We start from the raw sequence: 60,948 nt of genomic DNA, 5'->3' as shown, positions 1-60,948 counted from the left end.
TTTTTATATTGTATGTCTAAAGTGTTATATCCTGTCATTCAAACGGACAGTCCATCAACCACCCCACAACTTGAATGTAGCCCACAGGCGAAAGCATTTACAATCCAGCAACATTGATCCATCGAGGTTTTCTAAGTGGTTAATTTCATGAACATGCTGTGGGGTTCTTCTGTTGATTCAGTCCGATTCTTTATTTATAATGAAGAGTGGATATTTTAACACCGAGTTTCCCCAAGACCGTAGTGTTCATGGGTAAAAATTTAAAATACATACATCCTTTAATACAAAAATATTTTTGATTTAAGATAAGCACTTTACTGTACCACGTAAGTGATTGCAGTTCACTCAAGGCAACATTGTTGACAGAATTTTGTATTGTTTTTCAAAAAAAATGCAATAAAATGCTTTGAACTACACATTTGTCTGATTGTTCTGTCTGAAATGAGAATTTTACTTTGAGCTCTGCAGTATCTCTAGTTCCATATTAACTAGCAGTCTTATCTCTCAGCCGAGGTTGAAGCCGTTTCATCTGATTCGGTGCTGTAAATCCCCTAATCCTAATCTGTACCTCCCTGATACCTGAGCGCACCATGTGACACACGGCCTTGGCTGTTGGTAAATATGAGCCGAGCTGTCGCTTCACGCTCTGAAATGTGAAGGTGGTTTCACCCTCTTAGTCACGAGCTGAGCTGCTGGGGGGGGGGGGGAGGCGCCATTCCCAGCTGCACATGTCTGATTTTACATGACTGATGCAACCTGCTGCAAGAGCCTTGTATGTGCCGTCTCATGGCCTCATGGCGTGCTCACAACTACACAATGACTTCTGCTGAATTAGCTAAACGGTGGGCCATTTCAACACTGCTTCAAGCTGGGGTTTGCTCTCATGTGATTAAATAAAAATCTGCTGTATCAAGTAAAAGGTCAGAAAAACAATGACAAATGTCCTTTAGATAAAAGTTCGTCGGTTGATCAAATGAACCAGTAATGAAAAGCAAAAATAAAAAGTCCATCCAGAGACCAGTTGGCGCATGTGTGTGTGTGTGTGAGGTTGATCGGTCAAGTAGGGATTCCTTTTATTGTTGTACTGTATGGCGAATGTATCAATTCATCTAGTCCATTTAATAAATAAAGACATGGCACAACCTATTATTCCAAAACTCAAATTATCCACTTGAAATTTAAACAAATCCTCAGTGTAGCAGAAAACAGCAAATATTTGCCATTTGATTAAATCTCATCAATGATTTCTCAAAATGATACTTTGAGCTCAACTATCAATGTACAATTTTCTCAAACACATTGACATTTTATGTGTTACGTGTTCAACATTTTTATTTGCTGCCCCAAAAATGTAAATAAAGAAAAAAAAAACTTGATTGCACAATTTCTATTTCAACATTGCAGACGTCATGAGGTTGGAGGACATTAAATGATGCAACTGCAGAGGATGTTCTGTACATGCAGACGGTGGAGTAACTTCACATGCGTTGGTCTCCCTCCAGTGGAGACTTCTCACAAATCACACTGCAAAGAGGAAATTCACAATAGTGAATTCTTTTCTGAAAAGATACAGCAACTTAACAAGGAGAGTTACAGAACAGCTCAGCCTTGTGTGAGCCACAGATAATTAACTTTCAAGTCAAGAGATTTAATGCTCAGATCCAAAAGCAGCTGCTTCATTGATTAAGAGGATGCTTTGCTCCACGTGAATTGAACCCTCAAGTAGAACAGTCGGGGGGGAATTTACAGTCTCGCTGAAACTTTACAAGAATTGAATAAATAAAATGTCACACCATCTGGTCTTCTTAAGTAATTAAGGGTTGCAGTTACCTTGTTTTCCTTTTCATCTCATCTGCAGCAGGAGAGACACGCCAACCCTCATGCTGGGGGGGGGGGGTTAGTTACTTTACGTCCTCTGAAGTTTAATCCTGCAACAGGATTCTGTTGCCCAAGAGACACTCTTATGCAGCAGGAGAGACACAGGTGTCCATAACGATGGCTACCTTCTCTCATTTGTTAAATTGAAAAGAAAACTATTCCACTGATAGTAGCAAAAAAATGCCTGATAGTTATCATTTCAATCATTTAAGTTATTTTCTGTTTTTAAACAATTTAACAGGAGCTGTAAAAAAAAAGGCAATATTGTGTTGACTGGCAGAGAGAGTACCAATCATTACATCACTGATCACACCTGATATTCATGAAGATCAGGCTCTAATTGCGACGCTTGGTCTGTGCACAAAAGGCTGAGCGTGTGGAAGGCAGCGGTTTGGAAGTCGAGCTGGAGGTAGATATAGGGCAGCATTTTATGAAGCATTTGTTTAAATCTATTTGTGTAACTTCTTCTTTCAGGACCTGTATGATTTTCTTCTGCAGTAAACAAAGGAGAGAAGTCTTGTTAATCAGGAAACGTTTATTTTATGGGTTAAATGGATATATATATATATTTTTACCGGTCTACAGACGCGTCTAAAGAATTCCTTGCTTTAAGTTGAAAGTTTTGGAAATTAAAGTTAATTAATGCCAATTACAAACTTTCAGTTATGTTTCCACTCATCCAACTGATCTCATTTTTTTTGACATTTTACTTTTTTGCATTGGTATTTGTCTAGTTGAGGCAAAACGTGACGCATTTGGAAATTCTCAGCAACAAAAGGTAAGTTGCGTAAGTAAAATATTCACAGCCATTTTGACTTTCCATAGTAGAAGGGACAGCTGACATTGATTTAATTGGTGGTAACTGTTTTTATATTTTTATTAGGAGCTCTAACATTTCATTTTGTCTTTGTGCTTACAATGTCTGTCAAAACGTATTCTTTATTTTATGGCTAGAGGTACTTTTTTTTAAATTCATTTTTTCTTTTCCTTAGTCTGTGTAAATTCCAAGCTAATTATAAAACACTTTGCTACGGATCCAGAAGTAAATGTAAAAAATGTTCTATGAATAAAGGAAGAAACACGAACGTGGGTGTCACTTAACTCTAACGCAGCCTCTAATGTGGAAAAACACACCTGTCCTTTACCTACTGACGCGTCAGACTGACTGCAAGGATGATGAGCTCTTCAGCTGCTGAGACCCTGGGACACTTCAACTTCAAGACACACCTTTCATTGGATTTTGTGAAATAAAACTCTTAAAAACGTGTCTGTCTTATTTTGCTAAGCCCACTAGGACTTGACATAAAAACAATGTGTTGCCCAGAATTGATGTTGAGTTAATACGAATAATGAACTAATGGTTAGTAAGATATCAGGCACATAACTAAGCACGTTAACTCTTACGGCATCGGCGTTACAACATACCCACATTGCTTTAAATGTTTTAATATATAAATAGAACATTTCTTTCCATAACTATTGTTCGGTCAAGGGTCAAATCGAACAGCCGAACGTTAAGTTTACATCCGGAAGGAGGGTTTACGTCCTCTGACGTAATGCAGCGCGACACGTCAGAAATCGCGCGAGACTTCACGTGTGAAAAGCAATCCAACATGGCGACGTAGAGACTGTGTTATTGTTCCGTCGCTTCTTCAAGCTCTTGCTGTACGACTGAAATACCGCGCAGAAAGAGCGTCGAGTGTGTTCGCGCGGGCATGAGAGCGACACTTGAGGATAATGCTGAGATCCACCTGCTTCTTTCGAGGGATTGACTGCCCGTTTTACACGGAGTACATCGAAGGCAAAGGAAGCAGAAATGGGTGTAACAGACCCTACTGCCACTTCAGGCACAGCCAGCAGAGACGGGCGTCCTGCGGCGCTCCAGCCGACGTTAAAAGGCAGAAGGACCTTCAATCCTCCAAGAAAGGTGCTGAGTTTTTCTTCAACTGAATCCTGTCAATTCACATAAATACTTTATCTGTGGGCCGAGACGACGCGCGGGTGGATTGACCGTATTGCCGGTGTGAATGGGGGCTTTGGGGCAAAAAATCTGATGCTTTATTTAAAAATAATGGTCAGGATGAACTGAGGTAACGCTAATTAAAAGAAGGAAGTGACCGATGTATTGAGCCCACACGAGGAAGTGTCAAAGAAACCAATGCATAGCATTTGGAATGACTACCTGGTACCACATGCATCACCAGCACGCTGAGGTAGCGTTTTAAACGGGACATGCACGTCTACACTAGTGTACGTGACTGTGTACATTAGTGACAATAAGTCAGGTAGCCCTGCTGGCAGCAAAACCTTAATGCCTATTGCAGTTGTAGCATTCAAACAAAACTCTTGGAAGAATGATTACTTACTAGATATTTTTATAATAATAAGTTAACATTTTTACCATCTCATTGGGACATTTTTTTCATGCATTCCTCTAGAACAAGGTTATGACCCCTTCAACCCAGAAGTCGTGAGACCCCAGGTGCAGGAGAATGGAAAGTCTCCTGACTCGGGAGACCTCAGTGGGGCCCTGGAAATGGTCAACAAGGCCATCGAGGAGGTCCGCAGCGAGGTGGAGAGGGAGAAAAGAAAGCTCTCTCGAATTGGGGATGAACCATACGATCCCAAGGAGAGTAAAAAAGTGTCACTATCTAATTCTGTTAAAAGTAACGCACCACCTTCCCACATGGCTTATGACCCTGGGAGTTATCAGATGACATCTGGAGGTTATAACCCCCCACCTGGCTGTAGTAAGTATACCCTGGATTCAGATTCCCACGGGAAAAATAGTAACTCCATGGAATATGTTCCTACTACGAGGAGAAAGCCTTCATCTCGGACGCATCAACTCCCCTCTCCTCCCACCAGTCCAAAGTACAGCACATCTTCCTCTAAGTGTAAATACACAGTGGATATTTCCAAACCATCTACAGATATGGAGTATGATCCCATGTCTAACTACTCGGCAGGGATCGCAGCAAAAAGGAAGAAGGATCGGGATGCACAAGCTTCTAAGACGGAGTTGAGAAAGAAGCACAAACTGTCGGATAGGTCTGACGAGGAGTATGTTGTCTCTTTGAGAAAAACTCAAAGTCAGCCGACTGGAGACTCCAAAAAGTACACTTTCTCTGACTCTGATGAGGAAAGCTCTGGAACAGAGTACCGACCTACTTTGCTTAGTAATCTCCAGCATAGAAAAAGCAATAGTGGATCCCTTTGGGCTGCTTCGGGGAAGGAGAGAGATGAGAGAACTGAAAGTAAGCTTAATGCACTGACACAAAGAAATAAAGAGGACCTGGCCGGGGACTCAGACATCCAGGAAGAGGTGAAAGAGAAGGACAGTTCAGAGAAAAAGAAGGTTGTTGGTCAAACTAGTTACAAGAAAGGTAGCAAATCTGAGAAAGTGCATAAACTTGGAAAAGAAGCTAACAGAACAACGGGCAGTAAGAGTAGCAGCAGCAGTAAAAACAAAGGGTCAATTCAGAACTCAAACCAGGACAATGCAAAGAAGGAGAACAAGAGTCATGGACAAAGAGACGATGGCAGAAACACAATTACGGTTAAGACACTTGCTAAAGTTCAGAAGGACGGCAGAGAGAAAAAGAGAAGTGATGATAAGGTCAAAGCTGTGGAAAAAGGAAAAGCAGTCTCGAGTAAACGAGAAAGAGTTCCAGAAAATGGTGCAGGGGAAAGCAAGAAACTCAAGATAGTTGAAAAGGAACAAAGAAAGGACAGCCAAGACAAAAACGGTAAACTTCATAGCAGTCAACGAGAAAAGGATGCAAAGAAAGTTAACAAAAGCAGTTTAGGTGGCGGCAGCAGCAGCAGTAACATTAAAGGGAGTTCTGCAAACAGTAAAGACAAAGTGAAGCCAAACATAGGCTCACCAAATAGGAAAAGACGGGAGGAGAAACGGCGAAGTCTGAGTCTTAGCCACGCGGATCTCTTTGGGGACGAGAGCCCAGAGGAGGTTGAACCGATGGTGGATGATGATGATGACGACGACGAAGAACCCGAAGAAGTGCTGGTGAGAAAGTCTGCCGACGCTTTGAAGAGGGGCCGTCTGAACAAGAGGAAAGTGTCAGAGCTGACTCCGTCTTCCTCTGACGATGAAGGGGTCCGCGTGGCAGGTAACGATGAGGTCACCATCAACTTCTCTAGTTACCAGGACGACCTGGACTTTGACTCCGACCCCATGGAGGAGTGTTTGCGGATCTTCAATGAATCCAAGGACGTGAAGACAGAAGACAAGGGAAGGCAAACGAAACAGGTATTTGTGTCTGGCCAAGTTGTTTTGGTCATTTTACCACACGCTATTTGTTGGTAATTTGTCACATTTACATGGGCGAGTAAAGCATGCTGCGTTGTGCCCCTTTAGCCCTCTAGGCATTTGGACGACGAGAGAAGCACAGAGAGCACTTTAACCACCCTCTTTCCCGGTCAGAAGAAGAGAGTCTCCCATTTTGTTGCCAAAGGAAGTGTAAGTTTCACCGGATCTCTCTTATGTTCTGTCGTGCAGTCATGAGACGGTTTAAGTCAGTCAGGAGGCGTGAGCACACGCCTTCATCACAGGATACAGCAATCAATGACACCATTATTAAAGGTTGTGTATAGGACAGACATTTCGTTTTAAAGGACTACGAACTTCACATGGGAACGTAAGCACACATTTGTAAATAAGCTCAATGTTCAATTGAAAAAACAGGTTGTGCAGTACATGTTGTTTAAATTTATCGTCTGGGCTCCTAAAACATCAGTTAATCAAGATAACTGGCTTTCTTTTGATGACATGCATGGATTTTTTCAGACATCATATCTTCAGTTTATTTCTGTTTTTTTTTGGTCATGTCCTTTTGAGGTATATATACAAGAGGTCAGGTTATTGATTGGAAACTAGCATTCTGTGCTTTTTTTAATTGATCTTAAATTAAGTGTTAATTTTCTGATTATTGTTGCAAACACAAACTTCTTTACTTCTGGTATCATATTATATACCAACCAATTCAACTAAACATAGATGTACAAAATGGACAGCGCCCATATAAACGCTAAATCAAACCTAAACATGCAACTTTGAAAGTGTGCAGCCATGCATCACCAGCTTTTTGCACGATCTAATGTGCAGTTGTTTGTTCACATTCTCATTTGAGAGTCCTACGTTCCACAGGGAGGTAGCTGAAAGTACCGTTACTTCTGTTACTACTCAACGTGCACATTTCACTTCCCTCATCCAAAACCACTTTGCAAACACAGACTTATTTTTTAGTGCTCGAAGCAGACAAATAACGTTACTTAATCCATGTCAAATTACTGTATTAATAACAAACAGAACTTTTACGATTTAACATGTTTTAATGTTTTTTTCATCAGACTGACGCGCCGATTGTGGCGCGACCGTACAAGAGACTCTCGGCCCAGGAGGTCTGCTACAAGCGGATGCAGATGGCTCAGCAGCAAGCAGCTCAGATCTCTGCTTCGGTCAACGTGGCCTCGCAGCGCTCCAGTGCCTTTTCTGGAGAGAAGAAGAGAATCGCTCACCGCTCCAACCCCCAGACAACATCCTCCAAAACAAGTACGAGCGCCTGCACCTTGTGGCGGGATGACTTCGGAAGGATGCTTAGCCAAAGTTGACCCTCGCTTTCCCTTAGTTTGTTTTTCTGTCAATGGAATATTTTGATTGTTTAAGTAGAAAGTCATGTGTGTGTGTGTGTGTGTGTGTGTGTTCTCAGGTCCTGCAGATGTTAAACCAGCTGCTAGTCGAGTTTTATCCCCCAGCCAGAGCCAGCAGACCGTGAAGGCCCAAACCACCGCTGGCATCTTGCCCAAGACGATGTCGACCGTCACGCAGAAGAGGATGGCACACACACCCACCATGAAGGTACACAATGTAAAGCTGCCACTCAATATTTGCTTTGTGTTGTCTGCACTTCCCTCCCTTCATGGAGAGTTTTCTTTCTCTAAACAGAGAAGATTCCTTCCGCTCTCATTGATTTGAGGTTCTCTTTCTGTTTTTAACTACTCAGAGTAGTTCACTGAAGCGCCCTGTCATCCCTATTGAGTTTGGGGCCAAGGTTCCCAACAATGTCCGCCAGCGCTACCTCACCACTTTCATAGATGAATGTGTCAAGTTCTGCCCATCAGAGGACGTTGCCTTCCAACTGGTAAGATTAACACCCTGTTCACATGTGGATGGTTGTCTATTTTCTACCAAAACCTAGCCAAGCTCATGACGCTTTGATTCTGGTAGTTTGGAAAATGTCTCTATGAAAATGCTTCTTACGAGAGTGTCCTCTGAGGCCTCAGTCACACCCTGTCTTGAATGAAGGGGGGCATTGAATAAGAGCCTCAGTTGAACAAGTTGTGGTTTCAGGCACTCGACGAGGAGAAACTGGTGTATGACCGCAGCAGCAGTAAGAACATCTACCTCAACGTAGCCGTCAACGCTCTGAAGAAGCTCCGGAGCAAGAGCGTCTCATGTCCTTCGCCTGTCACCAGTACGCGCCTCCGGTCCCCGTGCAGTACACCTCACAGTACCTGCTCTTACTCAACATGTCTATGATGCTTTCCTCAACAAGAACCTGAACACAACATTTAGGGATGGCTGAAATGTGCCAGTACCTTTTTTTCACTTGTGCACGTATACGCGGGGGAAAAGTGATTTGATGTACGAGTTTGGCCGTATTTCTGTTGTAAGGTGTTTTCTCGTGTGTGTGATTCTCTGCAGAGAACCCAGCGTTAGTCACCAACAAGAGGGCTCAGTCACACGAAGACGTTCTTGGAGGTCGTCATGCGGCTACGACCAGCTTCACCATCAACAGGATGGGTAAACAGCTGGAGGAGAAACTCACTGGTACGTTTTTAGTCAGGAGTAAGTCAGGGTTTTCAGTTCCTTCTCTAAATGTGTTATAGACATATTTCTTTAACATATTTTTCTCTCATTCTTTTATTTTCTTCATTCTCCTGATAAAATATTAATAAAAAACACTGAAAGAAAGTTTATTGTTTAAAACAGTAAAGTGACCATGTGACATGGTCCAGGTCCTGATTACAGGAGAAAGGTCAGCGCGAACATGTTTTCAACACTGGAGTAACCTGTGCAATAGATCACTTATTAATTGATCAACACGATATTTATTGATATAAATACATGAAAGGAATCATTAGTTGCAGCGCTACATACTGTAGTTAAAGGTACCAGGGCTGGGGGGGATACCGCTATCACATTTCCTTCCCGTATGAATTTTTCACAGGGCGTCATGTCGCTGCGTAGCAGCCACAACGTATTGTTCACGGCTCACTGAGGGCGCAGCTACTTGAGTGTTTTGAGATGGAGTCATGGTTATAACTTTATAACAACAATTACTAACCCACAACACTCTTTGAGTAAAACACCACTCAGTCTGTGACACATTACCAATTTGTAACACTAATAATTGTACATTTATAAAATGACACAGCTGTCAACGGTCCTTTTCGGCGTCAATGAATGAATTTGTGTGTTTTTTTAAATACGTGATCCTGCCAGAATCGTACAAAATACCCTTATGAGTATTTGGCCATAGCGCCCAGCCCAAACATGTACCGTACCATGCATAAGTACTTTTTCTCTTTCCATCCTCTCTGTGTGTGTTGACGTACCCTTTCTGTTTGAACACCTCATTGTACAAGGTTCGTCTAACCTGCCGCCGTGTGTCACTGTAGGATCCACACTGTACAGGAAGCTGCAGGCGTACCTGATGACGGAGGAGCAGCTCCAGGAGCACGGATACCCCAGAACAAATCCTGAGGTTGCCGGCAAAGCCGTCTTGTATAACCTCCCGGAGAAAAAGGCCACCTCGGACCGTGAGCGACCCCCTGACCCCTCAGCTCGCTTGGAACTGATACCAAATCATGTCAACATGTATGTGATCTAACAATTATTTGGCTCTGAGCTAACACTATGTATCCTTTTTCCAGCGTTGAACAAGGTGTGCTGTCGATGTGGAGCGGAGTATAAGATCAACGTCAATGGCAACTGTATACGGAAAGAGGAATGTAGCTTTCATTGGGGGCGGCTGCGCAGAAATAAAGGTGCGTTTGTTTGCATTTTTGATGATAGAATGAAAGCAAATGTCTTTTGTTTCTTTCTTGTAATTCATTTAGCCGTGTTCACTCTACCTTTCCTCAACTTTTATTCATCTGGGCCCCCCTTGTTCCTCCCTGTTTCTCAGGCGCTGGAGGATGGGAGACCAACTACAGCTGCTGCGCTGCGGCTGTCGGGGCTCCGGGTTGCCAAGTTTGCAAGGTGTCCTTCTTTTCAAGCCATCAGTCATTAGTTTACAGTCTTCACAAGTTAAAAGCCAAATCTACTGTATGGACTGTCATGGCCTAGTGGGCTACTGTAGGTCTATTTTATTTAATATACATTTTGTATTCCCACAGCAACATGTTCAGGACGGGCGTAAAGAGACATTCGATGGCTATGTCACTACGTTCAGTAAAGCTCTGCCACCAGATGGCAACGGAGGGGTGTTTGCTTTGGACTGTGAGATGGTGAGCAGGACTCGTTTTTACTTGCTGAATGCAAACTCAGGCCTTTGTTTCCCGTATTGTGTGCGTGTTTGATTCGAGAATTGATTTTTATCAAAGACGAGTGTGATAAGAACGACTCTGCACCTTTTCCTCTTTTAGAGCATCAGTCAAACGAAACTACATTTTAAAAGTAGTCTCCGTCCCTATATTTTCTTCATGTTGTCTTCACTCCCCTGAAACAGTGTTACACGAAGCAGGGCCTGGAGCTCACCAGGGTGACGGTCATCGACTCGGAGTTGAAAGTCATCTACGATACATTCGTGAAACCTGAAAGCAAAGTAGTCGACTACAACACGCGGTGAGTTGGTCCCTCGAGCTCTGTGCTGCGTGGCTGGTGATGTAACTGGGAACGTTGTTAAATGTGTCTTTGAAAGGGTCCCAGGGTTTAAAACGCAGTACGTGCTGCATATCTGAAACTCTGTAATTCTCAGATTTTCGGGTGTGACGGAGGAGGACTTGGAGAGCGCCACCATCACCCTGAGAGACGTTCAGGCCGTGCTGCTCAGCATGTTCAGTGCTGAATCCATCCTCATCGGACACAGCCTGGAGAGCGATCTGCTCGCTCTCAAGGTGCCGTGGCCCCTCATTCATCTGCAAGATATTTCATTGAAACAGTGAATTCAATGGCAGCTTTGGCAACATTGCGCGTTATTCCTCTGGTGACAAATTGTTTAAATGTAGGCATGATTCACACTTAAATATCTCTTATGCTACGTTTTGCTTTTTTACAATCATAAAAATATAGATGGACTAGATTCAACTTAATTGTCATTACACATTTTACAAGTAAAGAGACAACAAAAATGTAGTTTAGCACCGGTGCAAAGAATCACTCAAACTCAAGGACGTCTTCATTTGTAAAGCCCAAAAGTGTGTTCCAGTAGTAAGGTAACAGTGATTAGGAGGTAACTACAAGATTCTTGTTTTCAAAGGGAGAAAGTTTTATTTTTTTTGGTCTATATTTGCAGGCCCAGCTGCTATATAAATAATTTAAAAAAAACCTCTTGATGTGAACTTGTTTTGCCTCCAGCTAATCCACAGTTCAGTCATCGACACGGCCATCGTGTTCCCGCACCGCATCGGCCTGCCCTACAAGCGCGCCTTGAGGAACCTGATGGCCGAGCACCTCAAACGCATCATCCAGGACAACGGTGGGAAAATCACACAGAGCTAGCACGAGTGAAGTGGTTATGTGGCTTTTATAGACTTTTATCTACTTCGCGTTACTTCATATTTTGTTATGAAGGTGTTCTGACTAGTGAGGTTCATCAACATATTTGTAGGCTTCAATTAAGTAAACTGGGAAGTGAAAACTAGTCCCAATATTATGCGTCATTGATATTGGGTTTTTGGTGTCTTGCAGCATTTATCAGCCACACTGCACCCTTCATCCATAAAATAAGTTTCAAAAGACTAAAGTCAACATAATGTCAGGTTTCGCGTGTACAGCCCAATGTCTTAATGGGCTTTATAGAGCTGCAGTGGATTCAAAGGCTTTATCCCCCAAGTCAAAAATAGTGAAAAACCTTCCGGGGGGAAATTTAAAGAGCGAAACCTGTTCATGTGGGAACATGACCGACAGAAAATGTAAATGGTTATGTACTTTTGTTTAGTTTATTTACAGTTACTGTATGTACATGGCTTGTTTTCAATTATTTCCTGTATCTTCTGAATTTCTCACATCAGCTGCCAATATTTTATTGTATAGAATAGCAGTGAACTCCACTAGAGTTGAACCGCAGTTCCTCCTCATCACCAGAAGGTGTCGCCCATGCAACAACATGGTTTAAAAGCTTAGCTTTCATTCGACTGGTTGAAATGTCTCAACGTTTTAAAAAGTCTTGTTGCTCCGTCACTCCTCATGATGTGTTTCTGGGGTATTATGGTCTGGTTAGGATCAATGCAAACCCTGTCATGAAGAAAAAGAAGCAGCAGCACGTTGCATCGGTCCGCCGCTGGGCCACACAGAAATATACTACAAAACATGCACTGCAACGCTTAGGATGACTTCCAGAATGCACAAGTCAAATGTAGTGTTTGGTTCTGTTCCCATTGGCCTCCGCTCTACCTAAAGTTTCAAACATCTTTTCCAGATTAATATAATATAAATGATCTGTGTTAATGTAATGGACTCATTTTCTCCCTGTGTTTTCAGTGGAGGGCCACGACTCGAGTGAAGACGCGTCTGCCTGCATGGAGCTCATGTTCTGGAAGATCAAGGAGGATGCAAAGGTGAAAAGATGACCTCTGACCCCTCTGCTCAACTTTCCTCAGTTCACCTTGCAGTCTTGATGTTGGTGTGAGGGGGACAGATGTTCAGGGGGCCTGTCCCCGCGCTGAAAGACTTACGCTTGGTGGGGGGGGGAGCTTGTTGCTGCCTACTTCACAGAGAACTGCCAGTCCCTTCAAAGCAATAGGAGCTCAAAGTAACAGTTTTCATTTGACAATTTGTATTTCAGTTGTAAATAATGTTAGTTAATATGTACATGTGTTTATTTTGAACAGTGTCTCTTTTAAAGCCTCAAACAATTGATGCATAAACCTTTTCTATAAAAGAACTACATGAACGTCGGGGCATTGTCCGCTGAGCGATGGTGAATAATATCGTACCAAGCTGTGTCTTCAGCTTAATTTGCACTATAGAAATGCTTGTTTTATATAGGGCCCAATTCTGGGCACCTCATCTGTGCTCTAAAAGCATTCACTTATAATGGATAACGCGTTACCTGTTCTTAGCTACACTTAAGTGCATTGATGTCTTAGTCTCTCGATTATTGCTGTGTAAAGGCACTTGTGTTTTTCACATTGCACCTTGTCACTGATGCTCTGTTTAGCGAGTTAATTAACATCAAACCTGACTAATCCTACAATACTTGATCATGTAAAAGATACTCAGCAGAAATGTAAAACCTCTGCTTACCGATTTGGTTTATTTGATGGAATAATATTTCTCTGTATTTTATTTATATATATATATATATTTATATATATATATATATATATATATATATATATATATATATATATATAAATAGTGATCCAGTATCTCTGTGTCATGTGCCCTGCATGGAATGAAACCACAGGAATCCTTGTGATAGCAGGTATGATATGTTATTGCTCCATAAAGACAAAATTAAGTTGTTAAATTACTCCCGGGTTAATTATAATTTAGGGAGTACCAGCTAATCTCTGCTCTTTTATGTTGAAAATGACTGAGAAATACTTGAGTCCTGTACATACTCCACATTTCCTTTTTGTATTTATTCATTTTCCGTTGTTAATCTTTTTTATATTAAAAGATATTAGACAAAAGAATATGTTGCTCTGTGTTTACATTACAGCGGTAAGTATATTTTTATTTATTCAAGTACAGTACCATCTTGAGATATGTACTTTTATGCTGCTGCTTTACGTTTATCTCACCGCTTGTTATAGTCACTGGTTGCTTGCCTTCAGAAGATTTTGAATCTAGTATACCTGTTGTAAATCCATTTTAAGAGGGTTCAACTGAACATAAATTCCCCTGCTGCATTTAAAAATGGGATTGAACCGAGCTCATGTTGAACAAGTAGTTCAAAGCTGTCTTATGAGTTGTTAAGCTGTACAAGTAATTAACTACAAAAAAGACTGCAGAGCAACAACTAATGTAATGAACTGCTCTGATATGAAGTTAAAATGAATTAAACTTCCAGAACTTTTCCAGTATTCTTTACACAGTTGTGTTGCTACTCTTTGCTCTAGTAAAGTATCCGGATACTTCCTCTACTGCACAAATAGTTTTTGACAGTGTGACAGCTTTTCCTCAGGACGGTGCCTGGTGCCTGGTGCAGGCGTCATGTCCCTCCTCAACAGCAGGTGCAGCTGCCGTAATTCTCCTTTCTTCAGCAGATGTGTAAATTGAGAAGAAATGGGAAAGAAATGCTAAACCGAGAGGCCCATCCTTTCTTCGGTGCGTTCGCCTGTTAAGCTCCTCCCGTCACATGTCAGTACGCATTTCCCCGGGCCGCGCCACAGACCCAGGTATTAGCTGGGATCAATACCTACACAATGTTCCAGTGACAGAGAGGGGGGGCTTCCTAGTGTTTGTGGAGTGTTGCAGAGATCTTGAACATGTGGAGCAAAGCGGCTTAGAGGGGTCGTCTTCATTATCAAATTCGATCAGAGCCTCTTCTCTCCCACCGTGATCACCTTTTGACTAGCGGGGGTCAAGCTGCAGGCTGCGCTCCACAACCCCCCCCTCATGCTGAGAGGTGAGGAGCTGCATTATCTCAGCAAAAGCCAGAGCAAATAAACACTTCAGTGCCTGCAGAGTGGAGCGATCGGTCTGTTAACGGATTAAACGCTCATCCAGAAAATGAATGGGCAACTAGTCTGATTATTGATTATAATCGATGGCTGCGACATCTTCTGATCTGTCTGATTTTCCTAATTTGCTATACTTGTGTTTTGGGAATTTTGATCAGATTTATTCTTTTGCCCAAGCATCAAGATATTCAGTTACCTATAATATATAACAAAAGAGAAACAGCATAATCCTTAAATTAAGGAAGCTGTAACCTGCATCTTTTTACTTTATTAAGGACTAAAACAACCATCACAATAGTTACTATTAAGTTGTCTGTGGATCTACTAACCAATTCATTTCAGCTATAAAGGTATTTTAGGAATGGTTACACAATCTGTTGGATCCCTAAACAACAATTAGGCATTATTTAAAAAATAAAATCACTCATAATTATTATGAATTGAAATATCCTGATGATCATCAAAATATTCTAGTTAAACCAGCACTAAAACTTGCTGTAATCATAGATTTATATGATATGTGTGTATAAATATAACATGGATATGATACGTTATTCATAGAAACAAATCGCTCTATCTTTTCTTCTTTATGCTGTGGTGACAAAGGACACTCGGCACACTCAACATAATGTGTGTTCTCTCTCAATTGAAATCTGCATCCCAAGGACAAACTGACTGAAGATGGTTTGGAAAAGCTCAAAATCAGGATCAGAACACTTCCCTTTGCCTGAAGTTGTGCCTGTGTTTTCCAAATTTAGTGTTTGTTGCCTCCTGTCTCCCTTCTATCCTCATTCCTCTTCCATTTATCTGAAACTCAAAGCTAAATCTTTGTGTACTGACTTATCACAGAAGGCTTAAACAGGGTCTGTTGATTCACCCCTTGGACCCCAGTCTGGCCCACGTTGTGTGCCCTTGACCCACAGTACCCCCCCCCCCCCCCTTTAATACTCTCGCACAATTAGGAGTCTGATCTTTACTCAGTGCCTCGTATTGATCTGGTGGTGTCGCTGCTTATTGAAGGGGCTCCAAAGGAGATCATGTGAAGGTAATTGGAATGTAATAAGTATCGAGGTCTTATGAAGGTGAAATTATACCAATGAATCGGTTTGTTCACATGAAATGATCTTCTCCTTTAAACTCTGCTCTCACCCAGAGCCACACGTGTGTGTGTGTGTGTGTGTGTCTGCACTTGGTGTGTTTGCAGCTGGGTCGATGTCACTCTAAGCCCAGAGTGTGTCATAGCCGGTGTCAGGCCTCACAGCTTGATCCCGGGGCTTAAGGAGAGCGATTGACCCGCGGCTCGCTCGCCTTGTCCCCCTCAGGTCAAAGGGCAGCCGGCCCCATCGATTCCCCCCTCGACGAAGACGCCTTCAGCCTTCAGCGCTCCCCTCTCCGGTCCACATGCTCCGCTGGCATCGGCCCTGCATTGTGTCCCGCGTGCCGATCGATCCAAGGGGGGCCTTCCTTTGAGATAGCTGACGACTACAAAAGGTCCCCCCTCCCGACGGGCTCTTGTCAATACAAATTTCCACTATTGATAAGTAATTAAAGAAAGCTTTAACATGAGGGGAGGACTGCTTTCAGAAACATCTGTTAAATAGATATTAACAAAAAGCTCTAAGTGACAAGAAAGGAAGAGAATTGACTGCCGCTCCGCCCTCTATTCGATTACTGCATCACTCAAATTGCATTAATAAACCAACTTTAAATGAAAAAACTTCAACTTAAAATATATGGCTATTCATAAGTGGCAAAATCCTGATGAGGAACTTAGATCAGATTTCTACAAATGATCTAGTTTGAAACAGTAATCAGTAGTTTTAAATGCAAAAATGCCAATAAGATTCAAATGATCCAGATAAAAAAACCTAATGATAACAAATATCTGAGCTTTTGGGGTTTTATGAATTGTCGATGAGACAAAATAATTTCCATCTCTTGTGGTACTGTGGTCTGCTCAATTCCTCTTTTTAAAGTGTAAAACATATAACATTCTTAATGATTGATAATACAGGTTGTTGTTCCTATTCGCATTCTATTAATGTAATAAAAGTAATAAAATGTTAAAGGGCCCTTTAATGGATGTTCTCTGGTTTCTCCCTCGTCAGGGCCACGATTAGTTGGTAAGTCACTAACTAGTTTTCTTCTTCAAGACTGCAGTTTAGATTTAAAGATTGATTTCACAACGGGGCGACACATACGAGCTGTTACTACATCATTTTAATCATTGTTAACAAAGGTGTCGCCTGGGATCCGTTTGCAGCAACACAGGAAGTATGTGACATGCTGAACTTTGGGTTATTTGAAGTCTGAATGTTTTGACATTCGCTCTCTATTCACGTCGTCGTTTCCATCTTTCTGCGTGACAACAGTTATTAAACCTGCAGGGTTTTCCACCGGCTCGCCTGTTGGTCACGTGACTGTTGGCCTTTTGTCTTTTATTCACTGTAATCCATGCATGTGTAAGTGGATCCTCTAAGAGCAGGATAACCCCCTTTAAGCGGGGTTTTTAACACTACAGGAGGGACTCGCATCCAGCAGCTTCTCGTTTACCTCTCGACCTTTAGTCATTAAAGTCTTTAATGCAAAACACTCCCATCCTGCTGATTGGACCTGTTATTAAACTGCTGATTGCTGACAGAATATGATGTTAGTGTGGCTCAGAGTTTGGGATGACAGGAGGCCGTTTAGCCTGAACCCTGGTCGTCTTCATGGGTAGGAGGTGAAGCCCTGCGTGGCCCAGAGAAAGGGGAAACGAGAGGAGGGGGGGGGGGGGGGGGGGGGCGTTGAGTGAGTCAGTGGTGGCAGCTCTGGGATGGGGAGGGTCACACACAACCGCACTCTTTGTGTGCTTCTAATCCCCCCAGCCAACACAGCTTTGGCCAGGTTTCATCATGAAAGTGCCATGAAATAACTACTTTTTTTTTCTCTCCTCGCAGTAAATCTCCTCTAATCCTGTGGGCTGCGGAGACAAAGACCTCTGGGACCTAATCCTGGAGCTTTTAGTGGGGCTGAGGGGCTGGCCGACGGAGCCTCTTCTAAATGACTTATTTCTATCGGACACTAATACAGCTTGACAGCCAAGAACAGCGAAAGGAGGAGAAAGAATAAGGTGAAAAAAAGCACAAACATTTTCACATATTTTGGAAGTCTGAGCAGTTTGGGAGGAAGAAGTGAAGTAAAAAGCAAAAAGTGCAAAACTCGTCAAGACATTTCACATTGCAAAAATGACCCGTGTCTTTATGTCTTCATTAATGTTGTTGGATGAGAATGTGAATGTTGGAATTGAACGAAAGGAAGCTTAATGATATGCAACAAGTTGTGCTCACAGAAAACCAATCAGTGAGCTTTACTTTCCTGTTTTTCATGTTAAATCCACTTTAAGACAACGCACCATGAAACCTAACAGTACAGTAGAATTGTTATAGTTGTTAACAAATACTGTGAATGAACAAAAGGAGAATGCAGCTGCATGCATACTGTGTGAATGGGTTGTAATTAGATATTTATCCCCTTTCCACCGCTGGAGTTTGGTTTCTAAAAGGTACCAGGAGTCACGGGAGGTGATGGAAGGGATGAGTTTGACGTTCTTCTGTCCCTGGGAAGACTTGTGATTGAGCTCAGCTGGATTCGAAAGGAATAGTTCTCGTTGAGGAGGTTCAGATTAACTTCACGTGGTGACAGTTTATGGGCAAAATATGGTGCCGCTTAGCAAAACAAACTCTTGGAGAGAAAAGAAGAAGAAAAAAAACAGCCCTGTGAGGGGAGACTGTCAAAGGCAGCGGTCTGGGAGAAAGAGGACTGATTATTTTAATCTGCCTGCCTCGGAGATTAGCCCACCGCATTGTTTTAATTGTTTTAACGGGAGGGAATGAAACGCTCGCTTACAGATGGATCCTTGGCATAAATCTCTCAAGTTCAATAGTTTCAAAAAACTTGAGCTCCTTGCAACCCCCCCTCTCTTCCCTCATCCCGCCTAATCCCGGCTAATACCTTTCTTTCTATTGGCTAATGGCTGAAGGGAGCCTGGGTAAATGCTTCTTAAATTGTCGTGGGTGAGAATGGTTTCAGGGAATTGGATTGGTGTCGCGACACAGAGCGCTGGTGTGCGAGGGTTTAAGGCCCAGACGGGACGAGGAAATTCTGGAGTACACGGCTCCCCGGAGGCAGAGGCTCCGGATCCCAGGTAAACAGGGTCTCCTTTGGGAATGTCTTGTGCCTAAATTGTATGATGGATATAAACGGAACCAGATTTTCAGTTATAATGCTGATTTTATGGAGGTAAGATACAAAATAGGTGTAGTCTTTTTCCAGATTAAAAGCAAAGACCTCGCCAGAAATGCAATGAAATAATGCTTTGTTAATTAAAATGTTGATTCATTGATTCATACAGCTTTATTAAGTAACACAAGTATTATCATCTGGACAGTGAATATGCCAAGGAATGAGAAGAGCAGGTGAATACCTAATCACAATCATTCTAATTTATTGAGCATTGAAGGTTTATTCTCAGCAATAACTGTGTTATGTGGTAGATGTGTGGAATGTTGGTCAACATATTTATTTACTTATCAGCAGTAATTGCTCTCCTAGATCCTAGATTTGAGCAACGGGGCAATTCAAAGTGCTTTTACCCAAAATATCAAACGCACGTTTAGAAGGTTTAACTTAGGGTTGGTACACAGGTATGTTCTAATGCTATCCATATAAAAACACAACCAGCATTAAGTTGATATGTGTTTCTGCATCCTTAGAATGAATATGAATGGCTTGAATTTCTGCGGGACGTCCAGCGGCGGTGGTGTGTACCCCCTGCACGGCGTTCCCTCCATGCTGTTTGACCTCCACCACCAGATGGCGGAGCAGTACCACGTCTACTCTGCAGCCTGCCCCACAGCACACACCCTGTCTGTGGCCGAGAGGCTGGCAGGTGGGTCGTCCTCCCGGTCCTTAACTCTCACAAGACTCACAAACGGGAACCAAACCACTTAGTCTTGAGGGTTTAACATTATTTTCTATTTTTTCGGGACTTTGTTGCTAAACATGTATGTGAATAATGGATAAAATACCAGGATGTTGTGATTTCAAAGAAGGTTAGCAAGGATTTAAGTTGACTATTAGGATTGCAGAACTAGTTACATATTAATGCATGTTGTTGCTTTATGCTATGATACTAATTAGGGTGAATTTACAAATGCAGGACTTGTAATGTCTGTAAAGTCTGGTACTGCTGCTTGCTTACTATGAATTCATCATTTACATATTCACATGAGCCTGAAAGAGAAGAAAATAATATACCCTTTACACATGAAAGTCTAAAATCAGGTAAATTATTTACTACATAGTTGATATGAAAGAAAAACATGGAAAGGTTGAGAAGCAATACGAATGACATCCCTCTCATGCTGCTTGTTTGAGAGAGTTGAAGAGAACTACATTTAGGTGTTGACCTTTAGTTTCTTTCTGTCCTTCCAGAGCTCATTCTTGAGGCTCGATATGGCGACCAGCAGAAGCAGCGCCGCAGCCGAACAGCGTTCACCGTGTCGCAGCTGCAGGCTCTTGAGAAAGCCTTCCAGCAGACCCAGTACCCAGATGTCGGCATGAGAGAGAGGCTGGCTGTCTGCATCAACCTGCCTGAAGCTCGCATTCAGGTGAGACACCTCTACTGGGGGAAAGGAAGTGGAAACTACATATTCAGTACACCAAATGAATGCATATTCTTGCACCTTAAAATGGGTTCATTGTCGCAGATCCATCCATCTATCCGATGGCTTTGGTTTAAATCATTACTTCCATTTTCACATCAGGATTGCCTCCAGATTTCTACCCATGTTTGCAAAGGCCCGCCATTACCGTTTACTTTCTCTCTGCCATCCAGGTGTGGTTCAAGAACCGGAGGGCCAAGTTCCGTAAAGGACAGAGGTGCTCCCCGCTCCCCAGAGACCAAAGTTTGGAGGAAGCCACACATTGCACCATGTTGGGACGGGACGAGGTCAGGGCCGAAGAGCAAAGGGACATCAGCACATCACACACCGGCGGGAACATCCGTCCTCGTCTCTTCCCTCCACCTCGTGTGGATAAAACGAGGGACGTTTCACGGTGCCCCCTCAGACTACGCTCCCCTCCGCTTTTCCCCTTCATGACGGGGGAGCGCTACAGCCACCCTCATCACCAGCCCGGTGTTGGAGTGCTGTCCAACGAGCTCGCCCTCCCGGTGTTTTGGCCCATTGCACGGCAGCACAGTTCCACACTGGACGTTCATCCACCGCCAGTTACCAAAAACGGTAGCCTCTCCCCCCAGACTGCTTGTTCCAGTAGGGCTGTGCCACACCCTCACCTGGGGCTGCAGCTGTAGTCTCCAGCAGTCAGAGACCTCGTTGTGGACTCAGGTACACCGGAAGCAACCCCGTGTGGGGAAATACAAGAGGGAGAAGCACTTACTGCCTTGTTACCGCAGACCTGACTACAAACAGAATGTGGATCTATTTAGAAAGCTTTATTGAATGTCCGCCTGTCTGTCTGAAGGGACGAACAGCTCATTTGGGTCTGCTTAATTTACTAACATATACAGGTCGCTTTAAGGTAGCTAGTGAGCTTGTATGAAAGAGGTTGTGATGTAGTCCTTCACAAGCACCATTTAAAGATATCCTTGTCTCAGCATTATTTCCAGTTAGGCTGTCTAGTAGATACAGAGTTATAATGATGGTAAAACTATTTGAGAGTTTCTAATTGTAACCCGGGGATTGCAACATGGAAACCTAAAATAAAATAAGCTGTACCTGATTTTTCGTTTTTTGTGTTGTGGTAAATTACTTGATGATTCAGTTTTATCAACAGCATAATTAAGATGACTTAATAATGTAACATTATTTTATTTGTTCAGTATACACAGTGTCAGAAAACAGTAAAACAATGACCATTACAATTCCCCAAAGCCTAAATAAACAAATTCGAATTACTTTTTTGTCTTTGCAATTTATTCTATTTGATACTCCAGCCAGACAAAAATATTGTACTTTTTACTCTAATGCTTTTATCTTGTGATTTCACTTAGCTGTTAGTGAGCACATTCAAAATACGAATAAAAAATATAATCGACACATCAGTTATGATTCAATATCTTGAATTGAGAAAATCACCATTGATGCCCGAGGGAAGTTCACAAGTTGCAGCAATGTGTATAGTGGTTCAAAAATACATTAATGCATACATAATCCTCTAATATGATGAATGTAATTCTAAAATAGGCTATTTTGCACACTGGGGGTATCTGGGGGTACTTAGTACATAAAAGTTTGGATGGGTGACTTTTACTTGTAGTGTTTCTACACCAAGGTTTGATAGCATTTGATTACCCATTCCTCAGTTTTAAAACAATGACAGCTGTCACACTTTTTAAAGTCGTTCTGACAATAATCCGATTCGAGAGGATCATACTTAGAAAAAGAACAACTGAGTGGCCTTCAATAAGAAACCATGACGCGTGGCCCGTCTATGTTTCCGTGTCTTCGTTCCATTATATCCTCGCCCGTCTTTCATACCTATTAGAAGTGTAAGTATGTCAACTACATCGACCAGTTTGCTGCAGCTTCCTAATAAGCAACGCGGGCCTGTTGTTTTTCTTTATTCCTCAAAACCAGTTGCGCAAGTTTTTCACCGTATCGCAGTGTGAGCCGGCGTGACGCTGCGCCTGCCCGGGTATCGGCGGCTGAGATCGGCTTAAAGAGACAACAGCAACACCACAGGAACTTGAGGGCAAGAGAAAAACGAAACGACAAAGATACCCTCAAACGAAAAAAAAAACATGACTTCGAGTGCGTTTGGATAGCAGACATGTGAAGGTAACGCGCTTCCCTTTGGCGAAAAGAAACGCATTCGTACCTGTTGGTTTTTAAGAGAGCGGCCCCGTCGTAAGGTAAAGCTTTCGCCTGCTAGCATTAGCTTGCTAAATAGCTAGCTGGTGAGCTAAGCGGTAAGAGATCCCAGGCTGCCGTTGGTGTGCAGTCGGTTGTTCAGGATTAAGGAGTTGCCCAGCAGTGGTCAGGATAATGGATGTAGCTGGAATCTGAACTCTGACAATGATACTCCTATAGGTGAAACAAAGACCACTTTTATTTGAATGTGTATCCTGTTGGTGACATTAAGTAGTTAGAACGTCGCTTGGGACGTTATCTCTCAGTTATTAAGCATTTACTAACGTTAACTAACCAGGTTAACGTTACACAGGGAATGGCAATCAATTCATGTTATGTTCTGTCCAGGTTTAACTTGTTTACTCGACATAATTTCCGTAACTGTTTGTTAAGCGTTCACAGATTAACGTTAGCTGACGTTTCATCGTTACGTTAGGTGTTTTTTCTCAGACTTTGGGCCAAGAGGAACGGTGTTTTTGGTAGGTGCTAGCTAGGCTAGCTTTACTGCTATGTGGCATTTCGATTTGACGTTAGCAGCAACGTCAAGATAAACTCCTAACAGTACTCCAGCTATATTAATTTATTTAGTTAATGGTGTTTCTACTTAACGTTACTCTTAGAAAATGGTAGCCGTTCGATAATGCGCTAACTGGCGACCGAGGATATTGGGCTAACTCGAGCTTGCTAAACAAGTATCTGGCCTTGCCCGCCGAACAAGAGAGCTAACGTTACTAACGTGAACCCTGTGGTTTCTCACACAGTACGAATGGGGTTGCTTGCATTACTTTTAAAACATCGTATTGTTAAATTAACTTTATGAAACCAAAAGAAGTACCTGGGTACTTTGAAATACCCGGAACTAACCGTTAGCGTAAAATGACAGACGCTATCCACTAGTCGATTACTAAGCCAGTTAGCGTTAGCTTCTAGCCGACAATAATGCGAACTTCTTTAACTACTAGAAGAAGAAAAAACATTTTCCAATCTGGTCTAGGTGCCAGTGTTTATTGTCGATTTGTTGTTTCTGTTGCTCGTTGAAATCATATTTATAATACAAGAAATGGTCTTGTGTCGTGTCAGTACCAGCTAACCTAACCGAATCGACCACATCATTGAATGTAGCACGCTGACGTAAGGTTTCGTTTCGGTGAGGTATCGGTCAGTTATTTTCGTCTCTATATTGCTATGTGCTTTCTCTATGAGAATTATGTGACTGCTCATTCAGTCATTGTTTTAAACAACTTGTGAGTTAACGTTACATTGAAGAGTTGACATTAAAAAAACAATACTTAACTTCCTGAAATGAAAAATACATTTGGGTAGACCAAACGTTGCCGCAGATAGTAAATTGCTTCGCTGTTTTCTAGGTACTATCCTTTCTCATATTGAAAGATGATCATAAAAGTGGTCAAATGCATTTTACCAGTGTCACCTTGAGAAATGATGTGCTTGTTGTAATGCACCCTCCTATTTCAGCAGTTGTTGACTTTGCCAACTTTGTTTATTGTGCTTCTCAATCTTGTGACCAAGCAGGCTTGTTTCTTTCCATTCATCAGGAATCAGGAAACGTTTATTGCCATCATACGTTAGACATACATGGAATTTGACTTGGCGGTTGGTGCATGACATTAACTCACACTGTGAAGACTTTATCTAGTTTAACTTTGATATAATATGTCATGCCTCCAATTGTTTGGGCAATACACTCGTTACTCGAGATTAAAATCACTTATCATGTGTGTGAAGATTTTAAATGAATATTTTACAACTAAACAGTTATGGATTTGTGTAAAGGGTAGCTGCCATATGCTAGTGCCTGCATTACCTGCTCTCCACACAGAGTTGTCAACATGGAGTTGTTTGCTAAAAGCAGCACAGGCATCGTCTAATTACAGCAACCAATACAACCTGATATTATGCTTGTGATTTCACAATTGTGCCATGAATTGTTGTTGGTTGTAGTGTATGGTGTATCCTGTCTTTTTACTTTTTTATTTAGGGCCCCTTAGATGTGTATTAATACTCCTTAGAAGAAGTGTGAAGATTTTTCTTTTATTTAGTATTTATTTGAGCTACAAATCGGAGAAAAGCTGTGTACGGTTGACCTTAAATCTGAGATAATAAGTGTTTCAACTAGATACTTTAGGCATCTACATTATCCCTGTAAGAAATCTAGACTCGTATCACTGTATTGAATTCACATTGATCTATTGGCCAGTATGAATAATAGAAATAAAATGACACGCTATAATTAATATAATAATTAATGACTCCGTTTTGTGACTGAGATACCTGCTCATGTGGTTGTATATACAAAAAATGGATTGATTTCTGTCTGTTCTTTTTTAGATCTCCACCAGACATCAAACCCACTAGTGACCCGTTTCTCGCATCGCTGTTCTCTTTGACTCTGGGTTGCCACATCTGATGCCGCCCTTCAACATGGGGAGTGATCACTGTGTCACTGAAGGCTGACCAGAAGGAATGAGGAACTCCAGGACATGTTCCAAAGAGGCCTCGTGGATGCACTAGCTGGGTTTCGGAGTGCTTTTTTATGACAAGTATTGTATCTGCCTATTCTTCAGGCAGGGACATGCTACTCTGAGACTGGAGCTGGAGATACTCAAGATTGGAGTCCCTCCGGTAAACGAGGAACACAAAGTCAAAAGGAAGCACTCCCCAGAAGAGCTCTTGGATTGGACCACAGGGCGCTTCTGAACCGTTGGCCATTTTAACAGCAACACCATCCGTCTGTCCTGTGAGATTTCTGTCTCCCTACGCCTCCCTAAAGAGTTATTGGAGTTTCTATGGTTTGCATGGCTGGAGAATAACCGTGGAGAGGCCAGGGTATCACAAGCTTATGGATTTTGATAAGAGAGGGGGCAAGGGAGAGACTGAGGAAGGGAAAAAGATGTCTAAGACAGCAGGCAGCAGGACTGGACATGGGGGCCGGAGTTCGGGGACCAATTCTGGAGTTCTTATGGTTGGCCCAAACTTTCGTGTGGGTAAAAAAATTGGCTGCGGGAACTTTGGAGAGCTCCGGTTGGGAAAGAATCTCTATACTAACGAATATGTGGCCATCAAATTGGTAAGTGCATTTTTGGGGTTTGTTAAGTAACGCAGAAAAAAATGAACTGACAGTTTCATGTGCGCACCACATTACCTCTCCAACATCAAACCATAACCTATGGGAAGAATCCTACTCACCTTTTGTTGTTTTTTAGCGTTTACATTTTTTAAAATATTTAAATCTCCAGCAGACTACTAGTGCATTGAACTGCAGTTTGACCCAGGAGTCAAACAAAGGAAGTAAACAGGAACAGTCAGCCACTCCCTCCTCTGACAGGTTGGCCCAATGTTCTGTTAATGAGTCAACCATTCTTGTCTTTATCAATGTGGTGAAGATGACTAGCTTGGATGACCTTTTAAACGGTTGATGAACTTTGTATTTTTTTTTTATAGCTCTGACTATTTTTAGTTCCTCAAAGTACTGAAAAAGTAAGTGTGGTATGGCTAACTTGCTGTATTATCGACTGAAATGTATTTCGTTTCACATTTAATATGCCCACACCAGACCCAAATCAATCAATATACAACATTTTTGTTTTGTATCGGCACAAACACTCTTTTTCAGAGCCACTGGTTGAGTACTGAGAAGGATTGTGAGAAACCACATCAAATGTCGAAGACCTTTTCTGTTTTGTGATTGTCAGTTTCCAGGCCAGGTAGTGACTGCCCAACCATTTCCTCCGCTTGTCAATGTTTCCCTTCCTCACATCTTTTCTTTGCTATAAATATCTTGGTACTTGTTGCACTCTTTCAGTGTTTAGTGGAAGATTTTTTTCTCTCTTACCATGCATTAAAGTAAGCAATATATAAATCAGTACTACAGCTGATTGGAGGGCATGACCTCACCTCCACTGCATTGTATCTCCCAGCAAAGTTATTATTTCTGAACGGGCATCCACAGAACGGCTCTGTTGATCACATGGAAGGCAGAGGTTAGCAAACAGCTGTAATAACAGCTCTCTTCTCTAAAATCTCTACTTGTGCTAGCGGTCTCTGCCCCATCGCCTGTGAACCCTCCCATCTGTTTCGGTATTTTTATCCCCATGGTGTCCAGCTATATCTGGATCTGGCATTACGGCCATTGCATTGCTCCTTGGATCTTGTAGCCCACTGGACCCACTGTCTATTTAAATTCATACAAGCGAGAATCAGAAGTGTGGTAATGGTGTCAACAAAGCCCAGCTAATGAAAGGGCCTGTTCTCCTGATTATGATTTCATTTTGAATTTTTCTTTGTTGCATTTTTGGAGCCATATTGATTACCCCTTTTGCTTAATTTAATAAATATATTTTATTATTATTTATGGATCTTGATTTTCAAAACAAACTAGAAAACATGGGCTCATATTTTCAAAGTAGTTTTCTACCTGTAAACTGTTGTTTCTTTGGTTTGATGTAGAGGACTTCTTCCTTTTCAATTCTCGGGCTGAACCAAAATGTTGCACAGTTTGTCAAAACGAAAGTTGCCATCCTATCCATTTTCATCATGTGCTAATACTTGCTCGAGATAAAGTTTCTGTTTGGATATTTAAATCTAAAATAAGTGTCAAAGTATGAGACAAGAACACAGGAAAAAGTCTGGCACCCTCCGGCTCTTTGTTCATCTCTTTTTATTGTGATTATGTTTTAGTTTTCCGCTCTCTTTCAAATACTATCTGTTAATGTTTAAGAATGTTGTACAGTTTGATGGCATGACGAAAACGATTACATTACGATGTCATGGGAAAGGAGAAAGGCCGGCCATATTCTATATAAACATTTATTTTTCAATGGAATCGTATCATGATAAAACTATATATTGAATTACATACTTAAAAAGTGGACATACTAACTTGCTTAATTAGATGACAAAATCCTCATAAGTAGTTTTAGTTTATTATATTCACATAAAGATATACAAAATCATGTTAGAATTTAATTGTGATGCTTATTATTATTAATATTTGACATGACCCAACTCAAGTGGGGATGGATTATTTCCCAATCCTAATATTAAAATAGGAATGCAACTAAACCCTATTTTTTATATATCTAATGATTATTATTATTCACATTAATTAGCTTATCAGAATAAATAGCGTGACATTTACACTTTTACATGCATACTTCAAACACAATTTGAATGGATTTGAATACTTAAACTCCAAAAGAAGTAGTTTAAAATCAAGTTGTAAGGAAGTAGGTAAATTATTCCTTTCTGCTAGGAACCAATCTTGAAACGTTGCTCTTATAGCAATGTGTGACTTTAAATCTAGTTTAGTCTCTCTCCTTTGTTGCAACCTAATGAGTTGTAGATGCAGCCTCTGCAGTAAACCACGTAATACTCACTCAGTGTTGAGCTACTGCCTCTAACGGCTGAGTGTCCTGTGTACCAACTCGCGGGGCATGTGGGTGGCACCTGCCTGCACCTGGGACAAAGGTGAATGCCAGTGTCGCCCGGCTCCACCATGTGACTGCAGGAATGGAGATGCACAAGATCCTCTGTCAGTGGATCTGGGATTGCTGTGAATGCTGCTGCAAAAAGTAAGAGAGAAAGGGGGACACTGCTGAGTGCTGAAAGGTCTTCTTTGTTTTGCGAACCTTGTTGAGACACAGTGGTTCAGTCTTTGGTTCACACTGACAAACGCTTATGTGATGGAGGCAGGACCATGTAGCCACTGCTGTATGTACACTGCAGGCTTTACTCCCAAAGGGAGATCACATTGTCTTAAAGAAACCGCAGCATTTAATCCTGCTTTCTGTCTCATGCTTAGCGTAGCAACTAGCCCCTATCACCATCGATGCACACCACTGGCATGGTGACGTAACTGTCCACTGAGAAAACGACCATCTAATCCTCTTTTTCTCCGAAACGTTTATCTCATCACTCTGATATACTCTTTTTATTTCCATGCTTTTCTCTGTGTGTGTGTGTGTGTGTGTGTGTGTGTGTGTGTGTGTGGGGGGGGGGGGGGGGGGGGGGGGGGGGGTACCTTCGGGGTATTTTATTGAGGTAATGAACCCTCTGGTACTGGACACATGCACACACACTTATTTAATCTATTCTTTGAGCTTATAAATCCAATTGGATTTGGTGGAAAATGGGTTTTCACTGAGTCTCTAGCAGTCCACTGCAAACAGTTGAAGTTGCAAATGTAACCGCTTATATTTGAATATAGGTCCTTTGCATGTAGTTGGTCTTTGACAGATGGGAAATACTTGCTGGTGTAGCCAGTGTCATCAGTATTGAGGCACTAATAAACCTTTTTTTATTGTGTCAAACACTTTTGACAACAAGTGGATGTAAAAGGTGAATGTTACAGTGTTGAGAATTGTATAAAAAATGCCTCCCATGGCGAAGCGAGAGGGGGCTGATGTTGGACGGACCATATAGGGAGGCAAACACAGAGACCCCACTGTGCATTGTGTGCCAGCCGTGTACATACAGAGCTGCGTTGTACGTCACCAGTGCTTGTTCAAAGTACGGATTGATTAATTGCAGACTTAAAAAGGAAATTGTCCGTTGACATTAAAAATACAATGGTAGTCTAGGATTCATATTATTAGCCTTTGACCTTGAGGATGGTTCCTGCTTAAACTACAAGTCTTGTCGTGGACCTCCATGATTCCAAAGTTCGGCTAAATCCCAAAAGGAAACGGCTGGCTGTTGTCTGAAATAACAACACTTTGTTGTTTTGCTCTTCAAAAGACACAAGACAGACCGAGTGGGTGTTATCTGAACAAATGATCTGGCCCGTCATGGAAGTCAGAGACAGCCAATGTAGCTAGCTCGGCTTATAGTATAATGTCACGTCATAATGAGACACCTGTCTCTGTGCTTCCCCCTCGGATCTACACTTTCAACATATTCAAGCTCATAATTTTAGTTTACTAAACTTCAAATTTACTCTTAGTTTAGCTCTAACTTCTCTTATCAGTGTTGTTTCTGGTTGCACTAAGCAGCTGTTTCAAAAAAAGAAAGAAAAGTAGACCTGGCAAAAGCTCTAAATAAAAAATTTAAAAAAATTCAAAAGGGCAAAGCAAGAACAGGTTGCCTGATATCTGATATAAAAAGATTGTTGATATAGCTTCTGCTGTGTAGATTGGCAGATAACATATCAGCCACAACAAAGTTTTCTCGCTTGCTGAGTCACTGATGCAGCAGTGAAGTTGTTGGTGTGAGTGAAGCCGCTCCCGGTGCTGGTCAGTCGTGATACTCGGAAGGAAATCTGAGATGTTGTACCAAAGTCCCCCCCCCCCCCCCCCCCCTTCCTCCCACCGAAGCACGATAAGCAACTCTGGTCTTTGCAGACCACTTCAGCAGCCGCTGAAGGGGCAGTTGTCAAAGAACCTCCAACAACAAAAGCTCTATCAGCATGTTTCGCTGGACTTCCAGTGACATTTTGACAATTTTGGTTCTCCCATAGCTCTCCAGAGGGCACTGCATGAATAAATCCTTGCTGTCAACAGCATGTAAAAACCAACCTTCAGTCAACTAGTTAATCCTCTGATGAATCAGTAGCCAGCAGCAGTTTGTGCCATGGCAACAGTTTTCCCTCACGTTCTCTATGATTAAGGTTTACACATCCTGCCTTCACTCTCTTGAAAATAGCATTATTTGAAGTGAAAAGCCACAGCCCCCCCGAAAAAAAAAATCATAGGGATGGTAACTTAAAAAGAGCTGCGACAAAAAGGCCTTCGGTCTGTTTTTAAGAGTTGGCTTTGTAAGACAAAATAATTAATAAGTAAAGAAACTACCACAAACGAGGAAAATAAAATGCGAGGGTTGGACAGGGAATCTAGTGGGATGGGACAAGGATACGCTCCTCTCTGTAGTTAAGCCCATTCAATCTGAAATCAATAAGGCTCTTGAAAAGATTAAGCTTAAACTTGATGGTATTGTGGCAAATGTAGACCGTATCATGCACTGATGCACTGATCAGGAAGCAACATGGTTTTAAGAAAATCTAATTTTGTTGCAGTTGTTTTCCCGGAAGTCTGAGCTGAAGCTGGAGGTTAAACAAATGAGGACATGTGCTCTACGTCACCTCACACATAGGCCACACTTCCTGTATCAAATGACAAAGGAGAATAGAGCTTCCCCTGCCTGTTAGCTTACAGTGTTTCCCCTAGGTTTACAACTTCGGGGCGGGGGTAGTAGTCGACCGGGGGGGGGGGGTAGTCACTCTGGTGCTCTCTGCTGCAAGCGCCACACAGGCATATTCGTGACATATTCATGTCATTGTGGAAAAATACAAAATTAGAAGTAATAAAATGTGCATACTTTTTCGGGGGGTGGGGCGCCCCCCTGTTATAATGGTAGGGGAAACACTGGCCTACATTGATTAGCCCATTCTTCTCACCAGACTCCGTATGGCATTGCTAACAGTAGCTGAGCGTGGTGGACGTAGAGAACTGTGAGGGAGGAGAAGTTAAGGCGCCTCGGAGCTGGGCTGTATCGATACTCCGGGTATTTACTTTAGTCTTAGAGGATGTATAGGAACTTCTGTGGAAGCCATCTTTAGTATTGACCACGAGATAAGCTGATATGCTGGTTTAGCAGTACCACATTTCTCCCTAAACCACATCTGAATAAAATGGCTCAACTTCATTTCCACACAACCAATGTTAATCTTCTCTGCTAAATCTCGATCGTTCGTTCAATTTGTCGCATCACGTGAACACGGGTCAAAGGCCTCAGTCCCCTCCACTGTCTTCAGATGCTCCGGAGCGATCAATCGATGTCTAATTCTGTCTGATTTTAAACGGCGCAGCATTTCGACAGGCAGCTGATGGCTCAATCTGGGTGTGTTAAATCTGATCTGAAACAGGAGAAGCGCTGGACGCCAGCCGGCTGTTGCTCTCCAACACGGCGCTCTCCTTAACACCACCTCCCGACCAAAGACCGCCCTAAGCATAAAGAGAGCATGAATGGACAAACACGCACTTCAATCCTCTCCATTTTGTTTTAGCTTCACAGTTGGCGTCATCACTGCCCCTGGAAGGGCTGCTGAGAGGAGATGTACTATTTAGACATTTGAGTGTCTCTCTTGGATGAGGGAGGCCGCATTGCTCGTTGTATTCTGTGAGTTGGTTTACAGGGTGTCAGGCAAAGGTCACTGTCTATTCCGGGCCTCCTGTATAATGCCGGGTCTCTTCCCCTGGAATATGGCACACATAGGCATAAATACAGGCGCGTTGAATTTCAGTTTGGCTTTCCACATGAAAAAAAAGAAGATTCTTTTGTTTAGAAAACGTCTGATAAATTGACATATTTATTTCTATTGTTTATTTGATCCCACCAACAGTCCGCACCTCAAAGGTTAATAGCACAAAGTGTAAAGGCCTGTTCTTTATTGTAACATATCTGTTATTTGATGACCCCCCTCCTTTCACTTAGCTGTGATTACTCCATCCTGTCACATAGGTCAATTCTGAGCTTTCTCAGCTGTGTTGGTGCAGAGATCAGATTTAGCGCAGATGACATCATATGCAGAGTTGGTTAATCCCGGGAAGAGGACGTTGTGTGATGCGGACGGCTCGCTCCATCCACACATGTTTATGGAGGCTTCCACACGTTCCAATACAGAAATCACCACCTAATCCGTCATGACATAATCATATGTTTATGCAAGCAATACGTGTTTTATTCTGAGAGAGGTCTTTGAAATTACGTGTAACATTCCGTCTCACACTCACACACAGCCTCAGAATGTTGTAATTACATAATTTGATCCCACTCGGGAAGCATTTGGTGCAGGCTCTGTTAACAGCAGCTAGTATAAATCACTAATAACTATCTACGTTCATGCATTTTTTTAAGTTGCCAATCTGTCATTGTGTTACAGTCATTGTGTTTAAATGCACACAAGATGCTTGTGTCCATCCTCTACCCGATTAAAGGCTCATTTAAGTCCCTTAAGGGGCGAAAAAGCTAGACCAATGGTGTTACTCTACCTTAATGCAGCCATTGTGCTTTTTGTTGGAGCACATGATTGTGGTCCTGAAATCTTTTGGGCTCTCACGAAGCTCATTAAGCACGTTTTGTTTGTACTGACATGCAGAGAGAATTTAGTGTACTGACACGTCGTTCCCAGATCCACAGTGAGACACAGTGGACACTGTGAAACAGCTGAGGCGGAGAGGTCACTGAAGCAGCAGGTTGGACAGGGAAGGACCCTTCTGGCCTGCGGGTCAGCTGCCCCCAACACAGTCCATCGCAATTGGCAAAAAGCGGCTTTCTGCTTGACTTTGTACAAGGTTACAAAAACCTACACAGCGTACAGCGTATTACAGAAGGAATAAAGTTACTTGTTTTTGATCAAGAACTTTATTTTGCCTTGCAAATCTCACAGCACTAAATAAATACAAAATTCAGGGAAAGTTTTTAGATAACAGTAGATAAGGTGATTGGTGAAGCTGAGTGATTAATTAGTTCTGGTCAGAATGATCTGGTTTCAGTGTATTACTGCATTTCCTTTGTGTGTGTGTGGCATGACTGGGCCTTTGAAGGTCTATGGTGGCTTATTCTACCCTCGGGGTTTATGGAAAATAAAAGAGTCATTTTAATGGACTTAAATTATTATAGGTTTACTTGCCTCCCCCCAAAATTAAACCAAATATGAAGATCCAAGAAGTTTAATTGCATAAACAGTTGCGCAAACAAGTAGTAGTAGTCAAACAAATTATTTTAAAATCATTGTGAGATGTGTCAACAACTTTGTGTTCTTTTTCTTTTAGATGGTTGTTAAACTGACCACAGGTCTGTTGTAGAAAAGTGGGCGACCGTAACAACCGTTGTTGAGACTGCAGTTTTGCAGAAGTACTTTTGACCCGCTTAGACATACCTTGAATCTGGTGTTTTTAATCATTAATCCCGTCCTCCTCTACTCTGGAGCAGGACCATGTCCTCGCATGGATATTTGTCGCGTTCATAATGCCACTCCACCGCTGCTCTTCTGCGATGCCTTTCCCTCTCTACTGTTTCACTGGCGCTGCTGACCGCCTTGAGTTCAGGGGCCGTAATCACACTGTGTTCCAACTTTTTATACCGAAAAGGTGTCCTAACAACTGACACGGCTCCTCTCTTGAACACAAGTTAGTGTAGTGCATACCCTATGCTATCTAGCGGCAATAAAGTTACCCAACATCCTAATGTACAATTACTAATTTTACAAATACGTGTCAGAAATTGTGAGTTAAAGGGAACATAGTTAATATGCCCCCTCTTAATGCCACTTGCAGGGTCTCCCTCCCTGGTCGTAGTGCTCCTCGATGTGGAGGTAAATGAGAAAACAGCCATAGGAAATGAAACCCAGTATACCGGTACACCGCCCAGCACTACCCCCACCAGATTCCCTTTTACACACATGCTGGCCTGCCGTGTCCTTGGAGCATGTCTGCAGACAAAGCCGATCGAAGATCATTTGGTACGAGCAGGGCGGTGAAAAATCCTTGTCATATATGCAATGACTTGACATCAGCTTGGCCCATCTGCTACGAATAGAGAGGATTCTTAAGCTGCCATAAGCCTGTGTTTCCCATTGTAAGCTGTTTTAAAGGGTCCTGTGGTTTGGCGCCATCTGCTTTGACTCATTAATCATATGTTTATATATTTTCTTTTCCTCTAGTCATTGGCATGGTCTGACTTGCTGGTGACACGCTCATTGGCCATGTTCATGTGGGATGTGGATGACGCTGCAGCAGTCCCCCGCCCCGCCTCCCCGTCACGTGTCTTCCTCCCACAGGCTTCTACTCCTGTGTATAGCCTCCTGCCTTCCATTCTCAATTTCTAGCGCCAGAGGCTGCTGACTTTTTCTGCCACTGTTCCTCGTTGACAACATGCTAGAGCAGGATGTTGAAGTCTCACTTTTTCTCAACAGAAAATGGAAAAAAAAATTTTTAGTTTGTACATGTTAGCGTCATATGGGAACATGATATGGCATCTGGTCTCTTACGAGTTTGTAGGTGTGAATATATATATATTAGAAATGATAAAATATCAAAAGCATTTCTGTTAGCCACAGCATGTTCCTTGTCCCTCTCAGAAGACCGTAGCCAAACAGCTGTTTGATGACATGGACACAGACCCTCCCACTAACGACAGAGCCACGTGTTAAAATAGAAATCTCAATAACGCTCCTGCTCTCTCTGCCTTCAACTCAATATAATTTTAGGGGATATTTTGGCACATAGTAAAGCAAATTTGGTTATTAACTGAACCACCTTTTGATTGAAGTTGAAGTAACATCACAGAGAATCGTTATTTCAAAGGGATGAAAACCTTTTTTCATGTGTTGAGCACAGCTCATACTTTGTGTGTGCACTCCTACGTGTTAGGAGGGCACCAGAAGAGAAACCTTCTGATTTAATAAAGGCCTAATGGAGTGAATGTAGCAGCTTAATAGCGCTCAGCTTTTAGTTTATATAATATGAAGTGCTTTGGAATTAGATATACATTGGAAAGATACAATCTTACTTCAGGAACCTACTGGGAAGCTGCAAGCTAAATCAATTTCAAGGCATTTTCATACATGTGTATGTAAAATCAAAAAGGTCTTGTAATATGTTACATATGGCTGTTTAATATTGTTTCCCATATTATAGCTTACTTAGCACACTGCTCTTTAGCCCAGTCTGTGGCACAGCTACTGAAGATTAAGGAAAGAAGTTAAGTTGGGTGTGTGTTTGTTCTACCCTTCTCACGTTTGTCTATAATGCCCTTGTCATCACAAGAGTGGGGTTAATCAGATTACATTTTAGGTTGTAAAGCTGGAGCTAGCGATTTAATGAACAATGTCCCAGTGGGTTGATTATCTGCCAAGTCATCACTAAAGCCTGTTGTTCAACTGGAAGATGCTCTTTATCCTCACCCACAATCCGGCCTGAAAATGAATTTATGTTAAATTAGCCACCGAAACAAGGGCAACGTTGTACCATTGTCATTTCTAAGTTAATTGCTGACCAAGATGATCCTGATGTGTGTGCCAAGTTGCCGCTCACACACTACCTTCTACTACCTCGACTGTGAAGGCCATGCAAAGATGGATGTTTCAAACTTCATATATTGGCTTATTTAAAATTTAAAAAAAGAATAGTTGTGTTTCATTCAAAGCCAACCAACCAACATCCTAGAAAAAGAATATAGACTATTGATATGTGGGAAACGTTCTATTTAACAATCCTTCTTACATTTATTTTTTTCCCTTTTCTCTTTCAGGAACCTATAAAGTCCAGAGCACCACAGCTCCATTTGGAATATAGATTTTACAAACAGTTGGGGACCTCAGGTAAGAGCATCATGATGAAGACTTAAATGTGAACTGGCCTTTTCAGATGAGTTTGGGCCGGAGGAGAAAACTTTATGTTCAGAAACGCACACGTTGTGTGAAGCTGGAAAAAAACGTTTGTGTTATTCAGGAAGCTGTTGTAATTATTGTTGAATTGTGGTTATTTAGTTAAATTAGCTAGCAAGACGGAGACAGAAGAGGACAAAGATTTAATTCTCAATGTTTTTAGTCAACTGGGTGGATTTCTTCTCACTTCTGTTATTTAGTTTGAGAGAAGCAATTTATTTACAACAAGGATTTGTTTGCTGTAATGTAAAACATGTAATCATATCTTACTATTCTGCCTTGTATTTTGGAAAAAATGGTACTGATTTTCTACCCGGACAAACATGATTTGTCTTCATCTTAAGTTAATTGTCAAAATTTCCTTCGCTCTGCAATGTGATACCTCTGTTTTCCGATTCAGCATCTGTTACTTATTTCTCATATTGAATTTGTGGACATGGGGTGGATTGAATTCAACATGGAAAGGAAATTATGCTTTTTCGTGTGTGTGTGTGTGTGTGTGTGTGTGTGTGTGTGTGTGTGTGTGTGTGTGTGTGTGTGTGTGTGTGTGTGTGTGTGTGTGTGTGTGTGTGTGTGTGTGTGTGTGTGTGTGTGTGTGTGTGTGTGTGTGTACCATTGTAGAAAAGGATGCATGAAAACAACTCCAACGGCTTTCATTGTACTTTGGGCTAAATTTCAAATAATTTGTCTTCCCACATCAGTGGGAGCCAATGGACGCTGTGACAGCCTGCTTCCTTTTTTCTCCACCCACGATGACTGTTCCCCACCTACAGCACTGCTCCAAACACGTTAATGTGCTGTGATGCTCAGCCTGGCTCAAGGGCAGCAGCTCTTTTCATCTGGTGTGGCTGGTCACAGAGTTTCAGAGGGAGGGAGAGGAGACATGATGCAGACAGTTGGGAGGGTTCACAGCACTACGAGGCTGCCTCTTCTCACTGATCAGTCTCTGTTATCGCGAGTGTTCATTTGGTTGGGTCTCAACTCTCAACTCTCAGTCTCAGTCTCTGATTCAGGCCACACATGGAAACAGTTCCCCATTACGGAGTGATACTGATGACAGGAAAAGGTTGTTGAGGTTTGAGCACTGTCCCACTCTGCAACCAGCCACACGTCCACTCAAGACTTGTTTTGTCTCTTCTCTCAGATAAAGTCCCTTTTTTATAATTTCTTAAATGCAGTTGAGCTATCAATCAATTCCTGATTGACATTTGCTAATTCAGCCAAAAGAAGTCTAACTTGGTCTATTAAAAGGTGAGTACGCCCTCGGATTCGGCTAAAACCCCTCTACCAATATAAAAAAGACAATGCAATGAAGATCTGAGGAGCAGTGTGTGTAGGAAGCAAATGAGGATCAGGAGACTGACCGACCACTGCTCAGTGTAGCATGGACGGAGATGCAGAGCTAACCAGCCATGAGAAGATACTGTCAGACTCTCTGTTTCTCTGTGGGAACGCGAGGGCATTTTGTTGAGCCTTGACAGCGACAAGAAGCGTGTTCGTGCTCGTTTTGAGAGACTGTTGTAGCTGTGCAAGTTTCAATGCATGCAACAACAGTGTTGCTTGTGATTAACGGCACTGATGGTAGGCCCCAAGTAAAATGCTCCTAATATAGAACAGTTGCTGCTCATTTGTGGTGTTCACTCCCACTTCAGAAGAATGTCCAACTTCATTCTCTGCTCCCGGCTTGCTACTGCTACTGGGAACTGGGCTCCAGAGGCAAGACTGGGACCACAGTCAGCCAGTGTTCTGCTTTATATTCTTGGTTCGGCTACTGCTAACACAGTCGGAAGGAGGGTGCTTAACATCAATATTAGCCCGCAGCGCAGATCGCCATGACTTGTTTGCCAAAACGGATGATGACCTGCTGATTCGTGATGATGAGACAGAATGGCTCACATGGGAGGAGTTGAGGCAAAAGATTAAATCTACTTATGTTGTAAACTTTGCTAAATGGGGACATGTGACCCCGTTCGTCCTGCTCAAGCCAAGAGCCTGAAATATGTCACAGCATGGACGACTCAGCACTTAACACCCAGGAGGAGCTTATCCGCGCACTCCTAATTCTCTTCTGTCCTGAACACATCCCACTAGTTAAGAGGTGCACCTCACAGTCTACACATTTTTGGTAACAAAAAAAACAAAAGTAAGACATTGTTGATAGTAATTGCTGTAAAGCTGAATGTGATAGTTATGGTAAGCAAGTCTTGCCTTAGTGAGTATCAGTTTGTGGCGTCATTGTACCACTGCGAATGGCTGCAGAGAGCCTGTGCAGTTATTATGGAACCAAATATCATTTAACGGTATTTCACAGGCCGATTTAATTCATGCAGTCCTTGATGCATTATTGCATGGATATTTGCTGTAATTCACATATAGAGGTCTCCTCTTGAAGAATTCTTTTTGGGCAGTTATTCATGAGCCCCTATGGCTTTTGAGCGCATCATGTGCTGTGACGGTGTCCACTTGGCGATATATCATGTAAATCATAGATTCATATTTGTGCCATGTGGAACATTTCTACGAATAGAAGGTCAATGAATGTGTTAGCCAAATTAAATTAACTTCTTCTCCTTCTCTGCACTCCTAAGAATAATCCAAAATCTGACTCTTTGATAAGCATTCCCTGCCTTGTCCTCTCGCTTCCAGCCCTCTCCTCTTTGGCCAAAAACAGACGATTCTTTGTAGGAAAACATTGTGTTTGTTGGAGATAATGCAGCCTTCTTTCTTGCTGGGCAGTCTGAAAAGATGTCTGTAGATACAATAGATTGGATTGTCTCAAATTGTCATGACAACAGGGTTTAGAGTAGCGTTGAATTAGGCTTGCAATGAAATCCATAAAACTAAACACAGTGGAATGTATTTGATATGACTTTATATAATAGAATTACCAAAGCTCATTATCACAGAACCGATTCTGTTTGCTTGTCTATTTTTGAGAGAAGCTGAGTGCTGAAAAAGTTTTGAGGTTGTTATGGTTGAGTGACATTTCACTCAGTCTGACATATCCTTCTTTGCAGTATATATGCAAGTATAGACGGAACCCCCCCCCCCCCATTTTCCTCCTGCCATTACTAGATTGGTGCTTAGAACTGCTGTAAAACAAGTCCTGTGCTTCCAGCCACCAGTAGTTATTATCACACACTGTGCTTTTTCATCCTGTGATGACGGTGTATTGAAGGCCTTCTAGATTTGGACCAAGCTTAGATGAGTCAGCTCTTCCAGGGACGTCTTGTCACGGCCTCATCTGTCGTTGGCTTTATTACCTGGAATATCCAAGAGACTAAAGGGTGGGTGTGTGTGTGTGTGTGTGTGTGTGTGTGTGTGTGTGTGTGTGTGTGTGTGTGTGTGTGTGTGTGTGTGTGTGTGTGTGTGTGTGTGTGTGTGTGTGTGTGTGTGCTTGTGTGCTTGTGTGCTTGTGTGCTTGTGCGTAGTACGCACACGTACGCATGAGAATATGTGTGTCAGTTTATTTCCGTGTCAGCTGATGTTGAGGGGTAAACTCTCTGGCCCGCAACAAACACACAACCCTTTTTCTAACAGACAAGTAAACATGTGCTTGGCCAGTGTCTCAATCCCTGTCCCCTGTTTTAATCCATATCTTAATCTGATTGTCTCTCTTTGTCTGTCTGTGTCTGCTGTTGGAGCAGCACCGATGTGATGTCTCATGATTAGTGAGCTTCCAGGTTCAGGTTTCAAGGTTCAATGGTTTTTTTCCGATGGCTTCCTGGTGACAGAATGAAGTCGACTGGGACTAACCTGGTAGCGAGGACCATGGTTTTGATTGTGCGTGAAGTGTTACCGCATAATCTAAGTCAATGTCCATGATTTATAAAGTGTCTCTGAAATGTCAATGCCACAGAGCTGATTGATATTCCAGGTAATTAGTATTTTTCTAGTGAACTGTTGTAACAGTTGCTTGTGAAATATGATGCTGGTTCCTCACAGGCCTCAGCAGTACACTTTGTTTTGAAAGAGCTGTTTGTGGCCAGCATTATGTGGTTATTATGGAGTCATTATGTAGCAACAGCTTTTGGCCAATGTGAGTCTGCTGGTTTTTTCTATGGTTTTTTGTACCCCTTGTGTCAGCAAGTTCTTACAAAATTGGAAATTTTCTGGGGAGTTTCAGATAATTTAGCAAAATTGGAAACATGGTTATTTAAACAAAAGGACACACTGTAGGGTTTTGTGATGCTGTGAAAACGCTGATGTGTTCATCCATTTTCGACTTCACGATAAAACATTGCATTTTTGTATAGTCAACTTAGTTGTTACATTTCCCATACGTTCACCAACTCTTTTGTATTTCTCCACAGAGGGAATCCCTCAAGTGTACTACTTTGGTCCGTGCGGGAAGTACAATGCCATGGTGCTGGAGCTGCTCGGGCCCAGTCTAGAGGATCTCTTTGACCTCTGTGACCGTACCTTTTCCCTCAAGACCGTCCTCATGATAGCCATACAGCTGGTAAGTGCAGCAGGTGTGGTTTAAATGAGATGAGTTAGCTTTTGTGATTCCAAGCCGAACACAAAGTAACTGCAACTCAAATGAGCAATGCAAAGTATTTTGGTATTTTTGGTTTCTTCAGTGTAGCCCCAAGCAAAGTTTTTATTTATTGCATACTTAATACTCTGTTTGAAAACAGTGAGGATTATTAAGTATCTTTACATTTTCATTGATTCAAATTGACTTCATATTGGTTATTGCTCGTCTAGATAACACGGATGGAGTATGTCCACACCAAGAGCCTGATATACAGAGATGTGAAGCCAGAAAACTTCCTGGTGGGGCGGCCGGGAAGCAAGAGGCAGCACACGATCCACATCATTGACTTTGGTCTGGCCAAAGAGTACATAGACCCCGAGACCAAAAAACACATCCCCTACCGGGAGCACAAGAGTCTGACTGGCACGGCCCGCTACATGAGCATCAACACACACTTGGGAAAGGGTAAGAGCTTCTGCTGCAGGGCTGTGGGATCCGTATATGTGAGCGTAGCCCGGATTTACATTCACGTTTTAAACTAGGGCTGTCCAAATGAATGTGTGATATTAAGATGATAAAATATTTTAAAGTTGACCCTGTTGGGAGATTGTTGGCACTTCAAACAGACATCAAATGATTGAGTTGAGAGCAAAGTGCACGAAGACAGCAGGAAGAGTCGCTCGTTAAACACGTTTAACATTTTGTTCACGGACCATTATTATCTTGTAATTTCTACAAAATTGCCAGCCAGGCATAAAATGAATGTATTTTTCAACCAGTAACCTTATTTTTTATCTTCGCCTGTCTCTTTCAGAACAAAGCAGAAGGGACGACTTGGAGGCACTGGGTCACATGTTCATGTACTTTCTCCGAGGTAGCCTCCCCTGGCAGGGCCTAAAGGTAATGGAGCATATTGTTTGACATCAACCAAACCCACTACCTATGTGGACTCCTGTAATCCTCTTATAGTATCGCATGGTTTACCATCTTTTCATACAGTACTTCTTTTATACCGAGCATCCACGTGACCATGGAACAGAGAGGCTGTTCATCATGCTTTCACACTGGGGACATTTCAAAGTCTCCCCACTGATGTATCTGTATTGTTTATTGCACCTAAAAGACCCTCTGTGTCACACAGACACACACAGAACTATTAGGACCTCTGTGATTCATTTGTTGTGGCCTAATGATGATGATAAGGCACTCGGGTGTAAATGACAGGGCAAAGACAACGTGGTGCAAAGTGGTGTTGTCGGTTATTCTTTGATTAAACACCCAACATATGGAAGATTGTAAGTCTTATCCTACTTACAGCATAACCACTTGCCAACAAACTCCCATTTGTCATCAAATCCATATATTTGCAGCATGTTCTTTTCCATCTATCTATTTATGAAAGATCATGAAATATAGTAGACTTAGAACTCAAACTGTAGTAACAGCTTGTTTCTGCAAAGGGCACAGCTAGTAAAGAGACATTTCACTGATTTATTTGCTCTGGCATCCTAAATAATAACTAATATTTTTACTATTTGCCATCAACGTCTGAGTACAAATAGGCAACACACCACTTATCTTTGTTTTCTCGACAGGTTCAACCATAAGTGCTCAAATCTAGCATTCAGCATGTGATTAAAGAAACAGCAGACTCCTCTACACTTGCTTTGCATTTGAACAGCTTAGTGATTAATAATGTAAAGCATTGGGAAGCAAAGGCTTGATAACCGGTACAAAGAGGACAGGCTAAAGTTACAGAGATTCTGGGATTTTTGCAGGCGTCAAAATCAAAGGTGTGCATAGAAGAGAAGACACAACACCTCATCTGAACATTTGCTATGTGGGAGGCAGCTCGTGGTCGATGAATGTGAGGGATGTATTATTGTGGGGGATGTTGGAACCAACACGCAACATGACAGTTGGCATTTAAATACAGTGGAGGAGTAAAGGGACAGTTTTTAATTCAGGGTCACCTATGTGTGAAGCTGAGGATGAAGAACTATCATCACTGGACTGCTGATGACTGGACGTTTTTCTTCCAGGCAACAGCACTAGATAAATTGTTCATTCATAGTTCAGAGCAAAATGTACAAGTGAAGAAGGGCCACCATTTCGTATTCTCAGCTGGTAGAAGTATTTAATGATCTATGCACGTGTTGTAGCAGACAAGAATGATCCCTCACATATCATGTGAGATTTTGATCAAGTCTAATATTTATATTTGGGGATGTAATAATAATAATACATTTGAATATTAAGCCTCAACTTTTGAGTGTAATGTGTGTTTTTCCCTTTTTAGGCAGATACTTTGAAAGAGAGGTATCAGAAAATCGGAGACACCAAACGAGCGACGCCCATTGAAGTGCTTTGTGAAAGCTTCCCTGGTCAGTCCACCCAAAGCCAGCACCTTCACTGTGTTCTCTCATGTCTTCCTGCTTCAATCAGATTTCCAATGAAACAATATGTTCTCCTCTGCTGCAGAAGAGATGGCAACCTATTTGCGCTATGTGAGGAGGCTGGACTTCTTTGAGAAACCGGACTATGACTACCTGAGGAAGCTCTTCACCGATCTCTTTGACAGGAACAACTATGTCTTTGACTATGAATATGACTGGGTCGGCAAGTCACTTGTGAGTGCCTCGTACCCGAACCACTCCTCACCCCGCCACGTTCCCTCTTAAATCCTGGGAATGAACCGTTGATTCTATGTATAATAAATTGACCTAATGTTGCTCAAATGATGGCTGCTGAATAGTTTTAGTTTTCTCTGAATTTTTTTCGTCTTCATTGACGATGTGCTTGTTTTGTTGATACCTGCAGCCGACACCGATAGGCCCCATCCCCAGTGACACGCCCCTGCAGGCCAGCAGCAGAGACAAGGCACAACAGCAGACCAAAAACCAGGTGAGGTCAACAGCAGTAACACACAACACAAACCAAACCCACCCACCCGGCCATCTACCGACCGACCCTGTCATTCGAGTTCTACTGCCAGGCCTCTAGTATCGTGTGCACACGTACATACTCCCTGGAGAAAATGGCTTCTTTTCGCTTCCACCCCGGCTTCATTCCTAAAGTGTGACTGATGGGCAGTGACATCATACGTCCTCAAGGTCTTCGTCGGACAAGTAGACTTGTACAAAATGTGTGCCTTCTCAATAAATGAGCGGAATATCGCACAATCATGAGGCAGGATATCATCTGCTGTAATAAATAAAGCATAATTTGTGGCTTTATCCTTGACTCCTTGCCACTCTAAGCTCCAGTCATTGCATGCATGAGTTGAAAATGCAAAAGTTGCATTGTTCATACCAGTAATGACAAGCTTTATGCTGAGTGTGTGAGTGTTGACTTAGTATTTCTTTGTTTTTTTGGCATGCTATGCAGGCTTGTTTTCTTTGTTTGTTCAGTAGACGGACAGATCTTAAGCAGAAAATAGTTCCAAAATCCTTTCAATGGACTCGTATCATAGTAAAAATAAACTTATTTCGCTCTAAGTCTGACTCAGTTTCCCCTTAAAACCAGAACAGGGGTGATATTGATTTTATGATTGACCTTTTGACTGGACTAACCTTTTTATTGTTCTCCATTTAATGTAATTGGCTTGGCAACAACTTGTCACCATTTTAAAGCTTTCAAAGCACAACCTCCAGTCCCATTCCTGTTATTATTGACTGTCAGCGTTATCAAGAAGTTAACATTTATTTAATGCCTTTATCCAGATACACAATAGCAGACAATGTTACATTTAGTATACAAATGCAAGTTGAGAAGATCAAGGCTGTTTTCTTTTACTCCTGCATGACTTTATCAGTGCGTTGATCTGTGCTTGGCAAAATGTTTGGCTTCCTCCACTCGATTAACATAGTTTGTCTTAACAAGCCTGCTCCTGCTTGTGAGATGTCTTCTATAATTTTTTTTTTGTCACTCCCCCTCCTCCTTGTCCCTCCTCCCACCGCACCTCTACCCTCACCCTGTCCAACCACATTGCCTCACCCTGACCCCTCACCCGATAACCCTCCACCCCCCCTCCCTTTCACCACTTCACGACCATCTGCCTCAACCCTTTTTGCTCTTTGCGTCAAGTCGCCTGAGCCCAAAGGAAGTGAGTCTCAGCCCACTCCAGTGACCAATAAGGAGACTCTGGGGTCGCACCTCACAGCTGAGCGGCTGGGGGGCTCTGTTCAGGTACTGCTGCTGCTGCTGCTGCTCTGGTGGTTAATGCATGAAGCCATGTCGTTGTGTGCCTGTCTGACTCCCTCTCACACTGCCTGCATGTCAGGTGCTCTCTGTCCCTGTCTGTCTCCCTCTGTCTGTGTCTGGGTCACTGTTGGAATCCCAGTGTGCGTTGAATGTTTTGCTTGCTCGCACTGCTTCTTTCACCTCATTGGCTGCATATGCAGCTCACAGGAAGGGCCATGACATCCAACGGCAACTGTGATGCACACCTCATGAAATAAGGATTCTTAAGTCAACCAAAGAGCACATGAACAGATATGTGGCTCAAATGCAACACCTAGTGTTGGCTAATACAACTGCAGCATTTAAAGGATGGCTTCACAATTTTTCAAGTCTGTTGTCAAGCAGTATTTGCAAGTATTGCCCATATGCACATTGAAACTGATCTGGTTTCACTGTTAATTTTCCTGTTCTAATGCTAAAAGGGGTGGGAGGAAAAGAATAATAAACCTTGATCTGCTAAAATGACCCTTTAGCTGATGCTGCATTTTGTTGGATCTTTTTAAGATCACTTGTTTCACGTTTCTTAATTAACTACTGTAACTAAATCAAACTGTATCAAACAAACTGTTTTTAAATGTGAATCAATCCTTTAACATTTTGGTGAAGTTGTAGTCACCTTATCTGAGAGGGCAAATAAATCCATGCATATACATTGATATAAATGTTGATCTCCGCCCTGAAGTCAGAAAGGAATGTGTTTATAAGCAGTCCGGTGTTCTTTCACTACTCGTGTAGGTGATGAGCTCAACAAACGGCGAGCTGAACACTGATGACCCCACAGCCGGACACTCCAACGCTCCCATCACCGCTCCCACCGAGGTCGAAGTGGCTGACGAAACCAAGTACGAAACCGCTTCCCAGATGCCTTTTAGCCCAATATCACAACGCTCAAACGCAAGGGACAAATATAATGTGCCGATGTGAATTCTTTGTTTGAAATCTCACTGAATATTTTGGTTTAGTCATTTTTAATTTGTAAAGACATTTAAGGGGATTTAAGTGCAATTTACACATTCAGCAGAAGGGTAAATAGATTCATTTGAGTGAATCTACACATCCTAAATGTTTATATTAATGTTTGGTTTGAGAAAATCGATCCATGTCAGCAGTATCAATGTATCAATATCTCGCTTGTTGACAGGTCTCCAAATGTATTTATTGTTCTAAATATGTCATGTTGCTTTGTTTTTCTGCAGGTGCTGTTGTTTCTTCAAAAGGAGAAAGAGGAAAACCCTCCAGAGACACAAGTGATGGAAGACAATGGAGAGAACTTGAAACATTGTGGTCACCGTCGAGTTTTAAACACAGGCCCCTTTTCTCTTTCCAGTTCCCCCCCCCCCCCCCTCTTCATCCCTCATCTAATTCCCACTGTCACTCTGTACCTCACCCCCCCCCCCCCTCTCTCTCTCTCTCGTTGTCGGTGGTCGCGGCCGATGGCGAGTCAAAGGAATGTTGCCGTTCTACTGACTCCACAACAGACTCTAGATTCCTTTTTATCAACGAAAAATAAACGTATCTGCATTACAGCGGGGTGGGGGGGCACTTGGGAAACAAGTGAAAAGTTGTAACAATGAAACTCGAATACGGTGGCGTGAATAGGAAAAAACAGCCGTGTATTCTAGATTCCACCAGAACGTGTCAGCTGTTGATCAGGGGAACCAGTCGAGTGGTTCAAGTGAAAGAAACTTGCTCTGTAGGTTTATTTTATTTTTTTGTCCTTTTCTTTCTTTGGTGTGTGTTTTGGGATCAAGGTAAACTGATGCTGATATGACATTTGAGTGACACAGGAAGCAATTTATCTATAAAACAGAATTTGGAGGATTTTTATGTTGTTTTTTTGTAATTGAATCCTCAGTTTTTGAAATCAAAGCCCTGCATTGAAAACGTATTTTTATGTTTTAGCGTTCTGGAGTTCAATGATTTTCCTCCCTCTGGCTTCTTTTTGTTTGTCAATGTGGAATTTGTAGCACAGTCACTGGCCTCAGGTACTGTGGAAGATTGGGAGAAATTCAGCTCTCTTATTATTATTATTATTATTATTATTGCACTTTTGGAGAAAAAAAAGACAAAACAATAACATTGGAAAACATTAGGTGTGAAATTAAGGAAATAACTTAATAAAGACTGACCTGGGAAGAGTGCTTCACAACGCTTACATCTGAGTTATGGCCAAAAAATGCGGTCAATTTACGTAAAGAAAAAAGATGTCTTTTGATTTTTACTTCGCATATCAAAATAATTTACCAGGAAATCATAATTCGTGCCTTTCTAAGTACAAGTTTTAAAGCTGAAGTGGCATTTTATCTAATCTGTCCCAAATACTCACTGGATTATTCTGTCTGTCTGTGGTTGTGTGTGTGTGTGTGTGTGTGTGTGTGTGTGTCTGCGTGTGTGTGGGGAGGTTTTTGTAAGGTAATGTGTTTAATGAATGTGCACATCACACATCAGCAGTATCTACATCCCTTCATCTGCTGTGACAATCGACACGCGTGTGCAGAGGTCTTGTTTGGTTTGGAGAGATCAGTACTGTATGTGTGTGTCTGTGCGTGTGTGTGTGTGCGTGTGCGTGTGCGTGTGTGTGTGTGTGTGTGTGTGTGTGTGTCTGTGTGCGTGTGTGTGTGTGTGTGTGTGTGGAAGAGGTATCACAGACAACCCAATGACGGCTCCATGAGGTTTACTTTTCATGAGGTACATCATGTCTATGGAGGTAATGCGCTGCTGGTCCTCCTAAAAGTCCGTGCACTCACCTGAAAACCTGATTGCCCTTTTTTTACTTCCTCGCTGCTGCTAACAACTGGGCTGCAACTAATGATTATTTTCATGATCAATTAATCTGCTACTATTTTCTTGAATGACCATTTGGCCTTGAAAACTACAAAGAATTGACACTGTTACCCAACTGTCCAAACACTAAAATATGAAATTAATTCTAATGAGACGATTCACATTTTGAAAGCCTAGAACCCTCAATGTTTTTCATTTTTGCTTAAAAAATGAGAAATAATGAATTGATTTAAATAGCTGCTGATTAATAATCTTTTGATTGACTATAATCATTGCAGCTCTAGTTTAATTCTTCTCTTCGATGGTTTATTTTATGTGTTCTTTGTTTCCTGGCCAAGATGAAAGATGTGTGTCTGGCTTGATGCTCTGTCTGTGTTCAAATGTCTCCTAATGTTTTAAGCTCATCAGCGATTACAACTTTTCTGGCCTTCAGTTGTTTAGAGGAGGAGCCCAGCGGCATTTCCTGTTACGCTTGCTTTGAGTGGTTGACTCACAAGGGGCATTAAAATAAAAAAAGTGATCTAAATGGAAGCAGCAGCATTCAAGGTATTCCCACTAGTGTCCAATTCCACTAACCACTGGATTCTACATTTCCCATAATGCAAATGGGTTGTCTTCCAATAGTTATTTCCTGCCTCCCCCTTCCTTAAAACAGTTTGTAATGCAGGCCTCCCGTTAAAAGCCCACAAGGGTCACATCTTTAATTGAGCTCATTATTTAAGAACTCAGAAAGCGCCTCCAAACCAGTGTAGTGTCCCATTAAAGCTTCATTATTATAATCCCTTCTAGTCTTGACTTTAGATCACTGACTGAGCAGCAAGTGTGTGATGAGAATGACGAACACGACCACAAATCAGCTGTCAAACATGAAAAGGTTTGGTTGATTTTTCGGGTAAATATTACAAAAGGGCAATACATATTGCAAATGTTTAAATCCATGATGGATTGAATATACAAATACTTGACATCAGAGGCCAGTGGAGATGCTATTTTTGATTTCAGTTTCAACATCTGCATGGGGGCGGGGGGGGGGGACCCAAATGATTTCAGGTTATGAAGGAGAGAAGCTTGAGTTTAACGAATCAAGTGGATTCCCGCTTGAATCGCACATGGTGTGATGAGCAGAAGGAGGAACTATCTGTATGTGTAACTCATGCGTTTCAAAGCCTCTAATTGACCCTGCACCGTAGGCGTGTACATTGCGTTGCTGTGTAACTCTACAAATCGAATGCAGTTGCTCAGAGGGTGACGTCGGTGTTCCTCCGCGCCGCCGACGGCTCAGAAAATGCTTTTGTTGGCGCATTAAATTATTCTCTGAAAGCTAAACCGGTTCAGCTGACCCCAGCTTGGCATAATCCATTACACTGCGTTTATTAAATGATTTGATAATTGAGATTTTTCTTTTCTTTCTTTTTTTGTTGGAGATGCTCAGACCAAGGTTGAACTGTGTTTTTGCTCAACGTCTGTTAGTGAATCTACTTGCATTATGTATTTGTAAATATGACAACGACAGATCTCTAATTGTGAATAAAGGACGTTTTATCACAGGAGTTGGATCAATCATGGACGGTCTGTGTGTGGTTCAGCCAGCGCCAGATATAATAATAATAATGTTAGAAATGCAGAGTCCAGCAGCAGCAACGAGGTGCAGCCACACATTTCCACTCAGTCATGTGGATCGTAGTGGAAGCAAAGCCCTTCACAGTGGAACATAGTTCAACTTGCACAGTTTATTGAGACAGCACTTTAGGGTCCAGTTCAATAGGTGAGAATCGGGCCTTGAGGAGCAACAGTATCACAGTAGTCACAACCGGGTGCAGTTTATTATCTGTTAAGTAACTAGTCATCATGAGTTCACCCCTTTCAGACTAGAATATTTGTCCGAATATGAAACTGGTTCATTGGGACCAGTTCTTCCATTGTTCCCCTTCTCTCCATCCATCCAGCTTCCTTCCCAGTCCTCCCAACAACAACTCAAACCAGATTGAAACCGCCGTGGCAACTTCCTGTGATGCAGCATGTTCTCATTGTGCTGGAAGTGAAACAATGCGGCAGAAATAGCATCCAAATTCCACGTAGAAATGAAAAGAAGTTTCCTGTGTAGCAAATCATTTCCGCATGTTTCCCCAAACTGATCCGATATAAAAGCTAAAAGAAGAGGACGATGCAGGATGCCTTGCCTTCTCCTGTGATTCAGTGAATGAGTTTAAGTCCACACAACAAATATGGATGGCTTCAGTTAAAGTCATTTCATGCTTTTTGTTTTTTTAAATCGTTAAATAATCATGGCCCTGAAGGTTTTAAAGATCTTCAGTAGGAACAAATGGGTTTGTAAACGACAGCAACAGATAAAGTGTGATGGAGACAAAGCTAATAGTACAGAGACACACGATGCTGCCAGCAAAGTAGATCACTAGGGTGCCAAAAATAGTCTTTGGAACAGAAAACACAAAACCTCAGGGAACATGAAATGACTTTTGCAAATGACTTCAAAAGTAAGTGAGTTTCACGTCACGGTTAATCTGCTAGACAAAGATTAAAAAAAGAGTGAAATAAAAAGCTGCCCTTTTGCTTCAAACTTCAGAATCAGGATCCAGTCACAGCTCAGGATCTAAAGTATGACAGACACGTCGGTCTGGTCACATGTAAGGTAAGTAAGGGAGGTAAGTAAGGGAGGTAAGTAAGGGAGGTAAGTAAGGGAGGTAAGTAAGGGAGGTAAGTAGGAGGTTTTGTGTCTTTGGCTTCTGTCTTTCTTTACTCACACTCTTCTCAAAAGACAAAACACCGGATCTAATCTGCACAGTCTTGTGTCTTTTTTTCTACTACTAATGAGGTTTCTACTACTTCATGGCCGACACACACGCGCAGACACACACACACCGTTAAAACAATAGCAAATATAACTTTACAAATGCAATGGCAAGCAAGTTGTAAAGCGTCAAGGACACAGAGTGACGCAACTTGTTCATTATTCAGTTGTAAACAGAGTAAAGTCAATTGTAACAGTATTTCATGAAAGCAAAGTAAATACTTACCCGGTTCCTAAGTTGTCAAAGGGTGGCTTGACAGAAACGTTCTGGTGAAACTTAAAAATTAATTCAAACAATGTATGCAGGGCATGTTTTTAATGAATTAAAAGTGTGGATATGAGAGAACACCAGATAGATATTTCCTTTCTCTTTTTCTCAGCTTCAGAGGTGAAAAGAAAAATCTACTTTGGTTGTTGAGGTTTTTTGATGAGGGGAATGGTGCGAGGATGGAGCCATACTACCACCCAGTGTATGAGTCACAGCACTGCTTTGCCTCACATCATGTCATGGAGCAAATGATTTATAAGGATCCTTAATAGATTCAAATGTGAGAAAGAAAGAAAGCAATAACATCATCGACTCATAAATACATCAGTTGCACTTACTTAGACTTCTATATGTAAAAGTATGGAGTTTGTCTTTCACTCTTAAGGTTTTTGTCACCTTCTACGGTTTCATTTACTCCATTTTAAAGGTCTTGTATAAACTGTAACTGATTATTATTTAGATGATGGAAACATCTGCAAATGATTTCCTCCATTAATCAAGTGATCATTGTTTGAATTCAGAAAATATTCAGTGAAACTGCCTTTAAGAATGGCATGAATTCACACCTTCACATGCTTGTACAACATTCATAGAAAGTCATGTGACGTGTATGATTGACGAGGTCAACTTTTTGAACTGTAAGGTAATTTATACAAAAACAGATGTTCACATTGTAATCCACCACTGATTAAAGCAAGGATTTACTAAACTGCTTCGTTAGGAGAAGGTTTAACCCTAAACCTTATTACATTTATGGATTAATTGTAATGAAAAGCTTTCCGTGTTCCTGCCGTAAAAGCGCGCCCTCTGGCGGATGAATCTGGGCGGTGCTGAGGCGGTGCTGAGGCGGTGCTTTGGCCCCGAGGACAGGCGGGGACGACGCACTTGTTCCTGGAGCTGTTTGACCGCGAAGGAGCCCGTTTGTCCGTCTCCGCCCGGGACAGCAGCTCGAAGCGGAGTGGCGACCTTCTCGTTTAGTCTCTCAACAACAACGTTACTTCCATATTACTCCAAACAATCCCTTCATCTTCAGACGGACCTATTTTTCTTTTCTCAAACTGTTCCAAACTTTCAGAACAGGTTGGAGTTTGGACCGTGAACAGAGACTCCTCCAGCGGTCCTCAGGTAAGAAAACACGCAATTTAAAGGTTAATTACATATAAATAATAACAGGTGGATTTATTGTTCCAGCTAAACACGTTTTTACCCCGTGAGTAAATCACGTTACTGCCGCTTTATCACACCGAGGAGAACGTGTCACTCTTTGTTATATTATATATTTGTTTTACGTGTGGAATGATGGAGGAAGTAAGAAAACATGACTCTCATCTATTACATGAGTCAAAATAGCAATTCTGCAGTGTAAGAATACAGAATAAAAATGTACTTTCATTACCAAAGTAGTCCTCATGTGGATGGACACAATGGTGCACTAACGTGTTTCCCTTTGTTCAGGTCAATGATCAGATCATCATTAACCATTTCCTTTGGCTACTATTTTGAGGAATTTGCCTAAAATTCTTGTTCTTTTCTGTTTGCATCAGTCTCAAAAACAGAAAAACATGCAACTGAAACTACACAAATAGATGTTTATCTATTTGTTAACTAACTAACACCATTTTCCACATTGTGGCAAACCACAGCCAGAAGGGACCAGCAGGAAAGTGAAGGGACAGGACAGGAGCCTCGCATAAAAAAACACATGTTCGTGTGTGTACTGGTGCATATGTTTGTATTATTTTAATGTTGAGTGGAGTATTAAGGGTCAGCCCTTCTACCGACTGCCACACAGTCTGACTACTAGTCGACGGGACAACATTGTGTTGTCACAATTAGCCACTTGTTAGAACCCCCCCCCCCTTTTCTCAAGACAGGGGAAAACCTCTCAGGCTTAAAGGCATTCTAAATACCCACTGACTCGGAGAGGGACCGCTCGTGCAAATATTTGTTCTCATTTCCAGGCTGCAGGAATCATTCCATCTTAGTCTCCAGCCTCGGGCCCTTGTTGGGGTCCGGCAGTTCTTCCTCTACGGCCACATGCACCAAGTGCTCCAGTTCCACAGACTCAAAATGAAGACCTGTTATTAAAGTCACTGCTGCAGCATCTGCAGCACATGCTCTGCTGTGCACTGAGATAAAACGCTTCCTCCAAAGCGTTTACTCAAAGATCTACTTTAGTTTTACTGCAGGATTGTTACTAATCAGGATTTGGTTTTGTTAGAAGCCAATGACCAAGACAGGTGTTTATTAGGTACACCAAGCGTGAACTGATATATTCAAGTGCTGTGGCCCTTTAATAAAATCCTGTCTCCATGAAGAATATAATACAAAAGATCTTTGTTTCTTACCAAAACATAAAGTCAACACATAAATATACAACTTGCAACAAAGGTGTACAACTACAACTTGGTTCACAAGTAAAGAAGTATGCTGCATAAACACTGGTGTGCTACAACCCCCTCCTCATTATAACTATTCACTTCACAAGTCTCCATATTATCAATTAAGTTTCATCAAAATCACAAACCGTTCAATTTAGTGACAGCTGAAGCACGTGCAAATGAATACACGTCATGTTTTTTCCATGTGTTTTTTTTTGTTTAATCCATTTTCTCAGGTATTTTTCAGCGGGGGGTTCGGGGCAGCAGGTCTTGACCCTGGTGTTGTTGGCCCGTGGGTCCCGGCCTGCGATGGGCACGGCCCTAATGGTTTTGACAGATGTGAGACATGTGACTGTTTGGCTGGAATTCCATTATGAGCAGCAGATGATAGAATCGCTGTGTTGTGGAGGAGCTGCGGCTGGGGGGGGGGGGTCTGTCATGTGACCTGTGACTCCAAACACCAAGCCTTCTGCACAGCACCCGTTGGGAAAGGAAATCATCTAATGAAGCTTCACCTCAGACTTTTAAAGATTGGGGTGATTAGTTGTCAACAGTTACATTATTTGTGGTTTCTTTTCAGCTATTTGACAAAAACAAGACAACTGAGGAGGGTCATGTTGGGCTTTGGAAATCACTCATTAACATTTTATAGACCAAACAAAACGAAAATGTGCAAGACAGAATCACAGAGTCTAGAGCTGCAAATAATTTATATTAGTAAGTGATTCATCTGTTAATTAATAAAATGCCCAATATCCCAAGTTAATGTCATCGAATGTTTTAAGTTCAAAACCCAAAGATAAATGTTTTTTTACAACTAAGAACCATCAGCATATTGCTGTACATTGTTTTGAGTTAAACTATTAATCATTAAAGTTCACATTACTGTCAAATGCTCCTTTTAGAAAATTCTTACTTTAATACAGTGGAAAAAATGTTTTAGGTTTTAACATTATTTAGTATTTAACGCTTGGATTCCTCTGCATCTGTCAAAGAGCCAGTTTGTGCTCAAAATAAAAATAATAATTGTACTTTTCCAAAAGTCACATCTTGGTCCGTCTCAGTATAATTTCATACACCGACAGTAGAAACGGACCTAAGACCCCTTTATCAACATTAAAGGACACCTGACACGGCTGAATCCACCTGATCTCCTGAAGCACACAGGGGCCCTTGTTTCATCCTCCCTGGACGGGGCCCCAGCCGTCCTTTCTTTTCTTTCCTTTTTTACGCAGACTCCATGGCAACATTGTTCCCGGGACGAGCAGCCTTGACTTCTGCCCCTCCTCCTCCTCCCAAAACAAAGGCTAAGAGTTATGGTGGGAGGGAGGGAGAGAAGGGGGGGGGGGGAGTATCGGGAGAGGAGGGATCGTGTGGGGGGAGGGAGGAGATGAAGTACCGAGGGAGGGAACACTGGGAAGGTGTCTCGGCTGGAGGCCCTGAGGCGACACTTCTTGTGCCCCTTGTGTCCCATAAAGGAGGGACGTCTCCCTCTCATGTCTCAGCGTCTCATCGTGGAAGCGTTAGAAACATAGAATAACACTTTGTTTTGACACTCGCTTTGAGATTCTTTTTGAATGGAGTGTGTTACAGATGATTCAGCCGAGCCCACCCTAAAAAAAGAGGAGTTAATAAAAGTTATGGTCAGCTTGACCTCTTGTATTAATCAGTTGCTTTACTACAAGGACTCTGCATTGTGTGTAAAGTTAGCAAAAAAAAGGTAAAAGAAGCATTGATGTTCGCTTTCTTTTGAATTCTGCACAACCTCCGATGTTTAATTTTTCCTCTTCTCTGAACAACATGCAGCGCCCTCCGTGTAGGGCTGTGGCAGACGGGTCAGCGCTAAGTCCTTTACGCCGTAGCCTTGCAATTCCCTCTGTTGGGTTCATAAGCAGAAAGAAAACCGGGGAAATGTTCCCTGGGGATTAGCAGAGTTGAAATGTTTGAACTCTGGCTGCATTGTGGAGGCTCCAGGACTCCTCCGCTCTGTGGGCAGGACAAGAAGGAACGTATTGTCCCCGTCCCGGCACTGACATCTCCACACGGAGTCCGACTTTTCTGGTTCAGAAACCTCGAAGCTTAAAGCCCTTCTTCTCATATTTATGTATTTCAGCAGTTGTAGTTTTAAATATGCTCATTTCTGGACTTGCTGCTATCTGTAAAACCTTCCTCTCCCTGCTGACACCAATAAACAGTTGTTCCATGCGGTTCCCTCATAAATCACACTCTTGGAAATGGTAAAACATTTACATTGTTCTGTTACTAAATGTCATTACCCATAGGTCCACGTAGCGGTGCTCATATCAGCGCCGTGCGATAACAGAGAAGGACTCACTGCCCACAAACTCGTTGTGTTTTGTTGGCTTCTGTTTGCAGTCGGGGACGTCTTCAAAGCCATGTTTGACAAGCAGCCCTACGAGAGTCCCCCCGTCTACAGTCCTCCCTTCAGCTCGCCCTCCAACAACGGCTTCGGCCCCCCTGCAGGCAGCTTCCGTGGCCCTCAGAGCGATTACAACGCGTACCCCCCCCCCCCGGGGTCCTACTACATCGAGGACAGGCCGCAACACTTCTACAAATGGCTGTCACCTCCGGGCATCATCAAGGCCATGATGGCGTCGGTGATCGTGTTGTGCCTGGCGATATTTGCCTGCGTTGCCTCGACGCTGATGTGGGACATGCAGTATGGGATGGGGATGGGGATGGGGATGGGCAGTGGATACGGTGGCAGCAGCTACGGAGGCTACGGAGGCTACGGAGGAGGCTACGGAGGAGGCTACGGAGGAGGCTACGGCAGCAGCTATGGCTCCTACGTCTCGCCCTACTCGGCCAAAACCACCATGATTGCCATGGCGGCCATCAACTTCATAGGGGCACTGGTCTTCTTCATTGCCACCTTCTCTAAATCCGACAGCGTGCACAGTAGGAAGTTCTTCCTGGTCGTCCTGATAAGCAGCATCATCATGGCTGTGCTGCAGGTGAGACTCTTTCTCATTGTAATCAGCTGATATTGAGGAAACATAAACATGGCCGTGGCAATGGGGGTTTCATTGGATTTATCTGGTCAATGGAAGAGAGCAAAATATTACGGAAAGGCCCATTTTGAGTAGAACATAGCGTAGATACCTTTAAATTTGTCTCAGAGATTGTTGACTTGTAAATGTTCTACGGCTTCAACTAACAGTGAAACATGAACAGTATTTTAATGTGTATGTTTGCAAAGAACTAAACTCAAGTGCATAATCTGAAACAAGAATATGTACGTATATGTATATATATGTTTAACTTGGTTCATATCTCAGTGTTCTATATGCTGACTTGGTTAAAGTACAGCTTCATACACATTTTCCTTATAAGATCACACTGTTAATATAGTAAGAACATACTAGAAAACTGTATAATACTGTATTCATCTAAAGATGAAACTGCGCTGGTCTTTATGGGATCTAATATGTTGATTTGATTTCAACCTTCTGTGCTTAAAAGAAGGTCTTTAGTTAAGAAAGACGTTGGCTGGACTTTCTCTTCATTAAACCCTCAATATTTGATTTTTATTTAAAATATCAGGGTTGTCTTTTCTATAATTAGTGTTACAGTGTTTTTGGTGTTGACTGTCATCAATGATTTGTTCCAGGGCATCATCAGCATCGTCTACATTGTCGGGGTGAACCCCATGGCCCAGGGAACCTCCAGTATGATGTACAACCCCATGTTAATGATGTGCCAGAACCTCTACCAGACCACCTACTCACAGATGGGAGGAGTGGGAGGCTTCCCCATGTACAACCAGTACCTCTACCACTACTGCTTTGTTGACCCACAGGAGGTGTGTACAAATAAATGGAGTCATTGGAATATTTACAATGGGATTTTAAATTGATTAGGCTGTATTTATTAAATACATTTTTCATTCGGAAGTTATTTTAAATTGGATAAGTAGTCAAGGACACAAAATACAGCCCAAAACACAAATCTCCTCAATGTTCTATTAGAGAGAGAAGCAGCAAACCTTAACATGTGTTACAATGTTTGCCATTGTTTTTTATTCCATCAATAATTCATTTTTAGATTGCATGTTGTTGTTAATGATTAGGTCTGTGCTCATAAAATGAATGTGGTGGAAATTCTTGTGTATCATTCACCAACTTTTTAAAAAATACGTGAAATGTGAGATAAATGTGTGCAGTGTTGTTTGTTCTGTAGACAGATCTACAGATGGTGCATTTTGCAGAATGTGTATTTGCGTAGCAGAATAAATCGCTCCAGGTTCCACGCTGATGCTCTCGCTCTTGCAGGGGATCGCCATGGCCTGTGGGTTCCTGGTTGTCGTTGCCTTCGGAGTCGCGGCTTTCTTTGCCCACAAGACGAGAGGGAAGATCTGGCGCTACGGCAAACCCAACATCTACTGGCAGGAGCCTCTGGCGGGCGGGAAAGCCTCAGAAGGCAGAGACGTGGAGGAATGGGTAAGAGACAACAGGACGTCAAAGTTTAATAAGAGCGGGTTTACATGGGATTTACAAAGAAAAATCACATTTCTGACCCCGCTGACCCCGAGGTGGGGCACAGCGTGCTGCCAAATGAACACAGAGGATCACAGAGGATTTAAATCCAGCCTGAAGAAAGATGATGGGACACAATATTCCCAGACGGGTCTGATTAGAGGATGGAACCAGACAACATTTGGACTTTAGATCACACCACACCAGGCTTCTTTTTTTCCAGGTTCTGTCTTCTATTTTAACTAAATTCCTTGTTTTCCATTTCCATTCTATGATTTGAGCTCAATTTGTTAGAGAGAACAGGTGTTGTCTAATGATGTGGTGGATGAATATGATTTACGAAATGATCTTTAAGTGAACAATAGTTATAGAGAAAAACAAATAACAGGTGCACACATTCCCCAGAGAGCAAACGGGATCTAATCTTTTAGGAAACTCAGATTTTGTGCCAGCACTGATGTCAAGTAGGTAAGGAGGGTTGGAAGTCCGTGAGCACCATGGTTTCCTCTGGCTGAGTCACTTTGTTCAGGGTCAGGGATTGTTTGCTCATGGACGACTACCTGGTTTCACTCTGAATAATAATTAACCTCCCGAGAAGATGATAAGCAAGCAGGCGGTTTCTAGGGGGACGGCCTTCTGGTTTTTAAGTGTCAACACCGCTCTAGTCACATGAGACCTGAGATATGGGTAAATGATTGACTCGACCTCCCACTTTCCAAATGATGCCTGTTTCATACAGGGAACAACAATGAGTTCACATCCAAAGCTCAGGTTTCATATTGTAATTGAGGGAGGTCGAGTTCCAATATTGAACAGAACTAATATTGCTGTTTTAGGGCAGTTGTCTTTGTGTAGAACATGGACACATGGAGTAGATGAGTCAAGTCTAGAGGGGATAATATGAGTGCTGGTAGAGTCTGGTAATGGAGCCATGCTCTTATTGGGGGTGCAGTGATGAGCACTGCTGCTACCTTCAGAACGCTGATCGCTCTTTGGTGGAAGATGTTATTCAGGTCTTTCAAGAATGAAAGCATGTTTTTCAGTATACTATCATACCTACTTTTTCTTCTGATCCTTTTCGTATCTTACTTATTTTATCTTCAGAACAAATGCAATGAACTGGGTATCTTTGTGTGGTCAAATTGAACTCATTTCACTCATATTTGTCTCACACAGCAGTTTCTCATTTTCTTTGCTGGCTGCAGTCTGCATCTGTGCCACAGAATGACTCATCAGGCCTGTGGAGACACAAGGCCGGTGACGGCCTGAGGCTGTGGTTGGTTTGAGGTTGGACCCGTCTCTGATGCTGAGCTCAGGGAGGCCTGGCATGCTCTGATGACCTCACACACTGGCTTCATTCAGCTGCTGCATGAGGTCATCAGAGTCAGTCTCTGCAGGCCTGTCAGTGTGCCAGAAACATCCTGCGCTGGTTTCAGTGATGCTGTGCATCCGGATAGAGAGTCAATGTTGTTTGAGATCAAACTATGACATTTTTAAAGCATTATACCGTGGAGCCATTAGAGGTGCTATGTGTTAGACCGGGCCTCATGCTTTGAATAACTACATATAATCCAATATGCTAATGTTCAACGATCCTGTAGCTTCAAGCTCTCTTGGTGCAGATCTACATCTTTGTCCTTGAGTGAAAGCAGAGTGAACGGAGACACATTTGACACAATGTCAAAACTTCTACTACTTCATTTTTTAAATGTTTTCTTTTGCTAAAATTAAGGTTATAACCGCCACACATTGCTCGTAAATATATTATTCAAATCCCCCGTCTTTGTGGCATTGTTATTTTCCACTTTCCACAGTTTGCCACTTAATAATAATAGTGCTGTTATAAATAGTTTCACCAGTTATTTATTCAACAAGGATTTCCGTTTTGATGACCTGATGAGTTCCTTTTTCTTATCAAAATGGATTTTGAGAGCGTGTTCATCATCTACGTAGCGTCAAACACACATTTCTTTAGTCATAAGACAACCTACAACTATGGGTCACAAATTAAGCTGCTTATCTACAGCTGAGCTGATTTACCAGACAGATTTGTCCTTACACATGATGAAGTCCAAAGTCGAGCGTGCTCTTGAGATCTGAAAACTGCAGCAGTCATTGCATTTTTTATTTTAAATGTCCGGCGCTGCTGCTCAATAAAACGTTCACAAAAGTCTCCCTCACTTTGCTTTGCTCCTTTCTTTCCACCTCTATATCCACAGCTTGGTCTCGCTGACTCTCCCCATCTTTGACCTGCTGCTTCACACCAGGTCGCTTTGCTCACACTCTGCCCTCAGGGTGCTTTGGTGCTTTGCTGCATGTAATGCAGTCTTCAAATAGGATTCCCCTGCAGCTGCAAGTACTCCACCCACCATGATTATTGTTTTTAGGGGGCTAGGCTGATGCTCCTGCACTGCGATTGCTCAGTAATGCACCACCCAAGTCAGCAGAAGGGTGAATATTTTTTGGGGGGGGGTTGTATTTAGTTTGGGGAGAGTACATTCTCACCTCTAAGCAGGGCTGGTTGTGAAGTGAATTATAGAAAAGTACAGCGAACGTAAATGATCCTTTTCAATTTTGGACCTAAATGCTTTGTGTTGATGTTTACTGGAACCATGGGGGGGGGGGGGGACAGAAACCCCCCCCGTCAGGCCTTCATTGTGAGCAATTTCCTCATGAAGTCTGAACTCACAGGAAGGACTTGAAAATACAGACAAATGGGAATTGATTTACATGACAGACTTTCTTTTTGGAGACAGCGAAGATGAACACATCTGTTCCAGGTGTTGATGAAGAAATCATTGGATCATTGATGTTTTTGGGTGTAGATTTAATATCCTCAAATATGTGCACTCTTGTTAAGCTGCGGGGTTTTTAAAAACAATATTAATGCTGCAAACAAAAGGCCATCTGTGGTAATTGGTCACAATCTCACAGTTTTTGGTTTATTTATTGTATTTCATCCTTTGTTTTTGTTGCCCTTTTACTGTAAAGCATGAAGAACCAAACAGAAAACCCTCTTTTCAGAAGTACAATTACACACCTGACTGTTCTTTCAAGGAGACAAATCGTGGTTTCTCTAACAGGATGCCAGTCTGCAGGCTGTTCTTTGTTGGGTTTGTTTGTGTTCGCTCAGTGGGTTTCCTTCTGTTTCCTCCCGGCTGCAGGTGAACAATGTGGAGGAAAGCCGCAGCGCTCAGGACGCCCCCCCCCTGCTGGTGTCCGAGAAGGGAGCCGGGCTGCTCAACGCCTCAGCAAACAGTGTCATCTTCTTCCCCCCGGCCAAGCTGGACAGCAGCTCCTACAACGAGGACACCTACGACAAGAAAGAGTGGGTAACCCGTAGCCTGAGCCCCCCCCCCCCCCCGTTTCAGCACAGACTCTAGAGGTATACATACGTGTTAGATGGAGTCTAGTTTGGC

The 60,948-nt window shown here is 42.3% G+C and overlaps 4 protein-coding genes across 11 annotated transcripts in view; all 4 read left to right on the top strand.

Annotated features, from left to right (window-relative positions):
- Positions 1 to 3,485: 3,485 nt before the first annotated feature.
- Positions 3,486 to 13,764, top strand: rexo1 (REX1, RNA exonuclease 1 homolog). Its single transcript, XM_037470021.2, has 16 exons — positions 3,486 to 3,805; positions 4,317 to 6,148; positions 6,257 to 6,358; positions 7,249 to 7,450; positions 7,608 to 7,756; positions 7,902 to 8,039; positions 8,249 to 8,372; positions 8,603 to 8,728; positions 9,580 to 9,720; positions 9,835 to 9,948; positions 10,089 to 10,162; positions 10,300 to 10,410; positions 10,632 to 10,747; positions 10,881 to 11,019; positions 11,480 to 11,600; positions 12,605 to 13,764. Exons 1-16 carry the CDS (start codon positions 3,616 to 3,618, stop codon positions 12,691 to 12,693), a joined length of 3,768 nt encoding a protein of 1,255 aa, XP_037325918.2. The 5' UTR covers positions 3,486 to 3,615; the 3' UTR covers positions 12,694 to 13,764.
- A 5,072-nt stretch (positions 13,765 to 18,836) lies between these two features.
- zgc:101100 (uncharacterized protein LOC445169 homolog) lies at positions 18,837 to 21,685 on the top strand. 2 transcript variants are annotated; one of them, XM_037468959.2, is made up of 4 exons: positions 18,837 to 18,940; positions 19,509 to 19,684; positions 20,230 to 20,405; positions 20,633 to 21,685. In XM_037468959.2, the coding sequence occupies exons 2-4, from the start codon at positions 19,510 to 19,512 to the stop codon at positions 21,107 to 21,109; spliced, it is 828 nt and encodes a 275-aa protein (XP_037324856.2). In that variant the 5' UTR covers positions 18,837 to 18,940; position 19,509; the 3' UTR covers positions 21,110 to 21,685. The 2 variants fall into 2 exon arrangements, with proteins under 2 accessions (XP_037324856.2, XP_037324855.2); XM_037468958.2 differs by lacking the exon at positions 18,837 to 18,940 and having other exon boundaries at positions 19,093 to 19,684.
- A 682-nt stretch (positions 21,686 to 22,367) lies between these two features.
- Positions 22,368 to 49,125, top strand: csnk1g2b (casein kinase 1, gamma 2b). 7 transcript variants are annotated; one of them, XM_037468954.2, is made up of 12 exons: positions 22,368 to 22,595; positions 25,017 to 25,755; positions 35,934 to 36,003; positions 40,383 to 40,531; positions 40,780 to 41,014; positions 41,364 to 41,449; positions 42,849 to 42,933; positions 43,034 to 43,179; positions 43,370 to 43,453; positions 44,636 to 44,737; positions 45,527 to 45,633; positions 45,988 to 49,125. In XM_037468954.2, exons 2-12 carry the CDS (start codon positions 25,528 to 25,530, stop codon positions 46,040 to 46,042), a joined length of 1,347 nt encoding a protein of 448 aa, XP_037324851.2. In that variant the 5' UTR covers positions 22,368 to 22,595; positions 25,017 to 25,527; the 3' UTR covers positions 46,043 to 49,125. The 7 variants fall into 7 exon arrangements, with proteins under 7 accessions (XP_037324851.2, XP_037324847.2, XP_037324848.2 ...); XM_037468950.2 differs by having other exon boundaries at positions 22,375 to 22,595; positions 43,031 to 43,179; XM_037468951.2 differs by having other exon boundaries at positions 22,375 to 22,669; positions 43,031 to 43,179.
- A 2,387-nt stretch (positions 49,126 to 51,512) lies between these two features.
- The window catches only part of LOC119216405 (occludin), a 12,932-nt gene continuing 3,496 nt past the window's right edge, over positions 51,513 to 60,948 (top strand). The window contains exons 1-5 of the mRNA XM_037469204.2: positions 51,513 to 51,777; positions 55,410 to 56,008; positions 56,665 to 56,856; positions 57,326 to 57,493; positions 60,694 to 60,857. Of these exons, the coding sequence (XP_037325101.2) occupies positions 55,430 to 56,008; positions 56,665 to 56,856; positions 57,326 to 57,493; positions 60,694 to 60,857 (1,103 nt within the window). The 5' untranslated portion in view covers positions 51,513 to 51,777; positions 55,410 to 55,429. The remainder of the gene's footprint in view (positions 51,778 to 55,409; positions 56,009 to 56,664; positions 56,857 to 57,325; positions 57,494 to 60,693; positions 60,858 to 60,948) is intronic.

The sequence above is a fragment of the Pungitius pungitius genome, chromosome 7 (genome assembly GCF_949316345.1).
Source record: "Pungitius pungitius chromosome 7, fPunPun2.1, whole genome shotgun sequence".
Lineage (NCBI taxonomy): Eukaryota > Metazoa > Chordata > Actinopteri > Perciformes > Gasterosteidae > Pungitius > Pungitius pungitius.
Note: the sequence above shows the minus strand (reverse complement) of the source record. Positions and strands in the feature narration are given on the sequence as shown.

What these genes read in the sequence shown, in the direction of transcription:
- rexo1 (XM_037470021.2), top strand. Translation starts at nt 3,616, where the DNA reads ATGCTGAGATCCACCTGCTTCTTTCGAGGGATTGACTGCCCGTTTTAC. An exon ending in CCTTCAATCCTCCAAGAAAG is followed by an intron (nt 3,806 to 4,316) that starts GTGCTGAGTTTT and finishes GCATTCCTCTAG; the next exon opens with AACAAGGTTATGACCCCTTC. An exon ending in GACAACATCCTCCAAAACAA is followed by an intron (nt 7,451 to 7,607) that starts GTACGAGCGCCT and finishes GTGTGTTCTCAG; the next exon opens with GTCCTGCAGATGTTAAACCA.
- zgc:101100 (XM_037468958.2), top strand. Translation starts at nt 19,489, where the DNA reads ATGTGTTTCTGCATCCTTAGAATGAATATGAATGGCTTGAATTTCTGC. An exon ending in TGTGGCCGAGAGGCTGGCAG is followed by an intron (nt 19,685 to 20,229) that starts GTGGGTCGTCCT and finishes CTGTCCTTCCAG; the next exon opens with AGCTCATTCTTGAGGCTCGA. An exon ending in TGCCTGAAGCTCGCATTCAG is followed by an intron (nt 20,406 to 20,632) that starts GTGAGACACCTC and finishes TCTGCCATCCAG; the next exon opens with GTGTGGTTCAAGAACCGGAG.
- csnk1g2b (XM_037468950.2), top strand. Translation starts at nt 25,528, where the DNA reads ATGGATTTTGATAAGAGAGGGGGCAAGGGAGAGACTGAGGAAGGGAAA. An exon ending in TCATGATAGCCATACAGCTG is followed by an intron (nt 40,532 to 40,779) that starts GTAAGTGCAGCA and finishes TTGCTCGTCTAG; the next exon opens with ATAACACGGATGGAGTATGT. An exon ending in CAACACACACTTGGGAAAGG is followed by an intron (nt 41,015 to 41,363) that starts GTAAGAGCTTCT and finishes TGTCTCTTTCAG; the next exon opens with AACAAAGCAGAAGGGACGAC.